The sequence below is a fragment of the Gopherus evgoodei genome, chromosome 1, assembly GCF_007399415.2.
Source record: "Gopherus evgoodei ecotype Sinaloan lineage chromosome 1, rGopEvg1_v1.p, whole genome shotgun sequence".
Classification (NCBI taxonomy): Eukaryota; Metazoa; Chordata; order Testudines; family Testudinidae; genus Gopherus; species Gopherus evgoodei.
Genome location: NC_044322.1, coordinates 224,966,591 through 225,027,538, shown reverse-complemented (window position 1 = coordinate 225,027,538; position 60,948 = coordinate 224,966,591). Strand labels below are relative to the sequence as shown.

The 60,948-nt window shown below is 51.8% G+C and overlaps 1 protein-coding gene across 1 annotated transcript; it reads left to right on the top strand.

Moving 5' to 3' along the window:
• Positions 1–1,128: 1,128 nt before the first annotated feature.
• Positions 1,129–47,608, top strand: LOC115644506 (alpha-2-macroglobulin-like protein 1). The gene is given in 36 exon segments (XM_030548955.1): positions 1,129–1,139; positions 6,505–6,688; positions 7,798–7,963; positions 15,136–15,188; positions 16,551–16,571; positions 17,267–17,426; positions 17,910–17,994; positions 19,003–19,131; positions 19,354–19,460; positions 20,121–20,230; positions 21,096–21,170; positions 21,481–21,711; positions 22,473–22,536; positions 22,972–23,117; positions 24,042–24,191; positions 24,444–24,596; positions 25,551–25,662; positions 27,247–27,328; positions 31,721–31,946; positions 32,078–32,204; positions 32,853–32,974; positions 33,555–33,609; positions 34,445–34,528; positions 37,889–38,065; positions 38,216–38,297; positions 39,836–39,992; positions 40,338–40,412; positions 41,064–41,226; positions 42,260–42,474; positions 43,751–43,966; positions 44,092–44,216; positions 44,706–44,796; positions 45,972–46,040; positions 46,400–46,502; positions 46,644–46,685; positions 47,461–47,608. Coding segments are annotated over 35 exon segments (4,167 nt in total). The 3' UTR covers position 46,685; positions 47,461–47,608.
• Positions 47,609–60,948: the final 13,340 nt, after the last annotated feature.

The following is a 60,948-nucleotide window of genomic DNA, read 5'->3' as shown; positions in this document are numbered from 1 at the left end:
TGAGTAGTGATCTCAGGATGCACATTATCTGGTCAGCTCTTGAGAACATCTCTCTCTTTCCACAATGTTTCTAGGACACCCTAGTATCATAGTAGCTAGTATCTTTGTGAGAGATCCAGGCTTTTCCCATGGAAACCGATCCCATGGTGTGGATCTGTTGCAAAAATAACCCCCTAAATGCCAGCTGGGGATGTTCGGCAGGCACTGCCAGTGCTGGATGAGGACCAAGTACAGTACCTTAAGTTTGGGTCAGCGCCAGGGAGAAAGATTCTGTTCCTGCTCCTACTTTTGCTCTTTTGTTTATCCAGGTGCATTTTCCCTCCTTTTCCACAGTTATCAGAGCCAGAGTTTCAGCTGGGAGAAGTGATATGCAGCTAGACAAGACTCCTGTCTATCTTGGTTTTATGACCAAATTAGGCAGCAGGGCAAAAATGTGCCAATTTCCTTCGTCACGTGGCAGTTTCCCCATCCTATATTCAAAAGAAAAAAAATGTTCCCAGTGGCTAATTCACTCAAGCACTCGGTGGCTTGGGATAGTTTTGTGATACATTTCAAAACTACATGGCTGTTAGGCTAATATACAAGATTAGACTCAACAGCTGCCTAATGGAGAAGTTATGGATGCAAATGTTGTGACCCTGAGGTATTCTAATCCCTGCACACTACAGAAGTTTTGCCTGATGCTTAGGAATTTATATAACAAGAGTATTTTGGAAGATGCTCGGAAGGCAAATCAGACACAGAAAGCAGAGATGGCCCCAAATTCTACTGCTGCAGTTGGAATTTCTAACATCCTAAAATTTGGGAGTGATTGGGCTGGGAATTTGGTCCTGGTCCAGTTCTATCACCAAATTTTCATGCTGAAAGATAGCAAACACCATTGCTACTCTTTGGGGAAAAAATTAGGGATGCTGTTGTTGAGTGAAAAATTATGTAGTAAGCTAATTTGCATACAGGGACATATATTGTATGTAATAATCTCCATTTAAAAACAATGTAGATTAAATAGTGATAGAGGCAGCAAACTGGCAGCCTTGGTGAAGAAAGTTCTCCGTTTGTCTACAAGCAAGCTGCTCATGCACACCACCCTGCCAGCTCTCCTCTGTCCTGACAGCAGAAGTCTGCCCCATGGGTAACAGGTAGGTCAGTTTCTCTGCTGAGCCAGACAATCAGTGCAGCGTGGTACTGAGTTTGCATTGTGGGAACTGGAACTGAGACCCACCAAACCCATCTCATAAAGTGGCCATTAGCATCCATTAGATGGGAACACCCTTCAGTTGTTGGGCTGGATTCAAACTGGTGATTTATAGCTGAAAGACTGTGTAAGCCATTAGCGATGTCCTAGAACATCCAGGCCCAGATCCCCATGGGTATTTAGGCATCTATGGAATAGAGGTTAAACGTCTAAATACCTTTGAGGACTTGGGCTTCAGTCCCCAAATAGATGCCTCCATGGCAACCAGCCACTAGAAAAGGGTGTGGCCCATTTTGCCAGAGGGTTAGATGCCTTGTTACACAGCAAGGGAATGTTGGGGATCAGGGTTCTTGGGTTCTGTTCCTAGCTCTCAGAAGGGAGAGACAGGCTAGCAAAGCACTTGTGGATTTGGCTGCTTCTTTGGAAAAGGCAGCATGGCTGAGTTCTGCTGTATTAGAGCCCAGGATTCTATACCCATAGTATAGAATTGATTTATATATCTATATCTATATCTGTCTATCTATCTATCTATCTATAAAAATATATCTATATCTGTCGAATGCCTGTTTCTTGGGAGAGAGATGGACTCTTGCTCAATAATCAAGTTTGATGTGTGCAGAAGTATTAGAAGCACTGAGTAGACGAGGTGAAACTTGAGCTCATGGACTCAGTGCAATGTACCCTTAGAAGACAAGGTGATCTGTGAGGGAGGGCTCTGCTCTGTCTTCCAGTCTCATCCCCCAGACTAGTGCAAAATTGGGAAACTGGGTAACTCCCTCTTCCAGGACTCAGGGAGCACCTATGACTTGGCTGCCCATTTTCTACAACACCTGGTCTCCCATACAAATCCTGAGCAGGCCCTGAAACTTCTTGGCACATGAGAGCTAATGGGATCACAGGATTTGAGGGTGGTATGGTCAGAAGCATTCACTATGAAATCCAGCCAAGTGTGCATGCAAGAGGGGACTCATGATGATCCATCTCAAGGCAAAACAATGGGACAGAAGTTGCAAGCGGAACAGTGAGTGGGGTCAGCTTAGCAAATGTGAAATCTGCATCTGCTCAATGGGTTGAAAAGCCAATTTGTCTGAATGACACTAATTGATGTGGGGGGGAGCATGGGAACCAGAGGGGGCCAGTGACTAGTGGACAGAGTCCAGGAAGGCTTGGATTGGCTGGGGAGCATCCTGTGTGATACACCCCTGGATCTGGGAGACTATAATTATTGGAGCAAATGAGAGATGTGATGATCCCTTGGACTCTTGTTCTGCTTCCCCATCCTTGGGGAGAAACAGCAGAACACGGGAGGTCTGGAGTTCTCCAAATGAGAGAACAAGCTTCATCACCAGCCTCTCTTCTCTCCTGACCTCCATCCTGAGACACTCCACTTCCTGTGTTCCCCACGGACCTCCCATGAAGATGTGGGCTCCCATCATCCTTAGCTGCGTGTTCTACACCATGGTGACAGTGGCACAACCATAAGAGATGTTGAAATACTTGATCAGTAGAGGTAACGTTGAGGTGGTCAATGGGACCAGGATGTCACAGGAGGGAGGCAGCAACCATTCCTGTCTGTTCTCTGAAGGGACAGGCTTGGGGGTGGTTTGCAACATCCTACAAGCCTCTTATAGGACCAAATCCTACTAACCTGAGAAAGTCCCACTAAAATATATCAGAGAAATGTGATGATCATCTGGGTATATGGAAAGTTGCAACACTGAGGAAGGAGGGGTTGGCGGCTTGAGGGGGAGGACCTAGGAGTAAAGGGGATGATACTGAACAAAGGAAGGGGGATGGAGGATTTGGGTCTGGCTGACCAGAAGATACTGCCCAACAGCAGGGTCTGTGAGACTATGGAAGAATTTTCCCCAGAGAAGGGATGGGAGCTTCATTTCAAGTTGGGACATTGTCCAGTCCTAGTTCCCAAAGTTTTGGAGAATAGACCAAACAATTCTGAGCTGGCTCCTGGAAGAATGGCCCAGATGTTAGAGATGGGTCCTAATCAGACCTGAGATTGGAATGACCCAGAGCTCTGGGACTGATTTGGATTGGAAGTTCACAATTGGTCCATATCTCTATAAGGGCAGAGCCAAGGCCCCAGGTCTAAGTGTGCCCAGAACTTTGGCTGGTTTGGATCTAGATCCAGACCTGAACATTGCAGTCAGGCCCAGCAGGTCTGTCCCCAGCTCTGATTTCTAGGACTCCACCAGGGAGAGAGGCCCCACTGGGGATGGTTCCCTTGTCCGAGGTACAGGTGCTTTCTCTGTGCCAGGAGAGCTGTGCAGGCCCCTCACTTGTGCTACTGTATCGTGCTCCAAAGGGATGTAGCAGTAGCCCGAGTGACATGTGCTGGTGGCTCTCAGTTTTGCTCCAAGCAGGGGAGGTGTCTACATTGTAAACCCTGCAATATTGCTAGCACTGATTGGTGCCGGGGGTGGCAGTGAAAGCAGAGAAGCCATGGACTGCATGGGGCCTGGAGACTCCCCTCTGCCCCCAGGGCAGAATCAAGTCCCAGAGTCAGAGTGCTGCCTTTCCTGAGGGATAAATATAGGACTTCAGCCTGTGGGTTTGTGGTTAACGCATAGGCTGGGAGTCTGGAAAGATCTGGTTCTCCTGGCTTGGCCAGTGACTTTATGTCCTTGGATGGGTCACTTCTCCACATTGGTTTCCCCATCTGTCAGTTGGAGTTAATACTGCTGGAGGCAGGAGCGGGGTTCTGAGGAAGTATAGAGAATTATCTCAGGGGCGTGGCAGATGGAGCCTACTCACATATGCAGGGTCTAACTGATCGGCATTTTTAAGGTCAGAAAAGAATTATCCCCTGGGTCAGATTGGCAGGGACCTTGGCTTTTTGCTTTTTGTTTTGCTTTCCTCTGCAGCATGGATCACTCGCTACGATCACGTGGCTATATCTCATTGAATCAATTCCCTGTCATTATGGGGACTTGGGCACGGATGCAACCTTGGTCCCTCCTCTCCTCTGCCTGTGGCACTTAATAGTCTCCCAAGGGCTGTAATATTTTAACCTAAACCAATGTATTGGACTCAGTTCAGGGGTGGCTGAGTGCAAGGCTGTCCAGAGGATTCAGGGGGTCTGGGGCAAAGCAGGGGAGCTGCAGCGCTTGTACTCCATGGAGGCAGTCTGGGTCTTCGCTGGCATTTTGGCGGTGGGGGGCCCTTCAGTTGCTCCGCATCTTCGGCAGCACTGAAGGGCCCCCTGCTGCTGAAATGCCAGCCGAAGACCCAGACTGCTGCTGGGCCAGGGCTCGTGGGTCCCCTGTGGGGCACGAGGTGTGGGGTAAATAGCCCTACTTCTCCCGCCCGCCCCGGGCGGCCCTGGGTGGGTGAGGGTTACTTGCCTGTGATATGAAGGTCAGACTAGATGATCTGGTGGTCCCTTCTGGTCTTGAACTCCAGACAGGTCTGCACAGAGGTTTCTGGGGACTTGGGGCAAAATCTGAAACTGAAGCACACACCTCTTCCAAAACATAACCACTGAGGGGAGGCTCTGGGCAGGAGGGTTTGGCGAGCGAGCCCACCTAGCACCCTGCAGTGGCTGCTCCTGTCCTTCAGAGCTGGGCACAGCTCTTTGCTCTAGATGTTGCAATCTGGCACATGGGGTCGCAGAGCTTCTCAGCTTTGGCACATGTGGGCCTCCATCATGACAGAAGAATGGCTGGGCCAATCTTAAGTGGCTTTGCAATGCTGTGTGCCAGGTCACAAAGCCACTTACTCAAATTTGGCCCAGACCGGCCCCCATCATGACAGAAGAGTGGCTGGGCCAAACCTGAGTGGTGCTGCACCCCCTTTGCCCTGCAAGCACCTCTAAAGTGGCCCTGACTCTGTGTCCCACACTGCAAGGGGTTGTGAGGCTAAATCCATTAATGTCTATAAAGTGCTTTGAGTTCCTGTGATGGAAGATGGTATGAGACAGATGAAATCCCAAAATATTTGCTCAGAGAAAACTCCCGTTGGTGTCAAAACTGCCAGTGACGGAGTAAGAAATTAGTAGAGACCTTAGGGTTTGGCCTAAGGTTAAAAAATGGACTTAAAAGGGAAAGAGGATATATAGATCTTCCATCTTCTTTTTTAATAGAGGTGAGCTGCATTTCTAAGCCACACAGCATCTTCCCCACTTCTCCTCACCACACCTGCAGGGCTTGGTCCTTCCATCTTTGCTAGGGATATGTTCCAACTTCACCACATAGTGGATTTTGTTAACCCGGAGATCACAGAGTTATCTGCCAGCCTCCCCGATAACATACTGGTTTGCCTCTGCAGCCATCACCATCCCATGGGAATTAGGAGATTATGGGTTGATCCGCCAAAATGTTTGACTAAATTTCTCTCTCCTTTGAGGTCAAAATAGTCTCTGGACTCCTTTCCCTCCTCCTCCCCACCAGATGGTGCAGGGAGATCATCCTTCCACCAAGGATTCATTTCTTTTGTATTTTACACCTAGGTGTAGTTTGGCACATGGAAAATGTGACTCATCACTTGATGGGGAGGATTTGCTCTTCACCTCTCCAACAGCACCCGAGCCCACAGAGCTTCCTGCACTCACCCATGATCCTGCAGGACTGATTACAACCTGTCCTTGAGGGTGAGATTCCTCAGAGAATGGATGCAAACATTGGTGCCAACTCCATGGGTGCTCTGGGACTGGAGCACCCTTGGGAAAAAAATAGTGGGTGCTCAGCACCCATTGGCAGCCCCCACCCCAATTAGCTTCTCCTCCTCCCCCCAGTGCCTCCTAGCTGCCAGCAGTCCCACTGATCAGCACCTCCTCCTCCTTCCCAGCGCCTCCCACCCACCATGAATCAGCTGTTCATCAGCGTTCAGGAGGTGTTGGGGGGAGGAGTGAAGGGAGGCACACTTGGGGGAGGGTCTGGATCGGGGCAGGGCAGGGGCAGCTGGGGAAGAGGTGAGGTGGGAGTTTGGGGGAAGGAGTGGAGTGGGGGCAGGGCCTGGGGCAGAGTGGGAGTCGAGCATCCCCTGGCAACTCATAAAAACGGCACCTACGGATGCAGATATCAGGGCGAGATCCTGTTTCCTTTCCATTGGTGGCTTGCTCCTCATTGAATTTATTGAATTTATCACATGTTCCCCTCACGATTCTACAGAATTTGTCAAATCCACTCCCTGAACCTACAGACATTGTTATACTCTCTCCCAGCCAGTCTGATAGATGTTGTCACCTCCATCCCTATACAAGTTGTCACATGGACCCTATATCATTAGTACCATTTGTTCCCATGAGAGTGAGCATTTAAACTTCATTGTTCTTCTTTTCTTCGTGCCTCCTGCAGGAGATATCTGATCGTCATCCCAGCTGAACTGACCTTCCCATCAGTCCAGAGGGTGTGCTTGGACCTGAGAGGGGTGGACAAGCCCATTCGAGTGGCCTTGACTCTTGTGCATGCGTCCAGGAGCCTTGTCCTCTTCCGAAGGGTCATCCTGAACTATAGGAGCTTAGAATGCCCCAAGTTTAGGGTGAGCAGCTCTCCCAGGGATGAGCCAGGCTCCCATTGCTGACAGCGCCCAGGCTGCTGTGTCGCATCATAGATTCTCTCACCAGAAAAAGAGAAGGAAAAGATACAGAGAATGAGAAAGTGAGACTAATGCAGGAGGGTGAGAAAGGAGGAGGAGGGAAAGTGAGGCAGAAAAAAGCCAGGAAGGGTGGTAAATGGCAGCCTGCATAGGGTCTTCTCTCTTTCTGCATTTATCTGTGTGGCTGCATCATAAGGCTCCTGTTTGGTGAGGTGAAATGTGTCTGACATGCTGCCCTTAGTACCGGATACATGACTTAGAAACAGCAGCATTCCCCTGGCATGCTGCCTATTAAGGAAGCTCTAGCCATTTTGGCTTTTCCCCACTGTGTTTCTTCATTTACCTCTCCAAATGTCTTGCCTTATGTTCTCGTCTCTCCCTGATTTTTTCCTTGATAGGCATTTATTGGTCTTAAAAGGCACTGAATCAGCAGCCCTGGGGAGTGGTGTCCTCTGTTTATCCCTGAGTAGGCAAAGCATGGTACTTCCTACATATCATGTCCACCACCCATTTGCCTCTGTTCTAAACCATCTCTACGAGTGAGGGGGGATTTCAGCTCCCATGAGCCATTCAGTCACTGACATCCACACAGAGATGGCCAGTGAGGGTGACCAGTTAGTGCTGATTTGTGGTGTCCTGCTAAGGATTGGAGTGAGCCCCCCACAACTCATTACACTGGTGAGACCAAGCAGTGCACAGGCCACCATATAGGCTGCTCCTGCACTAGGGCAAACACCTGCCTCCCACCCCCACTAACATCTGTGCCATTCACACACCTGCCAGGGCTCCACAGCCCAAACCCAAGAGCAGAACAAAGGCACCATTCACTGTTCCAGCAGATGGAGCCCCCTGGCCACTGAGAGAACGGATTGCATCAGTGGCAGGTGTCCTTCCTGGCAGGGAGGGAATTAGTTGGACGCAAGATGCCAGGGAGCAGGGGAGAAGATCGTCTGCTTTGATACCATTGGGACAGGGGAGAGTGCGCTGCCCTCCTTTCCCATCCCCCGGTTCTCTCCAGCGAGCAAACGATGGCTCCCTCTCTCCGCATGCAGGTCCCATCTCCCGCTGGGGGCCGGGAGGAGGTTTGCACTGTCCAGCTGACCATCTCCAACAGCCACTACTTCAATGTGAAGGAAGAGAAAAAGGTCCTGATCCGCGGGCGTGACAGCAGCACCTTTGTCCAGACGGACAAACCCGTTTACACCCCAGGGCAGAAAGGTGAGAGCTGTGAGTATATCACACCTGCCAGTTCTTCTTCGAGTGATTGCTCACATCCATTCCAGTTAGGTGTGCGCGCCGTGCGTGCACGTTCGTCGGAAACTTTTTACCCTAGCAACTCCAGCGGGCCGGCAGGTCGCCCCCTGGAGTGGCGCCGCCATGGCGCCCGATATATATCCCTGCCGGCCCGCCCGCTCCTCAGTTCCTTCTTACCGCCGTGTCGGTCGTTGGAACTGTGGAGCGCGGCATAGCTGTCCTCCACGTCCCTAGCTCTCCTAGTTATCTATCGTTTATCTCTAGTACTATTGTAGTTGTTAATTAGATTGTTAAGTAGTAGTTAAGTTAAGTAGTTTGTAAATAGTTCTTCGCCGGGGGCTTAGCCCTTCCCGGCACCCGGCGCCAGGCTCATGCCTGTTTCGCCGGGCTTCAAGCAGTGTGCGGCCTGCAAGAAGCCCATGCCTACTAGCGATCCCCACGAAGCGTGCCTGAAGTGCCTGGGGGAATCGCACAGATCCGACAAGTGCCGCATCTGCAAGGCTTTTAAGCCAAGGACAAAGAAGGAGAGGGATCAAAGACTCCGAACTCTCCTTATGGAGGCGGCACTTGACCCGACGGCTTCGCAGGCCGTGATCTCGGCGCCGGCACCGGATCGCACCGGCACAGAGAAGACTCCCCGGCACCGACCTTCTCCGGCACCGGAGACAGAGCCAAGGCCGTCGAAGTCCGCTACTCCGGCCAGGCAGACCCGGCTAGAGCGCCCGGCCCCGGCATCGGCCGCGGCACCGCCGGCACCGTCGACTCCGGGCCCGGCGGGTCCGTCGAGTCCGGTGCCGCCGAGCTCCCCCATGAGATCTGGGGTTGAGATGGTGGTCCCATCCACACCGGAGACCTTCGCCTCAGCTCGGGACCTCATAGCCCTGACTGAGCCCACTCGGCTGCCACCCCCGGTACCTCCGGTGCGGGTCGTGTCCAGAGGCAAGCCCATGATGTCGGCACCGTCTCGGGACTCTCGTTCACGATCCAGGTCCCGATGTCATGGTCGCTCCAGATCCCGCCGCCGCTCGCAGTCCCGGCACCGCTCCCCTCAGCGGTACCGGTCGCACTCGCGGCGCCGGTCGACATCAAGACGATCGCGGTCAGGCTCCAGCCGCTGATACCGGCACCGCGATTCCAGGAGCAGGTCCCGACGTTACTCGCCGCACCGGTCGACCTCCCGGCACCGAGCTGGTGGCAGGTCCCGGTCCTGGTCGACCTCCCGGCACCTAGCTGGTGGCAGGTCCCGATCCCGGCACCGAAGTGGCGCCCGGTACCGATCCCGATCCCAGCACCGTGACAGAACCCGGTCCCGATCCCGATCCCGGCACCGATATGACTCCCGGCACCGGTCCCCGGCACCGAGACGATCCTCCGTGCCAACCCGCGCAGACCCTTACCATCCAGGGTCAGCCCCACCATGGCCCTCTAGATAGCCGTCCGTATCCTCACAAACGGACAGCGGGTATGCGCTGGGCACCGACCGGCAGGCGGCGCTGTTCAGTGATCCGCCGCAGCAGGACCAAGGCCCGCAACAATGGGGATTCTGGACACCCTGGGCATACCATCAGGCCCAGGGCCCCCAACAGCTCCCTGCTAGGCCGGCGACTGCGGAGCGTAGGGCTCCTGAAGCCTCGTTGTCTCGCCCCCCTCCCTCCCCGGATGGGGAGGAAGGGTCCAAGCAACAAGACTCCGCTTTGGCTCCTGAGGCAGAGGCGAGGGCTGAGGAAGACCCACAGTTAGACACTCTCTTGCCTGGGGTCTCCTCATCCTCCTCCCCGGATGAAGCGGTGGCTGGTACCTCCTCCAACAGCCCCCCCCCGCTGGATCTCAGGGCGCACCAAGACCTCCTCAGGCGATTAGCTCAAAATCTGAGTCTGCAAGCCGAGGAGGTCTCGGAGATAGAGGATCCAATTGTTACCATCCTCTCATCTGACGCTCCCACCAGGGTCGCCCTGCCCTTCATACGAACCATCCAGGCCAACGCCAACAACATCTGGCAGTCTCCGGCCTCCATTCCTCCTACTGCGAAGGGCGTCGAGAGGAAGTACATGGCCCCTTCTAGGGGCTACGAATATCTCCATGTGCACCCGACTCCGTGTTCCCTGGTGGTTCAATCAGTGAACGATAGGGAGCGTCATGGCCAGGAGGCTCCAGCCCCCAAATCCAGAGAAGCCAGGCGGATGGACCTCCTCGGCCGTAAGGTGTACTCGGCTGGGGCGCTGCAGCTCAGGGTCTCCAACCAGCAAGCCCTGCTGAGCAGATACGCCTTCAATTCCTGGGTGGCAGCAGACAAATTTAAGGAGCTGCTGCCACAAGATGCTCGCCAAGAGTTTGCGGCCATCTTGGATGAAGGCAAGAAGGTCGCACGCACGTCCTTGCAAGCCTCTTTGGACGCTGCAGACTCGGCTGCCCGTACCCTCGCGTCGGGAGTAACGATGCGTCGCATCTCCTGGCTGCAGGTTTCCGGCCTTCCGCCGGAGCTCCAGCATACTATACAGGACCTTCCTTTCGAAGGCCAGGGCTTGTTCTCTGAAAAGACAGACCCCAGACTCAAGAGTCTGAAAGATAACCGAGTCATTATGCGGTCCCTCGGGATGCACACTCCCATGACGCAGCGTAGACCCTTCCGGCCACAGCAACAACAACAGCGCAGGCCGTATTCCCAGTTCCGCCAGCGGCAGGACCTTAACAGGTGCCGCGGCAGGAATGGAAGGCGCAGGCATTCGGGGAACCAAGGGGGGCAGAACCAAGGCTCCTCTAAGCCCCCGCCTGGACCTAAGCCTTCATTTTGAAGGTGCGCCCGAGGGCGCAGTAACAGTTTCCCTAATGGATCCTTCCCCCCCGTTTTCCAACCGCCTTTCTTTTTTCTTCCCAGTGTGGTCCCAAATAACATCGGACCGCTGGGTCTTAAGCACGGTGCAGACGGGATACCGCCTGCAGTTTGTTTCATTTCCTCCTTCCCGCCCCCCTTCCTCGTCCCTCTTCAGGGACCCCTCTCACGAGCAATTCCTTCGGCAGGAGGGGCAGACGCTCCTCAGCAAAGGAGCTATAGAGGCGGTTCCGGAAAACGAGAAAGGCAAGGGGTTTTATTCCCGCTACTTTCTGATCCCCAAGGCCAAGGGAGGCCTCAGGCCTATCCTCGACCTGCGAGAGCTCAACAAATACCTGGTGAAGTTGAAGTTCCGCATGGTATCCCTGGGGACCATTATCCCATCCCTGGATCCGGGAGACTGGTACGCCGCCCTCGACATGCAGGACGCGTATTTTCACATTGCCATTTGGCCACGCCACAGACGTTTCCTCCGCTTCGTTGTGGGGCCTCTTCATTATCAATTTGCAGTCCTCCCATTTAGCCTGTCCACGGCCCCGAGAGTGTTTACAAAATGCATGGCAGTTGTTGTGGCGCATCTTCGGCGCAATCGTGTCCACGTGTTTCCTTATCTGGACGATTGGTTGATTCGGGGCATGTCGGAACAACAAGTCTACAGCCATGTCCGCGTGATCACCGGCATGTTCGCAAGTCTGGGCCTCTTGGTAAACGCAGACAAGTCCACCCTGATTCCCACACAGAGGGTGGAATTCATCGGGGCCGTCCTGGACGCCACTGGAGGCAGGGCCTTGCTGCCTCTGCAGCGGTTCCAGACCATGTCGGCGATCGTTCAACGTTTGCGGACAGCCCCATTGACGTCAGTGCGGACATGTCTAACCCTGTTAGGCCACATGGCGGCTTGCACCTTTGTGACCGATTACGCGCGGCTCCGCATGAGGCCCCTCCAGTTGTGGCTCATCAATCATTACAGGCCGACAAGGCAGCCGCTAGACATGTTAGTCACAATCCCCCAGAGGGTATTAGATTCTCTCAGCTGATGGCTAGACCAGTCCGTGTTATGTGCGGGTCTCCCTTTCCACCCCCCTCAGCCCTCGGTGTCCCTAACAACGGATGCCTCAGATCTAGGCTGGGGGGCCCACCTAGGGACCCTGAGGACGCAGGGCCTGTGGTCCCAGGAGGAGGTGGGGCTACACATCAACATGCGGGAGTTGAGAGCGGTCCGCCTTGCTTGTCAAATGTTCTGTCATCAGCTTCAGGGTCGCTGTGTCGCCGTGTTCACCGACAACATGACGACCATGTACTATATCAACAAGCAGGGCGGCACCAGATCCTCCTCCCTGTGCCACGAGGCGATACGACTCTGGGACTTTTGCGTAGCCCACTCCACTCACCTCAGGGCTTCCTTCCTCCCCGGAGTACGGAACACGCTGGCGGATCGATTGAGCAGATCCTTCCTGTCACACGAGTGGTCTCTTCGCCCGGACGTCGCCCTCTCCATTTTCTGGAGGTGGGGTTATCCCCGGGTGGACCTCTTCGCGTCCAAGGGGAACAGGAAGTGCCAAGCGTTCTGCTCCTTTCAGGGCAGGGAGCCCGGGTCGATAGCGGATGTCTTCCTCATCCAGTGGTCGACCCACCTGTACTATGCATTTCCCCCGTTCCCTCTGGTCCATAGGGTCCTGCTGAAGGTGCGCAGGGACAGGGCTCACGTGATCATGGTGGCCCCGGCATGGCCCAGGCAGCACTGGTACACCATGCTGCTGGACCTGTCCGTAGCTGACCCAGTTCCCCTGCCCCTTCATCCGGACCTGATTACCCAGGAACACGGGACCCTCTGTCACCCAGACCTGCAGTCGCTGCACCTAGCGGCGTGGCTCCTGCGTGGCTGACTGGCTCTGAGCTGCGCTGCTCCACGCCGGTGAGGGAGGTGCTCTTGAGCAGCAGGAAACCGTCCACAAGAGCGACATATTCGGCCAAGTGGAAGCGCTTCTCCTGTTGGTGCGTGGAGAGAAATCTCCGCCCTATGGAAGTTTTGGTAACCGACATCTTAGACTACATTTGGTCCCTCAAAGGGTAAGGTCTGGCCATATCGTCATTGCGAGTCCACCTAGCAGCTATCTCCACCTTTCACCCGGGTGTGGATGGTCGCTCCATTTTTTCTCACCCAACGGTGTCTAGATTCCTTAAGGGGCTGGAACGTTTATTCCCTAACGTCCGTCCCCCTGCTCCAACCTGGGATCTTAACCTGGTGTTGTCCCGGCTCATGGGGCCCCCCTTTGAGCCGTTAGCTACTTGCTCCCTGCTTTACCTCTTGGAAGACTGCCTTTCTAGTAACTATCACCTCAGCTAGATGGGTGTCGGAACTCCGGGCTCTTGTGGTAGACCCCCCATATACGGTCTTCCACAAGGACAAGGTGCAGCTGAGACCACACCCTGCCTTTCTCCCCAAGGTGGTCTCAGCCTTCCACGTCAACCAAGAGATATTCCTCCCTGTTTTTTTCCCGAAACCTCACTCCTCAGGCAGGGAGCAGCAGCTCCACTCGCTTGATGTCCGTAGGGCTCTCGCGTTCTACGTGGAGAGGACCAAGCCCTTCCGCAAATCCCCCCAGCTTTTCGTAGCAGTAGCGGACCGCATGAAAGGGCTTCCTATCTCCTCCCAGAGGTTATCCTCTTGGGTAACGTCCTGCATCAGGACCTGTTATGACTTGGCCCATATCCCTACGGGCCGTGTGACTGCGCATTCTACCAGGGCGCAGGCGTCGTCGCTGGCTTTCCTCGCCCGTGTGCCCATCCAGGAAATCTGTCGGGCAGCGACCTGGTCATCGGTCCACACCTTTGCTTCCCACTACGCCCTGGTCCAGCAGTCGAGAGAGGATGCGGCCTTCAGAACTGCAGTGCTCCATGCCGCGACTTCTCACTCCGACCCGACCGCCTAGGTATGGCTTGGGATTCACCTAACTGGAATGGATGTGAGCAATCACTCGAAGAAGAAAAGACGGTTACTCACCTTTGTAACTGTTGTTCTTCGAGATGTGTTGCTCACATCCATTCCACACCCGCCCTCCTTCCCCACTGTCGGAGTCACCGGCAAGAAGGAACTGAGGAGCGGGCGGGCCGGCAGGGATATATATTGGGCGCCATGGCGGCGCCACTCCAGGGGGCGACCTGCCGGCCCGCTGGAGTTGCTAGGGTAAAAAGTTTCCGACGAACGTGCACGCGCGGCGCGCACACCTAACTGGAATGGATGTGAGCAACACATCTCGAAGAACAACAGTTACAAAGGTGAGTAACCGTCTTTTCTCTGGGCTTGGTCAGGGCTGCCCCACATTTGTCTCCACAGACCTGAGGCAGCTGCTGTACATATTGCCTGCTGGAAGAAGCAATGGTGGGGAGCAGGTAGACAGGAGGCCTGACTTGTCAGCCCTTCCTCAGTCTGTGCCTGAGTTGCTCCACTCTCTGCTGAGGGCTCTGGCCATGAAGCATCAGCGGTGTGTCCTGGCCCTGTGGTTGACAATGGGGGCTGGGGAATATTTGGAGTGCTCATGCATGTGATGGGAGCACATGGGTGGGAGGGAAGAGAGACCACACTGGAGGATATACAGTGTGGGGAGACAGGCACACAAGGATGGAGGATACAGTGCAAGGCCTCAGGACTGCTAGGAGACACATTGGTGCCTGGGGGCAGGGGAACAAAGTCTGGAGATACATACAGTCAGCGATGGGGAACACTAGGGTCTAGGCAGGAATTAACTGGGAGATGGGGACATGCAAGGGCCTAAGGGTTGGGGAAAACCCACTCTTGTTCACCTCTCAAAAGGAGGAGCTTGGAGGCCTCCACATGAGCTTAGCTCATAGCTGTTTACAGACTTCACTGAGGAGAAAATATAAGAGAGACAAACTGTGACCCACAAGCCTCGCAAATTGTTAGAGGAAGTGAAACAAAAATGTTGGGTGTGGGGTACAAATGGTAGAATTTCCTTGCTCTGGCAGAGCTATGTGGGGAGCCCAGGGCTTGAATAGCAGGAGGGCTGCAGGGCAGGGCTGAGGGGCAATGGCAGGGCTATGTGGGGAGCCCAGGACTGGAATAGTGGGGGTCTGCAGAGCAGGACTGAGGGGCATTGGCAAAGCTGTGTGGGAAGCCCAGGACTTGAATAGTGGGGGGCTGCAGAGCAGGACTGAGGGGCATTGGCAAAGCTGTGTGGGGAGCCCAGGGCTGGAATAGCAGGTGGCTGCAGGGCAGGACTGAAGTCCATTTCTGAATGTGTTCCACCATCAGAACTTTTCTTTCAATATTCTTTTCTCCCTTCAGTGAAGTTTAGGATTTTGACTCTGAATGAGGAGTTTGTTCCCCTTGACAGCAAGGTAAGGCACATTCAAGTGGACAAAGGGAAGTTTCCTGACTCCACATACCCTGTCCTTCTTCCAGTCATCTCCACTCCCTGGCAATTCCAAGTCATGTCTGTCTCTTTCTCCATGAATGTACACAGGTCTAATATGTCCTACCCCTCAAGGTAACAGTCGCTAAACTGTTATTAAAAGTGGATGGGAGCTGGTGCCCGATTGCTAATGCCGAGGCTTACGTCCAATGTTGTCTGAATCACCACATGGCCACTCCCCAGCAGGTGGCTCAGAAATGCCAATTCTCTATTGAGTGTATCCCAGCTCCCTTTTCTGGCTGGTTGAGGGGTAGTCCAGAGATCTGCACCACACTCCCCTACCAAAGGGGACATGCTAGCCTGTGTAAGCATCTGCAGACTTCAGCCACAGTTACTATACAAATCACATGCACAGCAAGCTGGGATTAGAACTCTTGTCCTCCAGCTCTGAAAACCTCAGGCTTCTGCTAGCTGAGCTCAAAGAGAGCTTCTCCTGCTAACAACATTACTAATATGTATTTATATTATTGTCATGGGGCAGGACCCCATTGTGCTACGTTCTGTACAAACACAGATCCAAAGAGGAGGGAATTCCCTCTTTCTGAGCCATCCACTAGAGGCTGCTATCTCATGCTCACTCAGACATACAGATAGAGCCTGAATCTCCGGTGTCTTGCACATTGTGTAGTCCTTTGCATCCTTTGTGGTCCTTTCCACCTCAGACCACATGAATACTCATTTTACACAAGTGTAAATGATAGTGCAAGGCAGTGAAAAATCAGATCCAAAGCCAGTAATTCGTACCTGCTCCTGTGTTTATAATCCTGTAACCAATTCCCCTCACTAGTGGCTGGAAGAGTAAAACCCACTCTAACCCTTCCCTGTGAAGGCAGTGCTTTGAGAGCCAAGTGTTCTCTCCCATTACTGATGCTGTGTTGCCAACTCTCATGATTTTATTGTGAGTCTCGTGGTCTCTGAGTGCTTCTCTCAAAGCCTCAGCTGCTCGAATGATATTGTAAGAGAACATCAGCTTTCATTCAGTTTTGAAAAAATACGTTTCTAGCCCTTGTTGCAGAGGAAAGCTTGAAAATGTGAAGCAAGTGAACACCAAAGGCTCAGAAACCAGAAGACAAAGAAAAAGAGCCCAACATTTATTACTTTAAAATATCTCATGAATTTTAAAGTCGATCTCATGATTTTTGGGGAGAGGGATGGACTAATTTTTTAACTTCTGGGGATGGCAATGCTGCTGCAGCATGTGTAACTAGCTAGGTAACAATGGCATTTTTTACATATCTGTCTGCTGGGTCATTACATTTTCTAATACTGCTGTCTGTTTACCTTTCAGTACTCTGTGATAGAACTCCAGGTGGGTATCTTATAACACCTAGATACTATGGTGATGGATGCTCCAGGATACATACATAGCTAATTTGAGTATTTAGTTAAAGATATTCCCTTTGGAAAGGGTTGTATGTGTGGTTTGTCCAGTCACTTTTCACAGCAGATATCCCAGAACCTCATGATCAATCTTTTATGAATGGGTCAGTTCTAGAGCTTCAAGCAACCTATGTTAATTCTTGAATTTCATTCCTAGATAAAGTGGGAGGTTCTAAAAGTCAGCATCCTTAATAGTCTCCTTTTAAGCTATAATTTGGAACAGAATTCTGAAGCTTTGAAGACTTCAGCATTTAAAACTTCATATACTATAAGATCTAGGCTCTTTAAAATCAGCAACAATAAGGTAGAACGTTATTTTAGGCCTATTTAGGACTTACTGGGCAAAGAAACTAAAACCTTTATAACTTTGTGGATTCTGGGATCTAGGCTCCTCTGAAACTTGGAACCTTTATTGATTTTTGGGTTATGAACTGCGGCTGAATAGACTTTAATGAGAAAAAGAAGCAAATAGACTAGAACTTTATGAGTTTGACAACTCAGACCATTTTAGAACGTAATGAGCAAAAGCAACTAGAATTGTTAGAATGTTCTGGACTCAGCCTTTTTAAATAAGCAAGTAGGCTAGTGCTAATGGTGGCTGCCTTTTTTTCTCTCTGAGAGCAGGACCCCAACAGTAACCGGATTGGTCAATGGCTCGATGTGCGGCCGAGGCAGGGCATTGTGGATCTATCCTTCCAGTTAGCTGATGAACCTTTCCTGGGGACTTACACCATCGACGTGGCCAGCACAAAAGATTCCAGTACCTTTAGTGCTGAGGAGTATGGTATGATGAAATGTGGAGGGGAGAGATATGAGGAGAGGAAACTCCTATCAATGGATTGTATTTCTAATGTCCAAAAAAATGTGAAGGCAAAACATCTTCATCTGAGTAGTGGGATAGTGATCATATACCATCTGAGAGCCAAGATTAATCACATGCCAGTGGAGGAGTCACACCTGGGGAGGATCACACCTGATGGGGTGATACGGGAATCTTAGTCAGGATAAGTTGAAATGTCACTTCATCAAGATACCTAATTAATACTTGGGCTGGAATAGTATGATAGCAGTGCTGGAAATTCCTCCAACACCATTTCATTGAGGGATCCCAGCAGTGACCTATAGGACATACTCCTCCCCTTGTTCGTTCCCTCCTTGCCTATACCCCTCTATACACCCACATACCCTGTTCTCTTGTGAGACCCCTCCCTAAGCCTATGTCCTGCCAGCCTGCTCTTCACCTGCTCTCTCTGGCTTTTCCTTCTAGTGCTGCCAAAATTCGAGGTTTTCTTTGAGGGGCCAATTCAGATTTACGCATTGGATAAAACCTTCTTGCTCCGTGTGTGCGGCAGGTGAGGAGGCTGCTTTGCCGGGAAGGAGCTGCTAATCAATGGTCGCACACCCTTTCCCCAAGCACCCCTATCCCCTGAGTCCATCAAAGGAAAGAAATCGGAAAGGAGAAGGAACAAACATTAGGTGCCTCTTCAGATACCAAGAGATTCACTGTGTAGGGCAAGATCCAAGCCATTGTCTTTCCCTGTGGAAGATCTACAGGAATCCAGCTGGAGAGTGGCCCTCACTCGGAGAGGGGAGCCCTGTGCTAGACAGGAGAGACTGGATACACATGCTCACCAGGAAAGAGCTAGGGTAGGGTGAGGTCCACATACCAGCCTGGAGAAACCCTTCTTGAGGTGAAGGAACGCGCATCATCATGTTTGGGAAGAACACACCGCTTCTCATTGTTTAAACTCTGCTGACCATATTTGCTTCATAGGTGGAGAGGGTGGGTTTCAGTGGAATCGTAGCTGTTAGAAGCAACAAAGAGTCCTGTGGCACCTTATAGACTAACAGACATATTGGAGCATGAGCTTTTGTGGGTGAATACCCACTTCATCAGACACATGTGGTGGAAATTGCTGTTAGCAGTAGCTAAGTAGGGGTGGGGGAAGGAGGATGTGTGAATGCTCCACTGCTACCTGGATGGTGTAAACTCCACGGGGAGGGAGAAAATGTTCAAGAAGGCACTGAATGGGGAGAGCCAGGAGTGAAGGGATACATTTCAGGCTGGGCTATGAGGAAACATTCCTATCAGAGTTACTAGACTGTGACATCGCCCCGGACCCAGAGGTGTGGAAGCCCCAGCTTGTGTTATTTGAAATCAGACTGGGAAAAGCCCTGAAGAAGAGTCTGTCAAATGGGGATAATGGTACTGAGCTTCCTCAGAGTGGAGGTTTGAGAGCCTCAGGAGGGAGGCAACCATAGAGGAGCACAATGCTCATGCCACTGCACACTCTACAATATTTCTCTTTCCTTAGTGCTTCTCTCCTGGTTTTCTTTCCCCTCTGCCCTGTTTCTCACAGGTACACCTATGGGAGAGCAGTGCAGGGCACCATCTGGGTGACCCTATGCCAGAAAGCTTGGCGGTACAAGCGACCTCCAAGACACTTTGGCACAGATATCTGTGAAGAGTACAGTGGCCAGGTGAGCTGGTTAGCCCTATCGAAGAGAGTAAGTGGGTAGGAAGGGAGCACTGTGGAGGCAGAGGTGTCAGGGAGAGGGGAGGGAGAGGAGAGGGCAGCAGCACTGCCCATTCTGTAGCATGGAAAATAGTTGCACAAGGCCTCTGTGGTCCAGTAACTTCTTCCTGTCTCCACAGCCCCTCAACCCAGGCACAGCTAATGCATGCACCCTTTCCATTTCCAAACCACCAGCAGGGGCTGCTTCTCCACTTCTGTGAGCATGGCAGTCTTTAACCTCACCTCCTACGAGTATGACAGCAAGCTCAGTGCAGAGGCCTCTCTGGTGGAAGACAGCACAGGTGAGCATAGATGCATGAGACATGTGGGACCACATGGTACAGGGAAGGTACCGAGATAGAAGGTATTTCCAGACTGGTCACACCAATGGAGTGGGAGAGGATCAGGACCTCTTCATCCCTCTTTTTGTCCATTCCTTTCAGAGTGTGGTGTCAAGGCATGAGGAGAACCAGAGAGCATTCTGGGCTGTGTGTCCTGCAGAGATCTCTGCTCTGAGGCAGTGTTGCTTCACAATGGGGTTGGGAGTGGCTGTGAAGGTAGGGAATGATTTTACAGAGGTATGTTTGACAACTCTGGGAAAAACAGTCTCCATGTCTCTGAAGGGTACACATGCAAAGCAGGAATTGTTTAGCAGGCTCCCAGTGGGGGTTACAGGAATAATGAAGTGAAATTGAACAAAGTCTGGATAACCAGGGGCCATTCTTTAGGTGGAGTCATTCCCTGGTGCCAGCTTCATAGAATGTCAGGGTTGGAAAGGAACTCAGGAGGACATCTAGTCCAAACCCCTGCTCAGAGCAGGACAGATTTTTGCCCCAGATCCCTAAAAGGCCCCCTTAAGGATTGAACTCACAACCCTGGGTTTAGCAGGCCAATGCTCAAACCACTGAGCTATCCCTCCCCCCACTAGTTCACATTTCTCGCCTTTTCTCCCTTTCACGTAGAGATGCAAATCAATGCCTCTAGCCAATTTCTCATCTCCAGGGCAGCGGTGACTGCCACATTTGAGGAGCTGGAAGATTACTACATCCCTGGAGTCCCCTACAGAGGGAAGGTGATTTTCCCCCTCTCTTTCCTTCCCCTAGTTTGCAAGTGAATTTAATGGCTAATAAATTGTGCTGAACCAACACCTGGTGGAGAGCTGACAAGATCTCTTTGACCCCACTATGCATACTGCTTTCCTCCCTCTCCCCCCTGCCAATGGGCCTTAGCCTTGCTTTAGATGTCCTCCCACTGGGCTGGCAGAGATGTTCCTTCAGCCTCTGCTTCAGAGGTACAGCTACCTGTGGGGTACATGTCCCCTCAAACCAGGGTTTTCCTGTGCTGTTATTGCTCTCTGCACTCTGCACGAGTTAGGCATTTTCATGCCACATCCACCCCCCTTCCCCAGTTTTTTTAGGTAGTTTCACCTCTGACGTCTGATGAGAGTCAAACAAAGGAGTTAATTAATGCCATTAGCAGATGTGATTGGACACCTGTCCAATAGGAACTGGACTGACCCACACCAACTTTTTTCACACAGGCCATCATATAGCTAAGAGTGGACAATTTTCAGCCACCCTCAACTTGACTGATACTGAATACTTGGCTTTAGAGGTGGGAAAGCTTAATATCCCTTTTGCCTGACGTGGCTCCAGACTGGAACCAGTGCCCTAGAAGTGAAAAGAGCCAGCTCCAATTCCCCTGAGCCAGCCAGTGCCCCTACTGTGGGGCTAGATTGGAATCAGTGCTCTGGAGGTGTATTAGTCACGGGCCAGAGGCTGATGAGTAGGACACTAAAGGAGATAAGTGATCTTAGTTTTTATGTTCTTCTGTGGTGCATCCAGATTAAACTACAGGATCATCGTGGGGATATTATGAAAAGCACAAAAGTTTACCTCATGATAAGCTACATGGGGTGACGGTTTAACAAAACATACATTACGGATGGCACTGGAAGAGCTTCATTCAACATGGACACAACTGCCTGGAATAGCTCGTCTGTCTCTTTGGAGGTAAGATTCAACACTTGTGTTCATGAACGTGAAGACTTGGAACTAAACAGCCCAGCCAACACCCCTGAGTCTTGCCCTACAGCCCCCCTGCTATTCCAGTCCTGGGCTCCCCACACAGCTCTGGCAGTGCAGATATTAGGAATAACAAGGGAAGTGGTGAAAGCCCTATATCTTGAGACATTTGTAGCTGGTCATGAACAAAGCCCTAGAGCATAGACTGCCTTGGTGTGGGTTGGGGAGAAGGAGGAGATAAAATGTGACTGTACAGGTCTTTGTCCCTAATTTCTATGTGTCTATGACCTTATCCTAGGGAAGATTCAATCTGGAGGATCTGGTGCAAGAACCTGGGAAGATTAACGTTGATTATGTGAACACTTACCAGTACCTGCAGCCGTTCCATGTCACAACCAAGAGCTTCCTGAAGATACACCTGCTGCCGGGAATGCTGCCCTGCGGGCTGCAGCAGAATGTCCAGGTTACATTTGCCCTCAGCCGGAAGGACCTGGGAGAAGGAGCTAGCCACATGGATTTCGCCTACTATGTGAGTCACAGTGGAGGGATAATCATATATGGGGAAAGGGAGAGCAGCACACATTGGGGTGGGTTGCCGAGCTGAAGCCTATAGAGAGAAGTTGTAGTTGCCACTTAATTTGGTACTGAGGGAAAGTGCCAGATGGACAGGCACTCAGAGACCTCTGGGTGCAGTATGTGAAGCAGCAGTTCAAACTTCTCCACAAAAAGACCCTCAGCTGGGCCCTGGGGCCATCTCCATGGGTGAGATAGGAGTTCAGTCTGTGTGGCTTATTCCATCCTTGGCCTCTGCTGAGGCTGCCAAGAATAGGCCACTCAGCATCAATAGGGATGGTGGGTTTTTGTGATGTGCACACTTCTCTCACTAGGAACTGAACTGAGAACCCCTCATTCCTTTCAGACAGGCTGCCAAACAGCCACCCAGTGGGAATGACTTCTGGTCACTATTCATCCAGGCTTGATTAGAGTCTGTTCTCTGGAGGTAAAAGACCCCATCTCCCACATCTTGATCCCCTGATGCACTCACTATCCATCCATTGCCCCTGACCTGGGGTTGTCTCATAACTGGTTCCCTTAGGGGGAAAGACTCCTCATCCCATTCCCTGATCTCCCTGAATCAGCCAGTATCCTAGCGGTGAAAATACCCTTATCTTAGAGCCTCAGTTCCATCAAGGGTACAGCCTGTGTGCTATATTTGGGTGCATGGGCTGGGGTTGATTACATTCTGGGGATAACAGCACGCAGGATCATCCAGTTTTTCTCCTCCCTCAGGTCACTGGGAAAGCTGGGATTGTCATTAGGGGACAGAAGAATGTACGGATTGGGAAACTGAGCAGTGAGTTCTGAAACCTGGTCCCAGGGCTAATCTAGAGGGTGGAGCCAGTTCCTGAGGGGATCCTGGGGGCTAATGGATGTTTCATAGGTTTCCCTTGAAATCCCCCTTGGTTTTGAGTGACCTGGTTCCATGGTAGAGCTATAACACATGGGAAATAGGTCAGAGAGAAGCTTGTGGGAATAAATCATAGCAGCTGGAACAAAGGAAACTGAGGATGGAATGATGGAGTGGGGAGGGAGTGAAGGGAGAAGAGACTGAAAAGGGTTGAGGGAAGGATAGAACAGAGAGGAGGACACGGAAAAGGAAGTGAAGGGATAGTGGGAGATTCCTCATTACCACAGTGATAGGTGCATTAGACATTCAGGGAGGCAGAGGGGATAGGAAAATATCTTGGAGGAGTTGTGATGGAAACACTTTTTCTCTCTTTCTATCAAGCACTGAAAGGCTCCTTCTCCATCCCTTTGACCTTCACCTCTAATGTCGCACCCGCCCCTTCATTAGTGGTGTACGCCATCTTCCCTAGCAAAGGGGTGGCAGCCGACAGCATCCAGTTTGATGTTGCCATGTGCTTCAAAAACCAGGTGAGACTCGCAATTGAGGGGGAAACTGGGGATGGTGCTGAGGGGAAATAGCTGGGAGGAATTGGTGCACCTTGGGCAAACTGGAGTCCCAGAATCTTCAGAGGGGAGAAAATGGGTGCAAACATTGTGTGAAAGCTCAGGTCCCAGGGGCACAGAGCTTCCACCTAGTAGTGACCAGTCTGCATGAGAGTATCCAGAGTGGTCAAGGCACTGGCTCTATCTAGTCTGGTCTCACTCCTTTTCCTATACCAGATCAGACCATAAGCCTGCCTAATGCATTATCCCACCTTCCACTGGGCTGGATCAGAGAAATGGACCATCAAGTCTGGTTTCCTTCATCCAGCCATGGCCACTACCTGCTATCACAGAGGAAAGCGAGGCACCAGGATGCATGTGGTCAGTTATGCAGTGCTGTAGAGCCATTTGCCCTCGGAGTTATCACTGCATTGCCTGTCCCAGGGATCTCTTGCTGTCAGAGATGGTCTTTGGGGCCCACAGAATCTGCATCAAAGGGAGCCAGTGAATCTTGGGGGGAGGAGGCCTCTGTGGGACAGTTCAGAGTGTGAGATGGGGATCAGCTACTGTCTCAGTGCACTGAGCAGTGCTCTGCTAGCTGTGTCTAGGCTTGGGGCAGAGTTATAAGAACAAAGGTCTGGGTGATCTTCACTGAAAAGACCCAGCCACCATGTCTTCCCAACCAGAACACTGGATGGGGCTGACAGGAAAGACCCACCGGCCCCACTGCCAGCCAGGTCATAGGTACAGAGAGTGAGTGAGCAGAGGAAAGAGCTGGAGAGGGTGTTTGCCATCTGTGAGTGGGGATGAGAAAAAGGAGGAGTGGGGATGGAGGGGTGGGAAGGCCCATAAAGGTAACATCTCTTTTTCTCTTCCACTGTTGCTTGCTTTCCTCATGTGCTGAGTAAGGTGAAGATGGGCTTCTCAGCTAAAGAAACTCTCCCAGGATCGACAGTCCAGCTCCAGCTTCAGGCGGCTTCTGGCTCAGTGTGTGCAGTCCGGGCAGTGGACAAGAGCGTGCTCCTCAGGAGGCCAGAGAAAGAGCTGACCAACCAAACAGTGAGTGACTGTCCTTCAGAGTCATGGTCATCCAGGACCAGGGATGGATTGAGGAGACACAAAGGTGGAGTGACTTGTGAACCAGCAGCTCTGCCAGGGAAGGGGCTGGAGGAGAAAGCTGGGGCTCTCGGGTGAAGGGGAGTTTCTGTGCTAGAAAGGGGCAAGTATGGGACATTTGTCTTGGGATGGTGTGAGGTTGATAGATACCTGCTCCTCTCTGCCTGATTCTTTCCATTCTGTTGCTTTCCCTAGGTCTATGAGTTATTCCCTTTCATACACCGCCATGGGTACCCCCACCAAGTTGAGGAATACCCAGATCTATGTGTGCAACCTGCACCTTTATTACCACTGGTGTCACGGAGGCCTTGGTATCCCTATCAGCCGGATGTCTTTAACCTCTTCAGGGTAATTGTCTCTGAGCTTTTACCGGAATTTGCGTGGAAATAACACCTGGGAAACCACATGCGAATGGGAAAGTGCCCTCCCCCAACAGCTTTACTCTCGGCAGTCTATTCCCCTGTTCTTTGCCCAGTCTTAGCTTTAGTGTTCCAAGTGGTATGTGGCTTCCACCTCATCCCTTGGGGAAACTGTGCCGCAGAGCCTAGAGTTCATCATTACAGGACACTCTCGATTTCTAGATCATTCTCCTCCAGGGATAAGTGTTACCCCTCTTTACTCCTTCCTAACCAATAGCGAGGCAGTGACACTCACTGGCTGGGGCAGGGCAAGCGAGGTGGGCACCTCAGATTGGTGGCAGTAACACACAGCACTGCTTAGCAGTGTGACCACATCAGGCAGGTGACTGGAGTCACTGGACATTAAATGGCCAATGCAAGTCTCTGAGACTCCCCCTTCTGATGAGGAGAGAGGATTGGAGGCTTCAGTCAGTGCTTGGGGTTGAGAAACAAATGGGGCCTTCAGGCGGTTGTCTGGGTGACGCAGTAGTGGGCACTCTCCCACCGTGTGCAATGCAGCCCCAGATGCCCATAGATTTGTCACAGTGAGCAAGGCTCTGCCATGATCCTACAGGGCCATGCAGGGGAATCATGAGCAATGAGGCTCAGACCTCTGAACAGCCACAAAGGCTCCGCCCCCATGTGCCTGCCACTGGAGCTGACAGGCCCAAGTGGGAAAGTAAACTGCACCCCAGAAAGGAATGCAGTAATATGCCGCCTTCCCAGAGCAAAAGGGGAACAGGAGTCTGAGGCGCATCCCCTCCTGAGGCAGATCAGCCCCACGCCACCCCAGATGTAGGGCTGATCCCAACAGCTAAGGTTAGATCACAGTTATTAATGAATCTGATCTTGCCATATTGCAGCTGCTGCTCTCCCACTGCATCACTCTTTTTCTTTGTAACAGAGCGTAGGCCTGAAAATCTTTTCCAACCTCATGATAAAGAAGCCAACTCAGTGCTATTATCCCATGGACAAGAGGCCGACAGCACCCCCACTAAGGCCCATCGGCAGCCTAGGTAAGCTTTATCCATTCCCTCCCTCTAGCTGCTGGGTGGGTATCCCTGCCTCTGCCTGGCCAATGGATACTGACAGAAAACCAGGGCTGAGGCCAACACCCAGAAGGGGGAGTTGCCCAGTGCTTAGTCCTCAGCATAGGGAGTTCTGAGACCCGGGTTCTCTTCACATCTGTGCCACTGGCCTGCTGTGTTGCCCTGAGTAAGTCACTGCCTCTGTGTGCCACAGTTTCCCCATCTGTAAAAGCGGGATAATGATACTGCGCTGTCTCACAATGGGATTATAAGGCTTACATCATTATTGTTTGCAAAGTGCTTTGAGCCCCTTGGTGCTGAGCAATGCAAAGTGTTATAATTCATAACTATAATTAACCTTACCTGATCTGCTCAGTTGCTATCGAATTATTCTTAAACCTCTGCTTCCCCTGGCCAAGGTAACCGTCATTTCCTTTGTAGCTATTCACTTTGCACTCTCTAAACCCTCTGACTTCTTCAAACATTTCAGGCTCTCTGTCTCTGCTATTTTTTTTCAGTACTTCCTTCCTCTTCCCCAAGCTGCTGAACAGATCCTCCACTCTCCCCTTTTCCTTTCTCCATTGTTTGTCTTTCTTTCTGCTCCTTCAGAGGTCCGGGGGGAGGAGGGGGGCAGGGACAGCAGGACACCCCAGCAGTCAACTCCCAGCAAAAGAGCCATCCAAAACCAAGGCAGAGTGAGCACAAATCCCGTTGATCTGGGAGAAACTTAAACCACAGATCCATTGTGAGGGGAGCACTGTGGAGAAGCATGATGCCAAGAGGTAGAGATTAGGGTTGGGTGGAGTTGTCTCCATGTTCCCTCCCTAGTGCATCTGGGACACTGCGTTAAGGCCCTGGTGACACTTCAATGGCCTTTGGATCAGGCGCACAGTTCTAACACAGTAGACTGCCAATAGCAGGAGAGCAGTGATGTGACCAGTCATGCATTGAGGCAGCGGGGCCCACCAGAGGATCACAGTTGCACTTGCAATTCTCCCAGCATGAAAGGAGAAAGCCCAGCCCCACCGGCAGTGCCCTGGTGCTGATGGGTAGGCACAGCATAAGCAACCTCCACTAAGGTCACTCTATGGAGGCCTCCCCTTCTTCCCTTTCCCCAGGGCCCTCACCTCCCTAGGACAATGCTGCTTTCCTTTCCCCATTTCCCCTCCTTTCCCATAGGAGCTCCTAAGTGCATCTCTCTGCCAGGCTTTTCTTTCCAGGTCCCTGGGATAGCGTCACTGTCAGCCATCTCTCACCATGTGCCCCATGCTGGGAACAGTCACTGCCCCTAATGGGTACAACACCCACTTGTCAGTGAGGGGCAGGGCTCCTCAGCTTTGGCACTTTTGGGAGCATTGTGTAGAGACTAATGGGGGGCCAATCTCCAGGAGTAAGCGTGGCTTTGTCCTGAATCTTCCATCTGCAGTGCCAGACTAACCCTTCACTCACAGACTATCAGCCCTGGCACCCTCCCTCTGCCAACTGAACCTGTCATCTCAGCGCTGGACAGTCTGTGACTGAGGGGGCTAACTTGTCCAAATCCTGATGGAGAATCTGTATTATTTGTTTCAGAGGCTCCTCCAGAATCCACTATCCCAGGGAGAGTTCGCCGGTATTTCCCTGAAACCTGGCTCTGGGATTTGATCTCTGTCAGGTAGGTACTGGCAGCTGGAGGAATGCCATGGAGGGTGAAGGGAACTGTGCCCTTTCTTGTTAAGTCTGAATGATTTCTCCCCAGCGTTTGTATGAAAGGCCAGATGTAAGAATTCTTAAAATCCCAAATGGAAAAGATTTACTAGTCCCTTCACTGTCCCAGCCAGTACAGATTTGTTCTCACAACACATTCTCCAGGGCATTGTCTAGTCTTGGTTGATGGTGATTCCATTGCTCCATTTGGGAAGGTTTTCTCCCAGTTAGTAGATCCTAAATGTTAGGGAATATTTCCAGATCTACATCCAGAATCTCTTACTTTGCTCAGTTTCTATCACATTTCCTCCTACATTATCTCCCTGTAGCCTCCTGAACCTACCTGGTTCTTTACACACCTCCATGATCACAGACAGTTATCACCCCTTTTTTGTCTTTAGTCAAGCAAGACACATTTAATCCATTTATCTTTGCTCATAAATATCATTGCAGGTCCCTTCTACCCACATACCAGATGTAGCAATGGAGTCACTGTTGACTCTTGAGAGCAGATAAAATGTAATTATATTGACTCCAAACATCTATTTTTGTCCCAGAGCACGGGGTTGTCTCCTTTGGCCTTTCTCTTTGAAACAGAAGGGTTTTCTGAGCATGGATCATATGATTAGACTCACTGCAGTGGAAGCAAAAGCCCAAATTCAAAGATCCCAAAGATCTTGGTGGGGAGGGCCTGAATTCCCCCAACTTAGGTCTGAATTTTGTAGCTCACAGACTCATAGACTCTAGGACTGGAAGGGACCTCGAGAGATCATCGAGTCCAGTCCGCTGCCCTCATGGCAGGACCAAATACTGTCTAGACCATCCCTAATAGACATTTATCTAACCTACTCTTAAATATCTCCAGAGATGGAGATTCCACAACTTCCCTAGGCAATCTATTCCAGTGTTTAACTACCCTGACAGTTAGGAACTTTTTCCTAATGTCCAACCTAAATCTCCCTTGCTGCAGTTTAAGCCCATTGCTTCTTGTTCTATCATTGGAGGCTAAGGTGAACAAGTTTTCTCCCTCCTCCTGATGACACCCTTTTAGATACCTGAAAACTGCTATCATGTCCCCTCTCAGTCTTCTGTTTTCCAAACTAAACAAACCCAATTCCTTCAGCCTTCCTTCATAGGTCATGTTCTCAAGACCTTTAATCATTCTTGTTGCTCTTCTCTGGACCCTCTCCAATTTCTCCACATCTTTCTTGAAATGCGGTGCCCAGAACTGGACACAATACTCCAGCTGAGGCCTGACCAGTGCAGAGTAAAGCGGAAGAATGACTCTCGTGTCTTGTTTACAACACACCTGTTAATGCATCCCAGAATCACGTTTGCTTTTTTTGCAACAGTATCACACTGTTGACTCATATTAAGCTTGTGGTCTACTATGACCCCTAGATCTCTTTCTGCCATACTCCTTCCTAGACAGTCTCTTCCCATTCTGTATGTGTGAAACTGATTGTTCCTTCCTAAGTGGAGCACTTTGCATTTATCTTTATTGAACTTCATCCTGTTTACCTCAGACCATTTCTCCAATTTGTCCAGATCATTTTGAATTTTGACCCTGTCCTCCAAAGCAGTTGCAATCCCTCCCAGTTTGGTATCGTCCGCAAACTTAATAAGCGTACTTTCTATGCCAACATCTAAATCGTTGATGAAGATATTGAACAGAGCCGGTCTCAAAACAGACGCCTGCGGAACCCCACTTGTTATACCTTTCCAGCAGGATTGGGAGCCATTAATAACTACTCTCTGAGTACTGTTATCCAGCCAGTTATGCACCCACCTTATAGTAGCCCCATCTAAATTGTATTTGCCTAGTTTATCGATAAGGATATCATGCGAGACCGTATCAAATGCCTTACTAAAGTCTAGGTATATCACATCCACCGCTTCTCCCTTATCCACAAGGCTCGTTATCCTATCAAAGAATGTCTTCAGATTAGTTTGACACGATTTGTTCTTTACAAATCCATGCTGGCTATTCCCCATCACCTTACCACCTTCCAAGTGTTTGCAGATGATTTCTTTAATTACCTGCTCCATTATCTTCCCTGGCACAGAAGTTAAACTAACTGGTCTGTAGTTTCCTGGGTTGTTTTTATTTCCCTTTTTATAGATGGGCACTATATTTGCCCCCTTCCAGTCTTCTGGAATCTCCCCCGTCTCCCGTGATGTCCCAAAGATAATAGCTAGAGGCTCAGATACCTCCTCTATTAACTCCTTGAGTATTCTAGGATGCATTTCATCAGGCCCTGGTGACTTGCAGGCATCTAACTTTTCTAAGTGATTTTTTACTTGCTCTTTTTTTATTTTATCTTCTAAACCTACCCTCTTCCCGTAAGCATTCACTATACTAGACTTCCTTCAGACTTCTCAGTGAAGACCGAAACAAAGAAGTCATTAAGCATCTCTGCCATTTCCAAGTCTCCCATTACTGTTTCCCCCTCCTCACTGAGCAGTGGGCTTACCCTGTCCTTGGTCTTCCTCTTGCTTCTAATGTATTGATAAAAAGTCTTCTTGTTTCCCTTTATTCCCATAGCTAGTTTGAGCTCATTTTGTGCCTTTGCCTTTCTAATCTTGCCTCTGCATTCCTGTGTTATTTGCCTATATTCGTCCTTTGTGATCTGACCTAGTTTCCATTTTTTATATGATGCCTTTTTATTTTGTAGGTCACGCAAGATCTCATAGTTAAGCCAAGGTGGTCTTTTGCCACATTTTCTATCTTTCCTAACCATTGGAATAGCTTGCTTTTGGGCCCTTAATAGCATCCCTTTGAAAAACTGCCAACTCTCCTCAGTTGTTTTTCCCCTCAGTCTTGATTCCCATGGGACCTTACCTATCAGCTCTCTGAGCTTACCAAAATCCGCCTTCCTGAAATCCATTGTCTCTATTTTGCTGTACTCTCTTCTACCCTTCCTTAGAATTGCAAACTCTATGATTTCATGATCACTTTCACTCAAGCTTCCTTCTACTTTCAAATTCTCAACGAGTTCCTCCCTATTTGTTAAAATCAAGTCTAGAACAGCTTCCCCCCAGTAGCTTTTTCAACTTTCTGAAATAAAAAGTTGTCTGCAATGCAGTCCAGGAACTTATTGTTTAGTCTGTGCCCCGCGGTGTTATTTTCCCAACATATATCTGGATAGTTGAAGTCCCTCATCACCACCAAATCTTGGGCTTTGGATGATTTTGTTAGTTGTTTGAAAAAAGCCTCATCCACCTCTTCCACCTGATTAGGTGGCCTGTAATAGACTCCCAGCACGACATCACCCGTGTTTTTTACCCCTTTTAGCCTAACCCAGAGACTCTCAACACTTCCATCTCCTATATCCATCTCCACCTCAGTCCAAGTGTGTACATTTTTAATATATAAGGCAACACCTCCTCCCTTTTTCCCCTGTCTATCCTTCCTGAGCAAACTATACCCATCTACACCAACATTCCAGTCGTGTGTATTATCCCACCAAGTTTCAGTAATGCCAACAATGTCATAGTTGTATTTATTTATTAGCACTTCCAGTTCTTCCTGCTTATTACCCATACTTCTTGCATTTGTATATAGGAATCTAAGATACTGGTTTGATCTTGCCTCCCAGCTTTGCCCTGACCCTACTTTCTCTCTGCCATTATAGCCCATGCTCCCTCCTGTTTCCAACCCATCTCCCAGGTCTTGTTCCCCACTTACCTGTGGGGTTTGCTCACCTGTCCCCATCGAACCTAGTTTAAAGCCCTCCTTAAAGCTGAACCCTATATTTGTAATGTGCCAAACAAAAAACCAGCTGGGAACTTGGGGAGCAAAGTTCAGCTCTCACCACACTTAACACAGAAAAACACACCTTTTGGTTCAGGACCTAGCATCCCCACTCAGTGGGCATCCTCTACTTGGTTCAACACCAAGTTCTCAACTTGGTAGACGCTCCCAGCTGAATTCAAAGTGTGGCTCCCATTCCCAGTATGTTTGGGTTGGAACCCACAAATCTGGATGTAACAGGAAACACTAACAATGAGGGTCTGCTGGACTATAGAAGAGTCTCCCCAAGGGCGGCAGGATGGAAGCTCTATCATTGAGGATGTTTTAAATGATCCCTGGCCAAAGCCTAGGAGAACAGATTGTAGGAGCCATCCTGGCCTGGGGGATGGACCAGATATGGCTCAGTACAAAGTCTCTTTCCATCTCTTTTTCATTCCTAAGGAGGGCTAATATCAATGGACTAGCGAGTTGTCCTGAGATTAGGGTTATTGGCTGCTCCATAATATCAGGATTGCAACTGCACACACTGAGCCTGGGACCCTGGCTTTGCTCCCATTGTAAGGTGGTGCGTTAAATTGCTTTATATGATGGTTCTCCTGCTCTCAGTCCCACTGGACACAGGGACGTCCCAGTCACAGTGCCTGACACTATCACCGAGTGGAAAGCTGGGATGTTCTGCGTGGCCAAGCTGGGCTTTGGACTTGCCCCAACCACGAGCCTTGTGACATTCCACCCCTTCTTTGTGGATGTGACGCTGCCGTACTCTGTGGTCCGGGAAGAGACCTTCACTCTAAAGGCCACAGTCTTCAACTACCTGCAGCAATGCATCCAGGTGAGTGCTCCTGCCACTCCACGTGGCAGCACGCTCGATGGAGCAGCCCTGCCATGCCCTGGAGCTCTACATCCAGCAGCTGGGCTTTCCAGGCAGGGCTAATCACTTGCCTACCTCTGTCATTCGTTCAGATCCAAGTGTCCCTGGCTAAATCCCCAGACTTCTGGCTGGAGCTATGCAGGAGCTGCAGGTACATCCACTGCCTGTGTGCAGAAGAATCCAGAACCTTCTCATGGAACATGACAGCCACAACATTGGGTAGGGCAGGGACAGTGGCGGAGGGGCGAGTAAGAGGGGCTGGGTGGCACAGAGAGACTGGGGAGTGTTATATGGAGCCTTTCACTTTTGGGTCCCCACTTGGCTCTCAGTCCAGTTCCTAGTAGGACAAGACGCAAAACCACCTTGGCACTAATTGCCTCCCCCATCCATTGACAGGATGGATGGAATTTGGAGTCCCTCTCTCATGTCCCTTGAAGGTGGGGCAGACTCTTATTGACCTTGGGTAGGGAGAGGCACACAGGTACATGCAAGGCAAGCTCGCATTGTTGCTGCCATACCGGACCCAGCCTGTCAATAAAGAGGGACTTCAGTTTTCAAGTAGCTGCTGAGTCTTCCCTCTCCACCTGTGTTGAAGTGCACTTACCATTTACAGTGATATTCTTAATGGGCCAAAATCACTCCTGGTGTAACATCACTGAGTCACTTACACAAGGGGTCAGCAATCCTTACTGGTCAGTTAGACCAGCTGGCCAATCTAGGCCAATGAGACCATTCAGACTATCAGGACCAGCTAGAGTAAGACCTTCCAGCCCCCCACCTGATCAGTGTCAACAAAATGTCAGCTGGGGCACATTGCCTCAGCCTGGCACTAGTTGTGAGGCAGACACTGTTCAAATTGATTGACAGGGGTAGTGAATATAATGGTCAGCACAGTGGTGATGGACAACATACCACAGTGTGGAGGCAGGAGGATCTTCCCCCGAGCAATGCCACGGAAGGATACACTGGTCAAACCCCTGCTAGTCCAGGTCAGTATGAGGCCAGGCTTCCCTCTGTCCCTTACGATTCTGGATCATGGGTCACCCCATTTCCCTAGTTGAAGGGGGGGAGGAGCATTTGGGGAACAAAGTTCTCATTCTGTGTCATTGGCTGAAGCCAGCATCCCAAAGCCTTTGCACCAGTCACTGCTGTCCCCAGCACTCCTATAACTCTCCTGCTTATACCCTCCCCACTGCACCATTTCCCATACCACCCTGCATGCCATACCCATGCTCCCATCTGTGCTTTTCTCGCCTCCAGTCTCCATCAGACGCCAGTTCCAGCATGTGATCACAGACCAGGGTGCCGCCTCCCTCGAGGTTTGTTCCTCTGGCTCCCTTGAGCTGACTGTGACTGGAACACTGGGGTCCTTGTGGCGGGCAGCTCAAGCCCAGCCCTCTGGGGATAAAAGGAGAGAGACCCCAGCCCGAGGCTAATGGGAGTAAAGCTCCTGACTGCTCAGGCACAATCCCTTGAGACCCGAAATCACACATGGATTTTGCAGCTGTTTGGAAATCTTGTTTGTAACCCTGTTTGTCCACTCCAATGCCCCCGTCTCTGCTCCAACAGCCAGAGGGAGTGCTCGTGGAGAAGGCTCACAGCTGCCTGCTGTGCCCTAGAGGAGGTAGGAGGGCTGCACTGGAGGGGTCTCAGGAGCCTTGTCCCTGCATTCACTAGGGGCAGGGAATGGAACTGGTGTGCAGGGATGGCAGATAAAAGAATATGTAAAACTCATTCGGTGTGATGTATCAGGACATGAAAAGACAAAAAATAATCCCTCTCGTTGGCATTCCACTGCGTCTACCACGCAACCAGGGGACAAAGCACCCTCTGCTGAGCCTCCCACCCGGTTCCCTCCAGCACAGCGCCCTCTAGCACCACACTGGGGCATTGAGGCCAGTGATAACTCAGAGGGAAGAACCCCTGCCCCCTTGAGTCCCCCACGCCCCTCCCTGCAGCATTCTAGGTTTTTCCCAGGAAGATGCCCAGCCAAGTGGTGACCAAATTTGAATCTATATGCTTGGAGTTTGGGGTAATGGCTTTCAAATTCTGATGCCATTTTATCTCCATAGTCATTCTGCCAGTGCCTTGTAAAGAGTTAGTGCAGGATCTGCAAGTACTGCTGTAATGGGGATCACAACAAGTAACTAAGGGCTGCAGGTGAGGGATCTGATGGCATAAGTGGGGCTGGCCAGGTGAAAATGAGCAAAGGGTGGTACATTAGACAGGATGATAACAAAGCTGGGAGAGTCTCCCCCACAGGAGTGTTGGGAGCTCCATCACTGGGGAATTTTTAAAACTGGGACTACCCAGAGTCCTGGAGAGTGGATTGCTCTGGCCAGGATGATGGGGGCGATCCAGATGTGAACACCTCTGATTTATTGCTAACCACCTCGTCTCCTTGGGTGGATTCCTACAGCTTGATTTCTAATGCTGTTTCTTTAATGTGTGATCATCAGGAAATACAGTCAAAGACCCTGTGTCCCTCACCCTCCCTGCTAATGTAGTGAAAGGATCAGCCAGAGCTACCATCTCTGTCTTGGGTAAGTTGCTCCAGTGTGTGAGCTCACTGACTCATGTTACAGACAAACAGGTGCTGAGCTGGGCAGCCATGTCCCATTAGTGACAGACGAATCCTCAAAAGATTTGATGCTTGTTTATTAGCGAATCTCTGCAAGATTTTCCAACCACCTTGGTTCAGAAGTTCTAGATTGGCACCCCAACCTTAAAGGGGAAGGGATTGTCCTGGAGGAAGATCCTCTGCACCTTCCTGAGCAGGACTTTGGACCAAAGAGGCTGCCCCCAGAGAATGCAGGCCAAGGCCTACACTGAGCCCAGTGCTGGCTGGGACAGGACTTTGGGAGCTTGGCTGGGATATACTCAATAATGCTTACAGCTGTGTTGAGTTTCACAGCTGTAGCACAGCCTTGCAGTGGAGAACAGACTGGCCTCAGCTGTAATGAAGCCAAGGGGGATTCTTTACAGAGGCTGCTGGACACAGAGAGACTCTGAGGTTCTCTCTGGCTCTGACTTGTGGATTCACTCATAGGCTGTGCTGCCTAGTGACCCAATACAGGATTGCTACAGGATGAGGCAGTCATGGCTGGGGCTCCTGACTGCACTATAAGGCCTGGTCTACACTACGCGTTTAAACCGATTTTAGTAGCGTTAAACCGATTTAACCCTGCACCCGTCCACACGAGGCCCTTTATATCGATATAAAGGGCTCTTAAAACCGGTTTCTGTACTCCTCCCCGACGAGAGGAGTAGCGCTGAAATTGGTATTACCATAACGGATTGGGGTTAGTGTGGCCGCAAATCGACGGTATTAGCATCCGAGTGGTATCCCACAGTGCACCACTGTGACCACTCTGGAAAGCAATCTGAACTCGGATGCAGTGGCCAGGTAGACAGGAAAAGCCCCGCGAACTTTTGAATTTCATTTCCTGTTTGCCCAGCATGGAGCTCTGATCAGCATGGGTGGCAATGCAGTCCCAAATCCAAAAAGAGCTCCAGCATGGACCGTATGGGAGATACTGGATCTGACAGCTGTATGGGAAGACAAATCTGTTCTATCAGAGCTTCGTTACAGAGGACGAAATGCCAAAGCATTTGAAAAAAATCTCCAGGCTATGATACAGAGTCCACAGCACAGTGCTGTATGACAAGCGTAACGGAAAGCCAAAGAATCAAATGGACGCTCGTGGAGGAAGGGAGGGAGGACTGAGGACTCTAGCTATCCCACAGTCCCTGCAGTCTCCGAAAAGTGTTTGCATTCTTGGCTGAGCTCCCAATGCCTGTAGGGTCAAACACATTGTCCAGGGTGGTTCAGGGTATATCTCGTCAATTTACTCCCCCTCCCCCCCGTGAAAGAAAAGGGAAAAAATTAATTTCTTGACTTTTTTCAATGTCACGGTATGTCTACTGCATGCTGCTGGTAGACGCGGTGCCGCGGCACTGAACAGCAGCATCCTCTCCCCTCCCTTCCCTGGTGGCAGACGGTACAGTGCAGAAGGACTGGTAGCCGTCTTATCATCATCCCATGAGTGCTCCTGGCTGGCCTCAGGTGAGGTCGGCTGGGGGCGCCTGGGTAAAAATAGGAATGACTCCCGGTTATTCCCAGCAGATGGTACAGAATGGCTGGTAACAGTCCTCATCATAGCAACTGGGGGCTGAGCTCCATCAGCCCCTCCCCGTTCATGTCTAAAGAAAAGATTCTGTACTGCGTGGACTATCATAGCAGTGGGATGCTGGGCTCCTCTCCCCCACGCTGTTTAATGTCCTGCCTGGACTATCATAGCAGCTGGAGGCTGCCTCCCCCTCATTTTATCCCACTAAAAAGTCAGTGTTTCTTATTCCTGCATTCTTTATTACTTCATCACACAAATGGGGGGACCCTGCAATAGTAGCCCAGGAGGGTTGGGAGAGGAGGGAAGCAACGGGTGGGGTTGTTGCAAAAGCACCCCCTAGAATGGCATGCAGCTCATCATTTCTGCGGGATCTGACACAAAGCGGCTGTGCTCTCTGGTACACTGGTTCTCTAATACACTTGCCCCATATTCTAGGCAGGACTGACTCTATTTTTAGATACAACATAAAGGAGGGAATGACCCGGGGGGTCATTCCTATTTTTGTCTTTGTGCCCCCGGCCGACCTCAGCGAAGGTCAGCCAGGAGCACCCATGACAGCAGCAGACGGTACAGAATAACTGATAACCGTCATCTCATCGCCAATTTACAATGGCACAGCAGACGGTGCAGAACAACTGGTAACCATCTCTGCTACCTTGCAAAGGCAAATGAATGCTGCTGTGTAGCGCTGCAGTACCGCCTCTGTCAGCAGCATCCAGTACACATACTGTGACAGTGACAAAAGGCAAAACGGGCTCCATGGTTGCCATGCTATGGTGTCTGCCAGAGCAATCCAGGGAAAAAGGGCGCAAAATGATTGTCTGCCATTGCTTTCACGGAGGAAGGAATGAGTGACGACATTTACCCATAATAACCCGCAACACTGTTTTTGCACCATCATGCATTGGGATCTCAACCCAGAATTCCAATGGGAGGGGGAGACTGCGGAAACTATGGGATAACTACGGGATAGCTACCCACAGTGCAATGCTCCAGAAATCGACGCTAGCCTCGGTACATGGACGCACACCACCGAATTATTGTGCTTTGTGTGGCCGCATGCACTAGACTTTATACAATTTGTCTTACAAAACCAGTTCATGTAAAATCAGAATAATCCTGTAGTGTAGACGTACCCCAAGAGACTTGCTTTAAGACAGCCCCTAGGATATAACAGAGAAGAAGACTTCTCCACCTCAGATTTACAGCATTTTCCACTCCCAGTCAGGTGAGAACAGATACTATCCTCTTTGGATTTCAGTCCTTCTGATCTGGACAGATAAAAGATTGAGGCAACTGCAGTGATGAAACATAATGACATCCAAGCTGCCACTTACCTACTAACACTATCTGCTTGCCTTAAAGGCCAGTAAAATCTCAGGCCCTGCAAGAGTGCCTCTGTGTTACTCTCCCTGTGTAACATGGTCACCTCTCAGCACAGCCAAACAGCCCCATTGGTATCCTTTTACAAGCAGGGCTCATTGTAATTAGAGTTCAGTTCAGCATTTTTAACTGGAGGATTGAGGCAAAAGGTTTTCAGTCAGTTCACACTGTATCCAACCTGTGTTGTTCTCCCCAGATTAGACATTTGCCAAACACCCATAACTTCCCATGAGTCCCACTCCTGCATCCCCACAGCCATAGCTCTCATCCTGGTAATTAAAGATTGACCTGTCAGATCTGGGCTGGGCACCCCAGGTTGTTTTGAATGATCAGCCACAAGAAAGCATTTAAGATTGCACTGAAGGTTCTTTTTTCCCCTCCCCCTGGCAGGTGACATCATGGGGACGGCGCTGCAGAACCTGGACTGGCTGGTGCAGATGCCCAGTGGCTGTGGGGAGCAGAACATGGGGCTGTTTGCCCCCATCATCTACGTGCTGCAGTATCTGGAGAAGACGGGGCAGCTGACCCCGGAGATCAGGGAGAGGGCAACGGGATTCCTGCACAGCGGCAAGTACCTTGAGCCCAGCTCCACTAGCATCCAGCCTGGCATCTGCTGTGCCAATAACCTCCTGCCCCTCTCCTGCACCCCTCTGTCACTATCGGCCTTCTCCCTGGCACTGCTGTGCAGTATATGAGTTTTCTTTCCCCTATCCCCAGGGTACCAGAGGCAGCTCCTGTATAAGCACAGCCATGGTGCTTACAGTGCCTTTGGGGAGCGTGATAGAGAGGGGAACATGTGGTAAGAGCTGGTGCCTTCCCTTGCTTCTGATGCTCAGCCTGGATAGATGCCTGCTGCTACAACTGGGGAAAGATCATCTGATACACACATGCCTTTGCTGGGAGCAGTGACTCTGAGAAAGGCCTAGTGAGAGCAGATTAGATAGGCATTGGCAAAGTGATATGGCTGCTAGATGGCCAGTGTGGTTTGGGTGGCACACACAGGGGAATCGCCTCACAGAGCAGGGCAGGGGTGGGGAAAGCTAGTGCCCAGCTCTGTGGCTCTGGGCATCCCAGGGCAGGAAGCCATTGACAGACTGTAGAAAGCTCAGAGAAGAGAAACCAAAATGATCAGGTGGGTGGAAGAGAAATGGAAATTGCTGAATCTGCCTGGTTTGGCTCTGTGATGCCATAATCACACCCCCTCCCCCTCCCAGTCCCCTTAGACAACTGCCCACAGGTATCTGCAAGACATAAACAAGGAGGAGGGAGAGGGATTAGTGGTTGGAGGCATGACAGGTTACTTGGGGATAATGGGATGGAATTAAGAAAGGGGGAATATAGACTGAAGATTAGGAACTCTTCCTGGTAGTGAGAGGTGGGAACTGATTCCCAGGAGAAGAAAGCAAGGGCCCATCACATTGGACTTTTCAAACTAGACTGGACAAAGCACTAGAACATGCACTGTAGGGAAGCCATGCTGAGTTGGTCCTACAGAGAAGGGCTGGATGGGACCAAATGGGGAACTTCTACCCAGGGCCGCCCAGAGGATTCCGGGGGCCTGGGGCCATCGGTGGCAGGCGGCTCCAGTTGACCTCCCGCAGGCACGCGTGCGGGAGGTCCACAGGAGCCGTGGGACCGGCAAGCAGCAGGGGCCCTCCCGTGCAGCGAAATGTCTAGAGCCGGCCCTGTTCTGCGGCGGGGGGCCCTTCTGTTCTGGGACCCGCTGCTGAAGTGCCCTGAAGACCTGTGGGGGGCCCCCCGCCGGCGAATTACCGCCGAAGCGAGACCCGCCGCCGAAGTGCAGCCCGCTCTTCGGCAGTAATTTGGTGGCGGGGGGCCCCCGCAGCGGGTCTTTGGGGCACTTCGGCGGCAGGTCCCTGAACGGAAGGGCCCCCCGCTGCCGAATTACCGCCAGAGACCGGGTTGCACTTCGGCGGCAGGTCCCGCTTCGGCGGTAATGCGATGGCGGGGGGTCCTTCCGCCCCGGAGCGGAAGGACTCCCCCGCCAGCGAAGACCGGGAGCAGAAGAAGCTCCAGGGCCCGGCCCCGCAAGAGTTTTCTGGGGCCCCCGAGCGAGTGAAGGACCCCGCTCCAGGGGCCCCAAAAAACTCTCGTGGGGGCCCCTGCGGAGCCCGGGGCAAATTGCCGCTCTTGCCCCCCCCCCCGGGCGGCCCTGCTTCTACCTCTCACTGTATAAATCAGCTGGACCAAAGTCATTCTTGGTGTAATGGTGCTGAGTTCAATGGTCTGCTGCTGGGGAGGAATTTAAGCTTTTGTGTCTTTGTCTGTCTCTCCCCATGTCCCCCCCCACACCTTCCCTGACCCCCACCTTCCTAGGCTGATGGCATTTGTGGTTAAGAGTTTTGGACAAGCCAAAAAATCCATCTTCATAGATGACAAGAACATTCAAGATGCCTTGAAATGGCTGGAGCTTCACCAGCTTCCCAGTGGCTGCTTTACCAACAAAGGGAGGCTCTTCCACTCTTCCATGAAGGTAAATAGAAGCCAAACCAAATAGGGGAGCTGAGCACACATGGGCAGATGCTGTGACAGGAAAGGATTATGGGGGCCAAGGAGAATCCTGGGAGATCAGCCCTGGGATTCCTCTCACCAGCCCTATAGGGAACAGAGTCTAGGGTAGATCCCTTAGGATTCTCACAGGGGACACACCCCAAGGAAACACCTCCTCAACCCTAGAAACCCCTTTAAATAGGAAAATGGGTCTTGACTAGGCCCCGGGGCTCTCCACAGGGGTCACACCCATTAGAATGGCATTTGATTGCTAACATGTGCTGCATGTCCACTCTCCCATCTCTCTATGTTCTGATACTTTCCGCAGGGTGGTGTGAATGATGAGATCTCTCTGGGGGCCTACATCACTGCAGCACTGCTGGAGCTGGGGCAGCCACTGAAGGTGAACCTGTCCGCCTCATCCCCCCATCTCCCCCTTTCCTCCTTTAGGGCTTTAGCTGGGCACTGCTGTGAGGAAGCTGAGCAGGCTGGAATCCCTCTGGGCAGGCACTGATGGGGCACTGCTTTAGAGAAGTTCGCACTGCTGCAACCGTTTCTGTGGCATGGCACCAAGAGGGCAGGGCTCTGAGGCTGTTCCACTGTTGGCATCTGCCAGGCCAGGTGTTGATAAGGCACTGCCTGGAGGAAGCTCACACTCGGCATAATTGGCATGGTGTGACAGAGCAGTGGGGTTAGTAATGCAGGAGTCCTGGTGCATCTCCACGGCAGGCACATTGTAGAGCTGTTGCGGTGTAGAGTTAAAAGCACTCAGTGGGGCAGATTCTGCTCTGTTACACAAGCGTAGCTGGAGTAACTCTACTGGCATTCACGGAGTTACACCTGTTTCACAGAGATCAGAGACTGGCCCATAGTGTTGCTGTGCCGGTGTAGCTGCTGTACCAGTGCAGACTCGAGGGGTCTCATTCATCCCCAGTTTAAGCCCACTGAAGTTAGTGCAATTGTCCCCAAGTTTGTACATGGTCCTAGCTAGCCTGCAGATAAAGGGATACCAGTTGTCTGAGATGTGACTGTGTGGGCATCTTCTCCTGCACAGGGCAGCATGGTGCAGCCCGCCTTACGTTGCCTCATTCACGCCGTTCACAATGTCACCAACATTTACACGGAAGCCGTGTTGGCCTATGCCTTCGCCCTGGCCGGGGACTATGAGGTGACCCAGGAGCTGCTGTACAAGCTGGATGAACAGGCCATCAGATCAGGTACTGGGTTAGACTGGCAGCTCTTCAGGGCAGGGACTGTTGTCTGATTTGCTGGGAGCAAAGCAGCATGCACCTGCCCAGTGCGGTGTGAATGGTCAGTAGGCAGCGGCAGCGCAGGTCAAGCCCTGTGGGGTTTGAAGTCTGTAAAGCCAGGCAGGCTGCTTTGTGAGGGACTGAACAGGGGCTCAGGAGGCTGCTTTCATGGCTTTTAACTGCACTGCAGGCTCCAGGAGTTAGACCTGCCCAGACATACTCAGCAGTAAAACCTAACACGCACATGCAAATGGCAAAACTCTCAGCGACTTCCATGGGAACAGAGGTAGGCCAGGGCTGAGTGCTTTTGAAACCCTCCGCCCGATTACAAATGCTCTGATTTTGTCGGATATTTAGAGCTGTTGGAGCACTTCCAGGAGCAGGGGTCCTGCAGGCTGCTGGACAGGAACAGTGAACATGGTAACAGGCTACAGTATGTGAAGGGTGTCAAGTATCAGAGGGTAGCCGTGTTAGTCTGGATCTGTAAAAGCAGCAAAGAATCCTGTGGCACCTTATAGACTAACAGACGTTTTGGAGCATGAGCTTTCGTGGGTGAATACATGCATCTGAGGAAGTGGGTATTCACCCACGAAAGCTCATGCTCCAAAACGTCTGTTAGTCTATAAGGTGCCACAGGATTCTTTGCTGCTTTTATGTGAAGGGTGTGATCACCAAGCAGGAAGAGGAAGTGGATTGTGGGGGTGGATCTCACGGGCTGCAGTAGAGCAACAGGGGGTATTTCAGGTTGGACAATCAGGAAACACTTCCTAACACAGAGGATTCTGTGAGAATGAGCAACTTTCCTCAAGGGAAGGGGTGGAAGGCCCATCATTCAGAACACTGAGATCTAGGACTGGACAAATCCCCAGAGCACAGACTGTAGGGAGCAATCCTGGGTTGGGCTCCTGGGGATGGCTGGGATGATTCCACTAGGGCTTTCCCCATCTCTAGAGATGCATTTTCCCCCAGGTAACTCGTGTGTTATATTTTCCTTTCCTAGGAGGCCAAATCCACTGGAGCCCCAATCCCAGCTCCCCGGCTGCCACAGATTTCTGGCCTGGGACTCAGTCAGTGGATGTTGAGCTGACAGCCTATGTGCTCCTGGCTTACGTCTCCAAACCACGCATAAACGCAGAGGACATGGCCACTGCTGCCGGCATCGTGGCCTGGTTGGCCCGGCAGCAGAATGCCCACGGAGGGTTTGCTTCCACCCAGGTGATAAGTGGCTCCCATCAAAGACAGAGCCCCTCTCCCTCTAGGGTGTCGGGTGGAGGAATAGGTTGGGAGCTGAATCTCCATACAGGGCAGCTTTTTAGATTCATAGACTCTAGGACTGGAAGGGACCTTGAGAAGTCATCGAGTCCAGTCCCCTGCCCTCATGGCAGGACCAAATACTGTCTAGACCATTCCTGATAGACATTTATCTAACCTACTCTTAAATATCTCCAGAGATGGAGATTCCACAACCTCCCTAGGCAATTTATTCCAGTGTTCAACCACCCTGTCAGTTAGGAACTTTTTCCTAATGTCCAACCTAAACCTCCCTTGCTACAGTTTAAGCCCATTGCTTCTTGTTCTATCATTGGAGGCTAAGGTGAACAAGTTTTCTCCCTCCTCCTGATGACACCCTTTTAGATACCTGAAAACTGCTATCATGTCCCCTCTCAGTCTTCTGTTTTCCAAACTAAACAAACCCAATTCCTTCAGCCTTCCTTCATAGGTCATGTTCTCAAGACCTTTAATCATTCTTGTTGCTCTTCTCTGGACCCTCTCCAATTTCTCCACATCTTTCTTGAAATGCGGTGCCCAGAACTGGACACAATACTCCAGCTGAGGCCTAACCAGCGCAGAGTAGAGTGGAAGAATGACTTCTCATGTCTTGCTCACAACACACCTGTTAATGCATCCCAGAATCATGTTTGCTTTTTTTGCAACAGCATCACACTGTTGACTCATATTTAGCTTGTGGTCCACTATAACCCCTAGATCCCTTTCTGCCATACTCCTTCCTAGACAGTCTCTTCCCAATCTGTATGTGTGAAACTGATTGTTCCTTCCTAAGTGGAGCACTTTGCATTTGTCTTTATTAAACTTCATCCTGCTTACTTCAGACTCTTTGTGGCCCCAGGAGAGCAAACACTAGCACTGCTTTGCCCGGGGGAGTTATCCCACTGCCTGGGAGGGTGAATGCAGGTGCTAGTGCCTTGCAGGGTGATTGTTCTTGGGAGCTGGTGCTATGTACCCAGTGCTAATGTTGTGGGCTGTGGCCCCTGCTGCACTCAGGAACAGAGAATGTGAATCCCGCTGCTAATTCCTTTGGGGAGTGCCCCTGTATTCAAGCAGAGGGAGGAGAAGCCTAGTGCTTATACCCAGGGGCACAGATCCCGCTGCACTTGGAGAATGGAGGGGGGTATTCCCCAGGTGCACAGGTCACTCCCTATGCCCACAGGGTTTGACACAAACAGTGAGGTAGCTGTCTCTTCCTTCCCAGGATACGGTGGTTGCACTGCAGGCCCTGGCTAAGTATGCAGCCCGGACATTCAGCACATTGGCACAGGTGACAGTGACGGTGAAGTCTCAGGGGAACTTTGAGAGGAAGTTCCAGGTCACTCACAAGAACCGGCTGCTGCTGCAGCAAGCAGTGCTAATGGAAATCCCCGGGGAGTTCTCAGTGCAGGCCCAGGGCAGTGGCTGCGTCTATGCCCAGGTGAGTCACTGGGGAGTGTGTCTGAGACAAGGGGGAATTGCTGCTGGTCGGGGTTGGGAAATCTGCCGCTTCCCTCCACACGGCATTTCTGATTTGTCACTTCCCCTCCTCTTGCTCCTCTGCAGACAGTGCTGAGATACTATGAGCCTCCTCCATGAGTCTCCATGACCTTCTCTCTGCGCGTCACCACACAGCTGATCGACTGCGCCAAGGGCAATGCGCGCTTCCTCACCGTCCACATCCACGTCAGGTAACCCTGCAATTTCCCCCCATGTATACACCATTTGCCTGTGACGCAGCCTCTGCTTGGAGCAAAGCAGGGAGTGTCAGAGCTGGGCAGGAGATCAGGCCACCTGGCTGGGGGATGCAGAGAGCTTTGGTAGCTGGGAATAAGGCAAGCCAAAGGGCTGGGGTGCTTATCCGTGTGGGGAAAGGACAGCAGGGAGAGATGGGGAGGAAGGTCAGAACCAGTTGCCTGTCAAGGGGGTGGGACAGTAGGAGGGTCCTGCAGCTTTAACCAGTGGGGGGAGGAGCCTGATAGGTACAAAGAAGGGAATCTCTGAGGGATACCCAAGAGGGTGGGGCAGTTAAGAGCAGGGTGATCCCATTAGCCCCCAGATCTTCAAATGCAAGGCCTCATCTCCCTGCCAGGACACTGTGCTGGCGAGGACTGATGGGGAGGAAATGTTACAGACTCATTTAGCCCTTGCTCACAGTCTGATCATCTCCCCACTCCCAGCTACATCGGGAGCAGAGTCACTTCCAACATGGTGATTGTGGAGGTCTCCCTGCTGTCTGGATTCAGTCTGGCTTCGGGCTCCCGCATATCGGTAAGGAACCTTGGCATCAGAATGGGGGCCATGGCGAAGGGTGAGGTGGTGAATCACTGGTGGGATCTGTCCTTGCGAGGGCGGGGACGCTTAGACAGCTGTGGGAACCCCTCTGTTCACTTGCTGCTCAGCCCTCACTCAGCTGCTCCCACAATCCTCCATAACACTTGGAGCCTTTGTACTACCTTGGGTCACCACTGATCTCTCTCTACACTCTACTCCCAGGCTGCCTAGCTTCTGGGAATCTGGAGCCTTCCCTCTCCTGTGTTTGGAGCAGTACTAGTATTCGTGAGCTGGGCGAGGAGTCAGACCAAACAGCAACTGGCCTGATTGTGAATCAGAGCATATGTCCAGCAGATGGACCCAGAACTGCTCCAGTTGCTGCAAAGAGGATTTACAGGCGGTAGCCATGTACACCATATCCATGCCCCTCGCTCCTGGGAGGGGGAGATTGTCCCAGCTCATTTGGAGAGCATCTGGGCAGGACCCTGCTCTTCCCTGGGCCTGCAAGAATTATCACGAGTAAAGCACATATTTTTAACAGTGACAGTAATGAACCACTGGAACATGTTACCAGCAGTCATGGTGGGTTCTCCATCACTGACAGTGTTTAAACCAACTCTAGGAATTATTTTGGGGATGTTTTATGGTCTATGTTGAGGTCACAGTGGTACCTTCCGGCCTCGGAATCTATGAATAAACTCTCCATGAGGGGACACCTGAGGAAATGAAACCTGACATAAGAGCAGAGGTGGGGCACTTCTCAGACCATCCCTCTGAACCTATAGTCCAGGGGTCGGCAACCTTTCAGCAGTGGTGTGCCGAGTCTTCATTTATTCACTTTAATGTAAGGTTTTGCGTGCCAGTAATACATTTTAACGTCTTTAGAAGGTCTCTTTCTATAAGTCTATAATATATAACTAAACTATTATTGTATGTAAAGTAAACAAGGTTTTAAAAATGTTTAAGAAGCTTCATTTAAAAGTAAATTAAAATGCAGAGCCCCTTGGACCAGTGGCCAGGACCCAGGCAATGAGAGTGCCACTGAAAATCAGCTTGCGTGCTGCCTTTGGCACGTGTGCCATAGGTTGCCTTCCCCTGCTATAGACCTTCTCACACTCCTTTCCCTGGGGGGAGGAAGAGGAGCTCAGAAATTTTCTTATCTCCTATCTCAGCTGCAGCAGAGACCCCTCATTAGGAAAATGGAGGTGAAAATTGATGCAATCTTCATTTATCTGGAGAAAGTAAATTTGAACAATAGCTTTTGGTCTGGACAAGAAGTAGGGGTGGCTGGGCTGCAGGGCAGGACTGAGGGGCATTGGCAGAGCTGTGTGGAGAGCCCAGCACTGTAATAGCAGGGGGCTTCAGGGCAGGACTGAAGGGCATTGGCAGGGCTGTTCAGTGGGGAAGCTTGTATAGCCCTGTCCCTATGTCTGGTGTTTGCCAATCCTGGTAGTTGCTCCTTTTCTAAAATCCTGACCCTCTAACAGCCTGGAGCGCTTTAAGAGGAGAAAGTCACGTCAAGCCCTGACCAAGGCAGGTGTGTAACTTCTTTCTCTCTAACCCTCCCTTCCCGGGCTGGTCTCCCTCCTACCTCCACAAGCTGAGCGATGAGTCACAGACTTTTGTCCTGCAACTGGAACAAGAGATTGAGGTGAAGGGCCTGAAACCAGCCAACATCAAAGTCTATGACTACTACCAGCCAGGTGGGTTGTCGTGGCTGCTGTGTATACAGGCAGGGAGCTGAGGCTCTTCGTGGCCTCCAAGCTGTGGCTGAAGGGAGCTGGTGTCAGACGCTGCACACTATACCCCAGGTGTAATTCTGGCTTTCTTGTTTCCCATTGCAGAGGAACGAGCCCTGGCTGACTATAACACTGCCTGCAGCTGAGGTAGGTGTGAGCTCTGGCCCACAGAGAGGCTAACCAGCAGCTCGGGAGCTGACAGCTGGGGGCGGGGTGGGTGAGAGGGGATGTCTGGGGTGGGATATGATGGGACTCCAGAGGGCAGGAGGTGCCCCAGGGGAGAGTCGGGTGGCTGCTAGGTCGTGAGGAGCACTTGTCAGGACACAGCGAGGAATCCCTGCAGGGGACTGGGGAAGAAGGGCTGAGAGAGGGGTCTCCTGTGGGGGTGGAAGGACCACTCTGTTGTGCGGGGAGCTGAAACCCTTGTGGTGGGAGGGAGGAGTTGTGGGGGAAGCAGGAGCCCTGCTTGTCATGGGGTAAAAAGGGAGCAGCAGCTGGGATGGTGCCACCATGTCTGGGGGGGGAGAAGGAATCTGGCCTGAGGAGTGGGGCTGAGCTATTTGTCCCTGTCTCCTGTTGGTTCCTGCAACCACTACACACACCAGGCAGCTGTCGCTGACTCTGTGCAAGCTGCCTCTGAAGGGATAAAATGGAGCCTCACTCCAGAAAACACTTCACTGGGGCTGGATCTAAGACAGAACTCCGCCCAAGGAGCTAAGAAGCCTACCCACTGCTGGCCAAGGCAGGGCCTGTGCCAAAACCCACTGAGGCCAAGGTTGGGCTGGATCACACCCATCCTGCCTCCCTGCTCTAACACAGCAGCCTCGCTGCTTTCCCAGATGATACCAAGGGGGACAGAATCTCCCAAGTGTTTGTAGTGAGTTTGTAGTGTAGTGGATAATTGCTCTGCCCTGTCTTTCAGCACAGGGGGGAGGAGGCTGGATAGAAGCGAAGCATCCAGCAGTGACTCCCACCACAGCTTGATAACCTTCCTGCAGCCTCCTGCTGGGAAGTGGGGAAGGCAATGGCTGTGCTGCATTGTAGGGAACCTGTGAGGGATTCATGGAGGAGCTTCTGGCTGGGGAGACTGGATTATGGCTTCCTGCCCTGCTCGCAGTTCCTGTCTGACTTTTCTTTCCAGGAGGAGGGTGTCTGGCTTCAAGTCAATTTAATCTGGGGAATTGCCCAAGGAAAAGAATTAAAAAATTGCATGCAAGGTTCGTTTGATGGTCACTGCAGAATGATGGGATCTCGCAGGGATGATGATGGTGCATAATCAGCAGATGTGAGTTCCCTGGTTCTGGTAATTGATTAGTCCTGTCACCCATAATCTCTCACTATGGTATCTGACATCAGTGGGGCATGACTGACAGAGGACTGTTGGAAAGCTGTCAGCAGCTGACTGTCCCAATCCTGTGAAAAGGAAAGCAAAGGATTTACAAAGTGTTCCTGACTGACATGGGGAGGGGGAAAGAAAAAAGAAACACACACAACCCTGAGAAAAAATAACACAAGCGGCCGATGGAGATTTAGGACACTTTGGCCATATGAAACTTCCCAGCAACAGCAAGGATAGCAATCCCCTCCTGCTGCTTCAACATCCCAGGCCGCAACCACTTGAGCTAAAGCTAAAGGAGAATATCACTCCACTGACAGCATAAGGTGGTGCTGATTCCATCCAGCAGAAGGTGGTACGCCTCTACCCCGATATAACACGACCTAATTTAACACGAATTTGGGTATTAACGCGGTAAAGCAGCGCTCTGCGGGGGCGGGGCTGCTTTATCGCGTTATATCTGGCTGTGGGGCTCGGGCAGAGATATAAAGGGCCTGGGGCTCCCTGCAAAGTGGCTGGAGACCGGGGCTCTTTAAATCACTGTTGGAGCCTTGCCACCGCTACCCCACTGCCAGGAGCGGCGCCAGGGTTTTTGGCGCCCTAGGCGCAGGGCCGGCTTTAGCCATTTCACCGCCCCAAGCTGGTCCTGTGGCTCCCTGAGGCACACCTGCGGGAGGTCCACCGGAGCAGCCTGCCACCCTCCCGAATCCTGGTGCCCTAGGCGACGGTCTAGGTCACCTAAATGGAAATGCCGGCCCTGCCCACTGCTACCCCGACATAACAGGGTTCCACCTGTAATGCGGTAAGATTTTTTGGCTCCCGAGGACTGCGTTATATCGGGGTAGAGGTGTTTTGCCTATGCACATTAGTCTGTTCATTACAATAACATTTTGCCTTCCCTAGCATCTTTCATCTGAGAATGCTAAAGGGCTTTGCACACATGAATAAGCTGAGTGTCACCTCACCCTTTGGAGACAGGTATCTTCCCACTCCATGCCCCTTGTACAGATAAGGGGAAAGGAAAGTGCACAGATCAAATTATTTGTCCAGGGTCATCCAGCAGAGCCAAGAACGGGGCCTAGATGTCCAAAATCCAAGTCCAGTTCTCTGCTCATACACAGCCCTGTCTCATGAGGAAGATACTGAAACAGATGTTCATAGAATATCAGGGTTAGAAGGGACCTCAGGAGGTCATCTAGTCCAATCCCCTGCTCAAAGCAGGACTAATCCCCAGGCAGTTGTTTGTTTTTTTACCCCAGTTTCCTAAATGACCCACTCCAGGATTGGACTCACAACCTTGCGTTTAGCAGGCCAATGCTCTGTTTAAATACAGAGTGGTCAGGATCCATTTTGGGGCTTAGTAAAATCCTAGCAATAATGACATGGTCCCCTAACAAGTTAACTTGCTGCTGATTTCTGTCCAGCCACAGAGTAGAGCCATTGTTATGGCAACAGGAGGTGCATGACGCCTACTGACCAACTAACACACCCCCCAGGGCTTGAGCACTCAGGGACCCTGGAGGACGGCTCTGCACCCTTCCGTCATTCCAGTGCCATTTCCAGCCAGCCCCAAGCTGGGTAACTGGATGGTTCAGGAAGATCAGCAATACAGATTCTTTCATCTCCACAGCAACAATCTCATCACCCCAATTTAAATACTGGCAGAAGCAATCCCCTTAATTACAGTTGAACCCCGTTTATCCGTCCCTCCATTAACCGTCTGTCCATGCTAACCGGACAACCACCGCACGCAGGTCCAGAAGGGGGGGCGATCTCCCCTGGGCCACTAGAGAGCACTGCAGCATTGCACTTCCCCATTCTCCAGTTACTTGAATTTATGTTGATCTAATCTGGCCGGGGTCCCAAGTAGATCAGATAAACAGGGTTCTGCTGTACGCCAGTCCCCTCCCACCCTCAACATGCTTTTATCCATGCTGGTGTTTTTCTTGAATGAAACTTTCAGGCCTCCCAGCTTGCGCCAAATAGTCACATACAAAGCATGAGAGGCTGCACCACCTCCTCACCTCACAGGCAGGGGGCACTGTAATCTGTCACAGCATTTTCATCTGTAAGAGGCAGGGGAATTGACTAGGAAACACATTTGTCAGAAACCATGAAAGAAGAGCCAAATGCAATGCCAGCACACTTACTCATAATAAAGAGAGAACATACCAATAGCCTAGACTGGCTAGACTCAGAACTGCTCATCTGTGTGTCATAGGTCCTGCACTGGTACCAGCTATTGGGGATTCCCCTTTAGCTTGAGTAGTGAGGGCCTTGGCTTTTGGAGCAGTGCATTCCAAGAATAGTGACCTCCTTGGTGGCCACAGAGTTGGCCCAGAACAACACCACCCCCTGATATGTCTCTAGCTCCTCTCCTCTTGAAGATCCTAGGGCAGATGAGATATATTATTATGTGCCTATTACCTAAACCACCCACCATTGTGCATCTGGCCTCTCTGTCTACATTCCCTGACACAAAAGGAAAGCTCCTTTGGGATCCATCCTCTTCTTTTGTTGGATGGGTCAGGTCCCCAGAGGAGACATCATCAATCCATCCATTATGAAAACACTGGCACTGGCAGCATGCCCTGAAGTTATCAAGCTCTGGGCTCAGCTGGCTCCACATGAAGAGCAAGTTCTACAGCCTTGGGTCTCTGGAGGGAAATCTCTGCCCATGGCCCCTATCTGTGTCACCCTAGCACTCAGTCTGCTGCAGTGCCCAGACTGCTCACTGGGACACTGGAGAGCACACTCAACTAGCAAGTGTATAGCAGGGGCAGGCCTGCCCTGGGATGCAGTGCTGAGGGTGAGATTGGCCAGATATTAGCTAGCAAACAGGTCTCACCAGCAGCTGGGTCCGCAGCAGCACTTAGGCCTCCCAAGAGGAATGGGGGGAGGGATGTTGTATCGCAGGGTAGCCTGTCAGGAGACATAGAGAGAGGCAGACATGGACAGAGACCCCTAGTGCAGGAGCAGATGTCACAGAGCAAACTGTGCTCTCCAGGCCTCCTGCTGTCTCACACAGTCGGGAGAAAGGACCATCCTGAGGACTGGGCAGGTTGGGTGGCTGAACTGTCCTGCTGTGTCTAGCAATTAGTCGCCAGGCCTCCTGGAAGACAGCAGCTCCTCCGGCTTGATGGGGAGGGACTCCACCATCACTGACTGAGAGACATAAAAACCCCTCTCAGACCCCTTGCTACCCCATCCACCCAGTCCTTGGGACCTGCGGCAGGGTAGTTCCCAATTGCCTGCTCTCCAGTTCAGCCTGAATACCCAGGAGTACTCTCATCTCCTTCTTACGCCCATGGCTGGCTCAATGGGGTCTTCACTCAGAGAGGACCCCTCTTCCTTGCTCAGACTGACCTGGAGGAACAGGTACCCCTGGCCCTGAGCCTGCACTGTGTAGCTGCTGGGGATGGCTGGAAGCTGTGCTGTCTCGGCAGAAGCCGATTGGTGTTCACCTGGATCTCATGGCTGAAGCCCTCAGAGGAGATGGAAGCATGGAGGTCAGGGCCCTCTTTGCTGTAGGTCTTGAGGCCATACAAGGTTAAGGCTTCAAGGGCAACCACAGTGTCCTGGGGAACAGACATATGATGGGGGAAACAGAGTCACATGCTTTCTGTGAACTCCCATCCCTCCTCCTGCCCCATCCCTCACACAACAGCGAGGGACAATGTGGGGAGAGAGAGAGGCTTCCCCTAGAACAGACAGCATGAGCTGGAGAAAGATTTCCCCCTCCCAGCCCCGATGTGCAGGTAGTTCCACACAGACTCCCAAGCTAGGTGGTTTGTTCCCCTTGGGACAGCATTATGACCTACAGCCCATTGCTCTTACAGGCCTCCAAATCAAGGTGGGTTCTCTGCCTGTGAGGGAAGCAGCAGATCACCTGGGTTGGAGGCAAAGCCTCTGTAGAGTTTCTGCTGCTTGGTGAGCCACAGGGCAGGCTATCCAGTGACATGGCTTCCCCCGCAATGGAGCTGGGCTTTGCTCCTGAAACACAGCTCAGGGGACAGAGTGGGAGGCAACACAGGGAGTCTGGAAAGCAGCTGGGGGTGCGTTGTACCATCAAGCCATTGTTGAAGAGCTTCCCCATGATCTGGAAGCAGCCAGATGGCATCTGGCTCCAGGTCAGGGCCCTGACAGCATCCTTTAAGTTCTGCTCGTGTTTGTGGATAAAGTGAGGTGCGTGTGTGAGGAGCAGGGAGCAAGAGGCTCAAGGAGCTGAGAGTGAGAGGGTGTGCTGCTGGAGGACTGAGAAATACAAGCGTTATCAGACACCAGAAGGAAGGTCCTGTGGTGAGGATAAAGAAGGTGTTTGGAGGAGGCCATGGGGAAGTAGCCCAGGGAGTTGTAGCTGTCATGCCGCTGGTACAGGAGGTGCTATAGACAGCTGCAATCCACAGGACCCTGGGCTGGAACCCAGAGTAGGGGGTGGGCCCAGGTTCCCCCCAAACCTCCCAACTCCTGATCAGACACAGGAGGAGTTGATCCAGACTGTGGGGAAGATCACTGAGGTGAGCAAATCCACCAATAAGCGCAGGACCCACCAAGGTAGAGGAGGAACTTTGTCACAAGTCCCAGAAGAACTGTTTCTAAAAGGACACAAACGTCATGGCATCTCCCATTGTATTTTGCACGTGGCCGGCTCCAGGCACCAGCTTATCAAGCAGGTGCTTAGGGCAGCAACTCCAGAGTGGGGCGGCACTTTAAGGTATGAATTTAAGGCTGAATTGCCACAGATTGTGATCGCGGCTCTTTTTTTTTTTTTTTTTTTTTTTGGCTACTTGGGGCAACAAAACCCCAGGAGCTGGCCCTACCGTGGGGCGAAACAAAGACGGTGCTCCCTGAAGTAATATTTGGAGAGTAGGAGGGGGGAAATAGAAGCAACACAGACACAATAAAAAAGATCTGAAGCTTTCAGCCCTGAGCTCAGACACACCCCCTCCCACCAGGACATTTTGGAGCTTCTGAAAATTCAGTAAACAGAACAGGAGTACTTGTGGCACCTTAGAGACTAACACATTTATTTGAGCATAAGCTTTCGTGGGCTACAGCCCACTTCATCGGATGCATAGACTGGAACATACAGTAAGAAGATATTTATACATACAGAGAACATGAAAAGGTGGAAGTACTCATACCGACTGTAAGAGGCTAATTAATTAAGAGAAGCTATTATCAGCAGGAGAAAAACTTTTAAAGTGATAATCAAGATGGCCCATTTTGGACAGTTGACACGAAGGTGTGAGGATACTTTAACAGGGGGAAATAGATTCAATTAGTGTCATGACAAAGCCATTCCCAGTCTCTGTTCAAACCTAAGTTAATGGTATCACATTAAAGGTGTCACAAGTACTCCTGTTCTTTTTGCTGATACAGACTAAAACGGCTGCTACTCTGAAACCTGAAAATTCAGTGTTGTTTCTACCCTCTGGTCCCTGCTATTCTGACCTCATGCCCCAAATGCAGGTGGGGCCAGCAGGGCTGAAATCCCAGCTGCAGACCTGAGTCAGAAGCTCTGTGTAGTGCAGTGTGGACATGTCAGCATGACTGAGGGACCTAACTGCAAACCCAGGTAGAGGATGTGGAGTATGCTCAGCGCTGGGAGAGCAAAGCGCGGCAGTGCTTTGAAGTGCAAGTGTAGCCATACCCCCGATACTCCCCAGATCAGTACATCAGCTCCTGAGTGAGATTTCCCAGTGTCAGTTAAGAGCAGCATCAGAATCTCTGGACCATGTCAGGTTCCCTCTACTTAGGACAGTGCTTCCCTGACCAGATCTGCTCCTCTTTGCCATGTCTGAACTGAGCTAGACCAGCTCTCAGCTCATGCTCTGGGGATCTCGGCTTACCAGGTGTTCCCTGTCCCATGGCCTTCCCCAAAGGCACTGTATGAGCCATCAACATGCTTATACCGGAGCTGTCACTGGTATCCTGTGGAGAGTCTGGCTGTTTTGCAGCCGTCCCATTCTTTGGGTGAGTGATCTCCCTCCCAGTTCCTCTTTATAATAATAATGTTCAGAGTTTTGCACCTGAGCAGCTCAGCCAAAGAGATCTGCAGAGGTATGTAAGCATTATTGTCCCCATTGTGTAGATATGGGATAAAGGAGGATTCTGCACTTCTTTACACTAATGTCAATCTGGAGTAACTCTTGTGACATCAGTAGAAGTATGCCAAGTTCACCCAGCTTGGAATCCAGGAGCAGGACTCTCCTTACAGCTTCATCATGTGATCAGCTTAGGGCTGGTCTAACCTAGAAAATTAGATTGAGCCAGTTTATGTTGCTCTGGGATGTGAAAAGTCCACACCTCTGAGCAACGTAGTTAAGCCAATCTAAGGCCCCCGTGTAGGCAGCACTAGGTCAACAGAAGGATTCATCCACCGGCTTACCTACTGCCTCTTGGGAGGTGGAATACCTCTGTTAACGGGAGAACCTCTCCCAGCAGCGTGGGTAGCATCTACACTGAAGCACAACAGCAGCACCACTGTAGTGCTCTGGCTGTGCCGCTGCAGTATTTCTGGTGTGGGCAAGCCCTTAGTGAACTCTCACAGCTAGCAGCCCAACCTACATTCAGATCCGCTCACCACTTTCCAGGAAGCCTGCAGCTTTCTGTTGATCTCTGAGGTCAGCTGTCCTGGCTACTCCAGGTACCATGTGATGAAGACATTGGGGGCAAAACGCACTGTGTTCTGCTCTCCACATCCGCTGGACATTTGCAGGAGGCCGTTGATGGTCTGCAGTGCTGTCCCCATGATGTCTCCTGTGAGACTGAACCACACAATAGAGGGCTTTATAGATTTATGTACATAAAAATTCTTTTTGCTGGCATAACCTGGGAGATAACCTAGAAACATAGGGCCTGATTCACCTCTCCCCTACTCTAGTGTGAATCAGGAGTCATACCATTAAAGCCAAGGGAGTTACATCAGGGTAAAATTGGTATGATAGGAGAACCAGGGCCATAGGAGATATAATTACTGTTACAGATTAAGGACCCATCCAGAAGTCTAATGTCACACCTCCTACTGTGCTGAACCAGGCCACAAATCCTACTAGTCCAGTATCAGAGGAGCCAAGGCAGGGTGAGTCACAGGAAGGCATACATTCCCCATAATGCATCTCACTGTGCAATACTTCCCCTTGGGAGGCTTTGGGGGGGGGCGGATTTTCAATTGATTCCCACGTGGAGATCACTTTATTCACTAGAACATGAGGGTCTTCTTCGAGTGATTGCTCATATCCATTCCAGTTAGGTGTGCGCGCCGTGCGTGCATGCTCGTCTGAAGATTTTTACCCTAGCAACTCCGGTGGGTCAGCAGGTCGCCCCCGAGTGGCACCGCCATGGTGCTGGATATATACCCCTGCCGACCCGACCGCTCCTCAGTTCCTTCTTACCGCCCGTGTAGGTCGTTGGAACAGTGGAGCGCTGCTTAGCTGTCCTCCACTTCCCTAGCTTCTCCTTGTTCATTTGATCTCTTGTTGTATATAGTTGACTTAGTCTATAGTGTAATTAGTCTTATAGTTGTTAGATAGTTACTGTATATAGTTTAGCGGGGCTTGGGCATTAGCCCTTCCCCGCACCCAGTGCCGGGGCCCATGCCCGGTTCACCGGGGTTTAAACCGTGCTCAGCCTGTAAAATGCCGATGCCCACGAGCGATCCCCCTGACTCTTGCCTAAAGTGCCTTGGGGAATCACACATCTCCGACAAGTGCCGCATTTGCAAGGCCTTTAAGCCGCGGACTAAAAAGGAGAGGGACTTTCGCTTAAAGACTCTCCTTATGGAGGCAGCCCTGAACCCTCCGTCCTCGGCACCGAGCGCTGACAGCGCTCCTCCGGCACCAGACTGTGCTGGCTCCACCAAGACACCTCGGCATTGGCCTTCTCCAGCACAGGGACCTGATTGGAGGCTCTCAGCTTCCTCCACACCTTCGACGCAGACTCGTTCGGATTGCCCGGCACCTACTCCTGCTGCGTCACCGAAGACTGTGGTACTGTCGACTCCAGTCCCATGAGGGCCATCGAGTCCGGTCCTTGAGAGCTCCCCGGCGAGACCTGTGGTCGAGCTTACGGTCCCCTTCACACTGGAGACATTCTCCTCAGCCAGGGACCTTATCGCGATTACTGAGTCTGCCCTGCCTCAACCCCCGGCACCGCCGGTGCGGGTTCTGCATTCCAGAGGCAAGCCAGCCGCTATGAGACCTCCGTCACTGGAATCGACGATCCGGCACCAATCTCGATCCAGGTCCTGGCACTGCTCGCGGTCTCATGGATGGTCCCAGTCTAGATGCCGCTCGCAGTCCTGGCACCGCTCACCTAGGCGGTACTGGTCGTACTCGCGGCACAGATCCACCTCTCGTCCTGCCCGGTACTCTCGGTACCACTCCGGCTCTAGGCACCGCTCCGGGCACCGAGACTCTCGCAGCTGGTCCCGCCACAAACATTCGAGATCCAGGTTGACCTCCCGGCACCGCGCGGGTTGCAGGTCCCGGTCTCGGTCTCGGCACCGTTATGATTCCCGGTACCAATCCCCGGCACTGCAGAGATCTCCAGCGATGGGAGCGAAGGACTCATACCAGCCTCGTTCGGCTCCTCCATGGCCATCCCGACACCCATCTGTGTCTTCTCAGGCGGATAATGCATATGCCCTAGACACAGACGTGCCTGCTGCGTTGTTCCATGAGCCCCAGCCTCAAGATCATGGACCACAGCAGTGGGGTTTCTGGATGCCTTGGGCGTACCATCAGGCCCAAGCCCTCACCCAGGTCCATCGCGCTCGATCACCTTAGAACACAGGGTGCCGGAGGCCATGATCACCCGTTGTCCTCCTCCTCCTATGGAGGAAGGGTTGACCCAGCCTCAGGACTCCGAGCTCCCCAGGGAGACAGACACGATCCACCAGGCGGAGCCCTCATCAGACCCGCTTGTTCCAGGTCTTTCCTCTTCATCCTCCCTGACGAGGCTGTAGCTGGATCCTCATCTGTCGGCCCTCCACCAATTGACCTCAGGGCCCACCAGGACCTCCTCAGGCGTGTTGCACAAAATATGAACTTTTAGGCCTAGGAGGTCCCGGAGGTCAGGACCCAGCGGTGGACATTTTGTCATCAGATGCCCCCACTAGAGTGGCTCTTCCCTTCATTAAGACCATACAAGCCAATGCCACTACGATCTGGCAGTCTCCAGCCTTTGTCCCACCTGCTGCGTGAGGTGTAGAGCGTAAATACATGGTGCCCTCCAAGGGTTATGAATACCTCTATGTCCACCCTCCTCTTTATTCCCTCATGGTCCAGTCGGTTAACAAGAGGGAGTGCCATGGCCAGCAGGCTCCAGCCCCTAAATCAAAGGATGCGAGGCGCATGGACTTGCTAGGGCAAAAAGTCTATTCCGTGGGGGCTCTCCAACTCCGCATGTCCAATCAGCAAGCCCTCCTTAGCCGCTATAGTTACAACACCTGGGCAGCAGCGGACAAATTTAAGGAGTTGCTTCCGCAGGACGCACAACAGGAGTTCTCGGTGATCCTCGATGAAGGAAAGAAGGTAGCAAGAACTTCCCTCCAGGCCTCCCTGGACGCCGTGGACTCAGCCGCCAGGACTCTGACCTCTGGCATAACTATGCTCCGTATCTCGTGGCTTCAGGTCTCCAGCCTCCCCCTGGAGCTCCAACTCACTAGCCAGGACCTTCCATTTGAGGGCCAAGGGCTGTTCTCGGATAAAACTGACTCTAGGCTGCAGAGCCTAAAAGACAACAGGGTCATTATGCTCTCATTAGGAATGCACACGCCGGTGACTCAGCGCAGGCCCTTCCGGCCCCAACCGCACCGCCCTTACACTCAGCCCCGGCAGAGGCAAGACTTCGCCAGACGGCGAGGCAATCGGGCAACCAAGGGGTCCAGAACCAAAGCTCCTCTAAGCCTTCCTCAGGGCCAAAACCTTCCTTTTGAAGGTGTGCCCGAGGGCATTGTACCAGTTTCTTTAAAGGATCTGTCCCCTCCTTTTTCCAACTGTCTTTCCTTTTTCCTCCCTGCGTGGTCCCAGCTAACATCAGATCTTTGGGTCTTATGCACGCTGGAACTTGGATACCACCTCCAATTTATTCCAAACCCCCTCCCTTGTCCCTCTTCAGGGACCTCTCTCACGAGCAACTCCTCCTACAGGAAGTGCAAATGCTCCTCGCCAAAGAAGCCATAGAGGAGGTACCAGAGCATGAGCGGGGCAAGGGGTTTTACTCCCGCTACTTCCTAATCCCCAGTACAAAGGGAGGTCTCAGACCTATCCTAGAGCTTCAGGAACTCAACAGATACACGATAAAGTTGAAGTTCCGTATGGTATCCCTGGGGACCATTATCCCATCCCTGGATCCTGGAGACTGGTATGCCGCCCTCGACATGCAAGATGTCTACTTCCACATAGCCATCGTCCCACCTAACAGGAGGTTCCTCCGGTTTGTGGCCAACTGCCAACATTTTCAGTTCGCGGTCCTCCCATTTGGCCTCTCTACAGCCCCAAGAGTATTCACCAAATGTATGGCTGTAGTCGCCGCCCACCTTCGCTGCAGTCAGATACACGTGTTTCCATATCTAGATGACTGGCTCATCCGTGGGACCTCTGAGGCGCGAGTCCTCAGTCACATTCGCACTGTCAAGGACCTTTTCCTACATCTAGGTCTGATGATCAATGTGGAAAAATCGACTCTGATCCCCACTCAGAGAATAGAATTTATTGGCGCGACCCTGGACTCCACTCTTGCCAAAGCCTGTCTACCACTGTCACTGTTCCAGACTATGGCGGCCATCATCCAAAGACTGCGAGCGGTGCCGTTGACTTCGGTGTGCACTTGCCTCGCTCTCCTGAGCCACATGGTGGCCTGTAAGTTCGTAACGAACTACGCCAGACTCCACCTCCGGCCCCTCCAGTTGTGGCTCAACTCACAATACCGTCCAGCCAGGGATCCTATAGACATGGTCGTCACCATTCCCCCGACCATCCTAGACTCCTTTGAGTGGTGGCTGGATCCCTCCATGGTGTGTGCAGGGCTCCCGTTCCATCCGCCCCAGCCCTCGGCGTCCCTGACAAGGGACGCATCATCCCTGGGTTGGGGGGCTCACCTCAGGCACCTACGCACCCAGGGCCTTTGGTCATCTCAAGAGCTGACCCTGCACATCAATGTCCGGGAGCTGAGAGCGGTCCACCTCGCTTGCCAGACGTTCCAACAACACTTACAGGGCCGTTGTGTGTCAGTATTCACCGACAACACAACGGCCATGCACTATATAAACAAGCAGGGCGGCACGAGATCTTCATCCCTGTGTCAAGAGACCTTACGACTCTGGGACTTCTGCATAGCCCACTCTATACACCTCATCACATCCTTTCTCCCGGGAGTTTGGAACATGCTGGCAGATCACCTCAGCAGATCCTTCCTTTCCCACGAATGGTCCCTTCGCCCGGACGTTGCTCTTTCGCTCTTCCGGAGGTGGCGGTTTCCCCGGATGGACCTCTTTGCGTCCTGCGGAAACAGGAAATGCCAGACATTCTGCTTCTTTCAAGGCCTCTCACCGGGTTCAGTGGTGGACGCCTTCCTTGTACCGTGGATGACACACCTGCTCTACTCCTTTCCACCATTTCCACTAGTCCACAGGGTCCTGCTGAAAGTATGCAGGGACGAAGCCCGCTTGATCATGATAGCTCCAGCGTGGCCTCGGCAGCACTGGTACACCATGTTGCTAGACCTATCCATAGCCGACCCTGTCCCCCTGCCTCTTCACCTGGACCTGATCACCAAGGACCACAGCAAACTGCGTCACCTGGACCTTCAGTCCCTCCATCTCACGGCATGGCTCCTGCGTGGCTGACCCAGTCTGAGCTGCGTTGCTCTACCCCAGTGCAACAGGTGCTCCTGGGTAGCAGGAAGCCTTCCACTAGAGCGACATATTTGGCCAAGTGGAAGTGTTTCGCGTGCTGGTGCATGGAGCGGAACTTCCCACCGAGGTCTCCATTTCCAACATCTTGGATTACCTCTGGTCCCACAAACAACAGGGCCTAGCGGTATCATCTCTGAGGGTCCATTTGGTGGCCATCTCTAGCTTCCACCCAGGGGAGAATGGTCGCTCGATATTCTCACACTCGATGGTGTCTAGATTCTTTAAGGGCCTAGAGCGCCTCTACCCCCAGGTACGCTGCCCTGCCCCTACATGGGACCTTAACCTGGTTCTTGTCAGACTCATGTCCGCCCCATTCAAGCTGTTAGCAACTTGCTCCCTTCTCTACCTCTCCTGGAAAACCGCTTTCCTGGTGGCCATCACATCAGCGAGACGAGTCTCAGAGCTTCGGGCCCTCACGGTAGATCCCCCATATACTGTGTTCCACAGGGACAAGGTGCAGTTGCGACCACATCCGGCCTTTCTCCCCAAAGTGGTATCAGCCTTCCATGTTAACCAGGAGATCTTCCTACCTGTCTTCTTCCCAAAGCCACATTCGTCTCGCAGGGAGCAGCAGCTACGCTCCCTAGACGTCTGTAGCGCGCTCACTTTTTATATCAAGCGAACTAAGCCATTTCACAGAACCCCCCAATTCTTTGTCGCGGTGGCTGAATGTATCAAGGGCCCACCCATCTCCTCGCAGCGGATTTCCTCCTGGGTAATGTTGTGCATCCGCACCTGTTATGACTTGGCTCACGTCAAGTGGTCCTTGGTCCACACCTTGCCTCCCACTATGCCCTAGTTCAGCAGTCTAGGGATGATGCAGCCTTCAGCTCCTCAGTGTTACACTCTGCGACATCTGACTCCGACCCCACCGCCTAGGTAAGGCTTGGGAATCACCTAACTGGAATGGATATGAGCAATCACTCGAAGAAGAAAAGACGGTTACTCACCTTTGTAACTGTTGTTCTTCGAGATGTGTTGCTCATATCTATTCCACACCCGGCTGCCTTCCCCACTGTCGGAGTAGCTGGCAAGAAGGAACTGAGGAGCGGTCGGGTCGGCAGAGGTATATATCCAGAGCCATGGCGGCGCCACTCCAGGGGGTGACCCGCCAACCCACCAGAGTTGCTAGGGTAAAAATCTTCCGATGAGCG